General features: G+C 31.6%; 5 protein-coding genes, 1 non-coding gene and 1 pseudogene across 6 annotated transcripts; 4 read left to right on the forward strand and 3 right to left on the reverse strand.

Annotated features, from left to right (window-relative positions):
• The first annotated feature begins 11,731 nt into the window (after positions 1-11,731).
• Positions 11,732-13,594, forward strand: LOC125859373 (uncharacterized). Its single transcript, XM_049539114.1, has 2 exons — positions 11,732-12,173; positions 13,359-13,594. The coding sequence occupies exons 1-2, from the start codon at positions 11,732-11,734 to the stop codon at positions 13,592-13,594; spliced, it is 678 nt and encodes a 225-aa protein (XP_049395071.1).
• Positions 13,595-15,403: 1,809 nt separating this feature from the next.
• LOC125870366 (protein CHLORORESPIRATORY REDUCTION 42, chloroplastic) lies at positions 15,404-16,481 on the forward strand. The gene is made up of 2 exons (XM_049550784.1): positions 15,404-15,681; positions 16,281-16,481. The coding sequence occupies exons 1-2, from the start codon at positions 15,437-15,439 to the stop codon at positions 16,381-16,383; spliced, it is 348 nt and encodes a 115-aa protein (XP_049406741.1). The 5' UTR covers positions 15,404-15,436; the 3' UTR covers positions 16,384-16,481.
• Positions 16,482-16,993: 512 nt separating this feature from the next.
• On the reverse strand, positions 16,994-17,066 carry TRNAK-UUU (transfer RNA lysine (anticodon UUU)). The gene has a single exon. It is a non-coding gene; the product is annotated as a tRNA-Lys (tRNA).
• Positions 17,067-19,756: 2,690 nt separating this feature from the next.
• LOC125870375 (uncharacterized) lies at positions 19,757-24,408 on the reverse strand (annotated as a pseudogene).
• Positions 24,409-53,414: 29,006 nt separating this feature from the next.
• Positions 53,415-61,461, reverse strand: LOC125870232 (abscisic-aldehyde oxidase-like). The gene is made up of 10 exons (XM_049550611.1): positions 61,204-61,461; positions 58,555-60,228; positions 57,975-58,234; positions 57,641-57,850; positions 57,265-57,483; positions 55,511-56,476; positions 55,093-55,188; positions 54,783-54,881; positions 54,411-54,600; positions 53,415-53,913 (listed from the first exon to the last, which is right to left on the reverse strand). The coding sequence occupies exons 1-10, from the start codon at positions 61,349-61,351 to the stop codon at positions 53,690-53,692; spliced, it is 4,086 nt and encodes a 1,361-aa protein (XP_049406568.1). The 5' UTR covers positions 61,352-61,461; the 3' UTR covers positions 53,415-53,689.
• A 5,188-nt stretch (positions 61,462-66,649) lies between these two features.
• LOC125870357 (inactive protein RESTRICTED TEV MOVEMENT 2-like) lies at positions 66,650-68,206 on the forward strand. The gene is made up of 2 exons (XM_049550775.1): positions 66,650-66,801; positions 67,572-68,206. The coding sequence occupies exons 1-2, from the start codon at positions 66,678-66,680 to the stop codon at positions 68,084-68,086; spliced, it is 639 nt and encodes a 212-aa protein (XP_049406732.1). The 5' UTR covers positions 66,650-66,677; the 3' UTR covers positions 68,087-68,206.
• Positions 68,207-69,806: 1,600 nt separating this feature from the next.
• LOC125870350 (inactive protein RESTRICTED TEV MOVEMENT 2-like) lies at positions 69,807-70,868 on the forward strand. Its single transcript, XM_049550764.1, has 2 exons — positions 69,807-69,960; positions 70,276-70,868. Exons 1-2 carry the CDS (start codon positions 69,864-69,866, stop codon positions 70,845-70,847), a joined length of 669 nt encoding a protein of 222 aa, XP_049406721.1. The 5' UTR covers positions 69,807-69,863; the 3' UTR covers positions 70,848-70,868.
• The last annotated feature ends 1,221 nt before the right edge of the window (positions 70,869-72,089 follow it).

Consider the following 72,089-nt stretch of genomic DNA (forward strand, 5'->3'; position numbering starts at 1 on the left):
CCACCTGTCCTTGGCTCCCAAAATATCTCAACACATCTAATAATGCATCTTTTAATTCAATCCATCGCGAACGAGAGTGTGGTGGGATGATCAGAATCTTTTGCTCGTAATTAGAAGCTTATGATTTAAACTTTAAGGGCAAAGAATTTGTATTTAATGCAATTTGATCATAAATGGAATAAGATTCGGGAAAAAAATGAATTGAAATAAACATCACGATTTAATTCTAATTAAATTATTATTTTTCTTAATACATTTATCATGCAAATAAATTAGCTCCTTCCCCTCTCTTTATTAAATGAATGAGGTGGTTTAGAAGGCGCTTTCTAATCTACACTTTTTGACTTTCAGCTATATATTGTGCGGTTTTTATAAAGCAAATGAAAGAAAGCTTAATGGATTAAATTTAAATTAATATAAAAAGAATAAATGAATATATAAATTGCAATTCAATCCCCTTTTAGAATAGTCCAACTATCTACAAATGGTGAAATACCTTTTTTGAGTGTTCATGTCCTTAGTTTTGAGGCCATGCATGTTACAAGTGTCCCTTTAAATAATGTATATTGATTTTTAATTAAGTATCTTTTTGTTATTTGGATGAAAAAGTCATATTCATTGATTTTCATGAATGTATATATATGGTGAGTTGTTGAATCAAATGATGTATAAAAGTGAAGATATTCCTCTCCAACAATACTTGCTTTTATTAAGCTTTTAAAAAGAGCTTGATGGATGGATCTTATATATAATTAACTACAAACAAAATAAATGATGTATTCATGTTTGAAATTAATTATATTGGAATTATTTCTTATCTATTGGATTTGATTTGTTAATTAAGGACAAATATTATTTTTAACCATGCTTACTTAATCGCGGTATTGCAAAAATCATGATTTATTATTTATTATTTATACACCCGATAATACTTAAAAGTGTATAGTATAACTAATACATATCTGATAAATTATATATAAGCTGAAAGTTTTATCAAACAAATTAAAGGATTAAAAATAGTGAACATTTTAGAAATGACATATATCAGACTAATATTTTCAAGTGATGACAGTATAATAAAACTTTCAAGTTGTAACAATAAAAAATTTTAGGTTATAACATTTTATTTAAAAAAAAAAGATTTTTAAAATAATAGTAAAAAATGTTTTTTTGAAAATCATAAAAAGAAAAAAACGGATGTCATTAATTTGAATACATTAAGGATAATTAATAATGCCATAAATTTAGGGAATTCAAAACAAAATAGGAATATTTTTTTTCCTTTTTTTTACTCAATCAGTTAAAATTAATTAAAAAAAAAAGAATATTTGTTTTCCTTGTTTAGCTGAAAGCGGTTAAAATTCGTTCAAACATATTTCTTTTCTTTTGTTGGAAGGTTTCTCTCTCTTCTCAATATTTTCTCTGTAAATTGTCTCTCTCAACTAATTCATATTCGTTTTTATTCAATAATCTTNGTGAACATTTTAAAAATGACATATATCAGACTAATATTTTCAAGTGATGACAGTATAATAAAACTTTCAAGTTGTAACAATAAAAAATTTTAGGCTATAACATTTTATTAAAAAAAAAAAAGATTTTTAAAATAATAGTAAACAATGTTTTTTTGAAAATCATAAAAAGAAAAAAACGGATGTCATTAATTTGAATACATTAAGGATAATTAATAATGCCATAAATTTAGGGAATTCAAAACAAAATAGGAATATTTTTTTTCCTTTTTTTTACTCAATCAGTTAAAATTAATTAAAAAAAAAAGAATATTTGTTTTCCTTGTTTAGCTGAAAGCGGTTAAAATTCGTTCAAACATATTTCTTTTCTTTTGTTGGAAGGTTTCTCTCTCTTCTCAATATTTTCTCTGTAAATTGTCTCTCTCAACTAATTCATATTCGTTTTTATTCCATAATCTTTGTTTTCTTATAATGGACGGCTTCTTATTAATATTAATAAAGCATGGTGGTAGAAGAGATCCTTCATGTTAGTGTTCTTTGCGATTTTTTATTTGTATTGTAATACAAACCAAACGTTAAAAAAATTATGAACAGTAATTCTGGAAAAAAATATATTCAAATTTTGTTTGTGTATAATAGTTTTAATTATGGCGTTTTTGGTATGAATATTCACTTTTGAAATTACATAAAATTTGTTTGAAATTGGTAAAGATTTTGGTTTGAACATTCATATTTTTTTGTATATTTCTGGTTAAAAAATTATATAAAATTTATTTGAATTTGGTATATTGGTTATACCATGATGGTACGATTTTAGAATTATATTTGAATGAATTTTGTATACTATTTGGCTAATAAATAACAATTAATAGTTAGAAGTGGTATTATTTTGGTTTCATAGTGGTATGATTCTGCTGTGAAAAAGTGACGACTTATGGCATGAAATATGTATAATTTTGGCATGAAATAGGTATGAAAAGTGTGAATAATAATTGTATGAAATTTGTATACTGATTTCAATTTTTTTGTTGTGTATAATAATTTGAATTATGGCAATTTTTTTAAATGTATAATGTTATATTTTGGTATGATCATTGAATTTGTTCATTATTTGACCCATTTTTTTATTTTTTGATATATTTCTGGTTAAAAAATAGATAATTTTTTATTTGAAATTTGTATACTAATTAATACTACCAGACATGTATGACAATGGATAACGTTTTTTGGTACGATTTCTGATTTGATTTGATTATTTTTTTTGGCATTATATTGTAATGAATTTTGAGAATAATAATGTAATGAATTTGGTATAATGTTTATTAAATAAATGACAATTAATATTTCTAAGTTGGAATTATTTTGGTACTCTAGTGGCATGATCCTGGTATGAATAATTGATAACTTTTGACATGAAATAGGTAAGAAATGTGTGAATAAGAATTGTATGAAATTTGTATATTGATATAACATATGTGTTTTTACTTTTTGTTTTCTGTAATTACATATGAATTGTTTAAAAATAACATATGTATTTTTACTTTTGTATGAATTTTGTATGCATAAAAATGGTATGAAATTTGTATTATGTATAAAAGTTATTTGTACTTTTGTATGATGTAATACTGACACAATAATTTATGATGAAACATGAAAATATCGAAAAGTGTCGGAGCATAAATTATTGTCGTCTGGTTCAAAAAGAACTGTAGGGAGACCACAACTTGAACGTTGTAAATGGTTTGCTGATGTGAAATTCAAGAGGTCTAAGATTATGTGCAATACATGTCGTCGGAGGAACACAACAGGAAGACATGTTCAAATTACCCTTCTGAAAAAATACATAATTTATTTTTATTTTGATTTGGTTGTTTTATTGTGGCAAACTCATGTTTTGATTTCTTTTGTCTTTTAAGTTAATGAATTATAATTTCAGAATGCTTATTATGTGTGCTAGTTAATCATTTGTGTAGTCAGTGTTTTTCAAATGTATACTCAAAAAATAGGTAATGTTGGTATGCGATTGATATCGACTGGAAATATTAAGTCAAATCGTAGTATGAAATTGGTATACATTTGGTATCCAACTGACGTCCCAATGGTAGAATTGAAAAAAACAACATATAATTGAGATTTATCTGAAATAGCCAACGTAAAATTGGTTAATATTGTATTCAATTTGTATAAATTTAGTGTCGAATTGATATCCCATTGGAAAATTGAAAATCAACATGTAGTTGAGATTTCAACCAAATTAGACAACCTAAACAAGTTAATGTTGTATTCAATTGGTATCCATTTGGTATCCAACAGATATCTCACTTGAAAATGAAAAATAAAACAAAATGTAACTGATATTTCAACGAAATTAGACAATCTAAAACAAGTTAATGCATATTATATATTGTTGTCAGAAATTGTAGCAAAAGAAATATACATCACCTAAAAATCAAAGTATGTAATTAAAAGTCTAAACTGCAATAATTAATACAAGTTCTATATTTTCCTCTCTCTTCAATTTATATTCCGTATTTAAGTGTGATTTTTTTTTTATCATATTTAGGCTAAAACTTAGGAACTCCTTATTAAAGATTTTATGATCTCATATTATCTATATCTATCAACAAATTTCAGAATTAAATATACTTATTTCACCCACAAAATAGTATTTTAGATGTAGAAAAACACACCAAAAACGAGTTCAAAATTTCAATAAAATGATTTTTTTTTCCTCAAAAAATCAAGTTTTAGCTTAATTAAAATAAAAACCGAAATCAAATTTTCAAAATATAGAATTCTTAATTCTAAAAAAATCAGATTAAAAAAAATAAAAAATAATATTCAAAATTTAAAATAAAAAATCAAGAAAAGCAAAAAAGATAGATTAAAGAGAGAGAAAATTATATGTTACAATATGCGGTGATAGATTTATTTTTTTAAAAAAAATTAAAGGCCCCAATATTTATCTTGGGAATAATAAAATAATCAAAATAAGAATCAACTAATTAGGAGAATATCAAGGGACATATTTATCTCGTCAATTATAAATTACTATATTTGTGGAAAAGATATTTTGAGAGTAATATGAGGGTGGGATGTGGGTAAACATGTGATAAATTTAAAAATCTATTAAAAGGTGTAATAGATAATTACAAATTGATTCTCTCTCATTAATATTATTTCTCTCACCTATTAATTATATAATATATATTAGTTAATAATTTATAATTAAATTAATTTATAAATTAAAACTAATATGTTAATAATTGTAATTAAAATGTTATAAGTAGTAATATAAAAAAAGTAGATCTAAAAGTTGTAATATTAACCCTTAAATAGATGTCTGGTGTGATTTTTCCTTAAAAATATCATAATCACTACTATATACATGTATTATTTTTTTAATACATCCTACCATACAATTCCGTAAAGTTTTCAAATTGGTACGGATTATTATCATTACCATTATCATTTTACACATGTGAAATAATTTGTACAATATATAAAACACAATGAACCAACGAATCTACACTTTCTTTGTATTGTCACATTTTAGTTTATTTTAAAAAAATTGTTTATTTTTATACGTAATTTAATTAGATTAAATTAATTAATTGAACATTTTCAAATTTATATTTAAATATTTGGAAACTATAAGAAAAAAGTACTATAATTATAATTCTTTGATATCTGTTAAGTGAAAAAAATACATATATCAAAATTTATGAATTGAAATATAGTTTAACTCTCAAGAAACGAAACACGACAGTCGAAAGGAGTAATTATTTGGAATTCACTTTGTATTTATCAAAATATCCACCTTTATTATCCCTTTATGCATAGATAAGGAGAACAACTTCTTTTAGGCAATTATATTACAAAGAAAGTGAAGAGAAAATGGGAGAATATATTTGTAAGAAATATATAATATATTCCTCTTTCATGCGTTTTGTGACTACAAATAGTTTATTACGAATTAGGTTCTAAGGCTACGTTGCAAACTTCTAATAGGACACGTTATTTATGAAAAATATGGGCAACCTTAGCTTAAAATATTTATAGGGCCTTTGTCTTTTAATTTGTTTATTGTGGTCAAATAAGACATCGTTAGAATTTTATCGGGTGGTCTGATTTTATATCGTCATTTAATATAGATAAATTTTTTGAAATTACTGTAATTTAGATCTTATTAAAAATCTATAGATATAATTTGAGTATTTATCATTCAAGCAATAATTTGAGAGGTTAGAGAAAATGATTTTTTTGAGATGTCAGATGATTGTATTTTTCATATTTATACATACACTTAGGGGTGTACATGACCGGGTTGGTTCAGGTTTTTCAACTATCAAACCAAACCATTTGTGTAAAATTTTTAAATTTATAAACCAAACCAAACTAATAAAATTCGGATTTTTTTGGGTTTTTCAACCTCGGGTTGGTTCGGGTTTTTCAAATACCAAACCGAACCATTGTGTCGAATTTTTAAATCAAACCAAACTAATAAACCTCGAACTTTTTCAAATTTTTAGATTTTTTGGGTAAAGTTTGCATACAAACATTTAATTAACTTGTGTTTCAAATATTTCTTTAGTCCAACAAAATACAATTATCTAAGGTGTTTCTTGAGAAACTGACACAAAATATGAGATGAGTACTAATGACACTAAAATATTCAATAAATAATAATAATGAAATCATCGTATAAAATAAATATTGCAAAGTCATAATGAAAATGATCATAATTTAAAAGTACTAAATCATGCTAAAATAAATTTAATAAGGATTAGTTACATTACTAAATATTTAAGGAAAATTAAAATTAGATTATGTATTTTAATTGTCTAAACCAATGTAAAACTAAAGAACAAATATTCAATATTATTGTCATTCTTAGTGTTGAATTGATTTTCTTTTTGCATTAGTATTAATTTGATTTTGATTTAAGTTTTATTATAATTATCAATATCTATGAACTATAATCTTTATTGAACCATTTCGAATTCTATGTTTTAAATTTGAAATAATATATTAAAAGATAAAAACTATGAAATAGTATAAGAAATATTTTAAAATTATATCAAAGTAAATTTTTTTATGTATAAAATAAAATTTTAAAATTACATATATCATGTCGGGTTGGTTTGGTCTCGAGTAGGTTTTTTTTAGTTAAAACAAAACCAATCCAAATATAGTCGGGTTTTTTTTTTTCCAATTCCAAAACCAAACCACTAATCGGGCTTTTTTTCGGTTTGATTCAGTTTGCGGTTTGGTTCGATTTTCGGTTCGATTTTGTACACTCCTACATACACCTTTAACCTTTGGGTGAACACTCTATGTGCACTGAGTAAACTCCCCATTGTGTAATAACCTATAAATCACACATGAGATGTAAACTGCACTAGACAAACCATATGCGACAGGCTCGACTCAGAAGATATTGAGAGGAAATCGATCACAAATCATACGTGTGGATGTCCACACTCAAAACTAACTAAGCCATGTTGAAGAACTCCCTCTCAAGTCTTATCTCGTCACAAATGTGTGACAGTGCCCAAAAACAATTTTCTATTTCTTTTTTCTTGCATGCTACAATTCTTAGAGAAAAATATCATATTAAACTATAATTGAATTTTTTAAAAGGGCTTTTTAGAATGTGAAATAAAGATAGTAATTTTGAGATAAAATTTCAGAATAATTTGAGGTATTATCTATTTCTTGAATTATTTTATCCAATCAACATAAATGGTGGGATTACTATATCAATTATCACATAAGGAAAGTCAACTATATTTTTAAATATATAATGAAATAGTTAAAATCTAACAACTTGACAGTTTGGCCGAGTGGTCTAAGGCGCCAGATTTAGGCTCTGGTCCGAAAGGGTTCAAATCCCACAGCTGACATATTTTATTTTGTTTTTTTTTGGACATTTTTGGCCCAATTAAGTACCTAAACATATGATAAACTATTTATACTATACACATTAAAATTTTAATATATTTCGCTTACTTTAAGGTTACATTAGGTAGATAAGTTAATCATTTAAAATATATCGATTCTTATATACACATTAGTCTTAACAAGCCATAAAGCTCCAAACATGTTTCAATTAAGACTGATATATATGATTGAAGAAGGTGTCATATTTATATGTGATTAACTTTTCTATATAACAGATATTTGAGAGTACTTGCAAAAAAGTTTATATTTTGAAATATTCCTTCCTTTTTAATTTCTTTTCACATGTTCGAATTATTTCAATCTCATTTTCTTTTTCATTTTTATCCACCGTGGAGGCTACTTCAACCTTACCCTACATCTTCTTTCTTAATTTTGTCATGTAAGCAAAATACTTCATTTATTTTATGTTTTTGTCTTAAGATTGTCTTCGCCCAAAATTTGAGAAAATAAAGAAGATTTTTGAATTTTATGTTGTTAAACTAAAAATGTGTGTAATGTACTAAAGCACCTTTAAAATCTTGTAATTTTAAACATATCATATGAAATTTTGAAATTAGGAAAAAAAATATTCACTTTTATACAGATTAAAAATAAAAATTAGACAAATAAATTGAAATACGAGGATGTAACTTACTGACGACCATCATGTATATCGACCTATTGGCATTTACAACAACAATAAATTCAGTGAAATTTCACAAAGTAGGGTGTGGGGATGATAGAGTGTACGTAAGCCTTATTACTACCTTTTTGAAGTAGAGAGGTTGATTATGAAAAATTTTCGGCTCAAGCAAATCAAAGTAATAATTAAAAGAAAACATAAGAGCTAATAGCAAAGCAGTGCAAAACACAAGGACTGTAACAACAACAAAAGAAGGTGTGATCACCTAAACATAGTAAAGCACAAATGATATTGGATACCAAAATACAAATAGTACATGGATATGCTAATACTACAACCAACACAGAGCTCTACACTTTCACCTAGCCAAAAATATGAATAAACTTGTAGTAAGACGAATTCTCAACTACCTACTAACATTCTACCCTTCTCTACAACTTTTCTACCATCTTATCTAATGTCATGTCCACGGTAATTAAGTTGAAGATGCACCAAATCTTGTCGAATCACTTCTTCCCAATACTTTTCCTGCTTACGTATGCCTCTCCTCGACTTTAATATATCCAACCTCTCACACCTTCTTACAGGGCAACCACACATCTCATCTTCACATGCTCAAACCATCTTAGGCCTCATTTGTTTTCTAATGGAGGTCTGAATCTGAATTATTCAGACATTAGGCTATTAAGTGCATTTGTTTTTTTACTGAAAAATATCTTAATGGATCTGAAATGATATGAATGAATAGATTTGTGACAGAGTTATTCTCGTTCAGACTCTTTTAGAGACACTTTTATTTTCGAAAAAAATTGTGCTCCATATTTTTTCTTTTTTTAAAAAAATCCAAGCATATTTCATCCTCAAACTTTAGTTATCCAAATTATTTCCTTAATTTTTAATTTTTGTTCATGATGCTTGTTTATCAAGAATTGATAAAAATTATTGTAAAATTTTAATTTGATTAAAGTGCAAAGTAACTTCATAAATATGTGTTGTTCAAATCAAACGATGATGCCTTTATAATTTTTTATGTTATTAAAAAAAGGGAAAAAAGGATAAATATACCCTCGAACTATCATAAATGATATGTCAATACCCTCCGTTATACTTTAAGGTTGTATATACCCTTACCGTCAATATTTTACATTACATCATCTAAATAATTTACCTAATTTTATTTATTTATCCAAAAATTAAAAACCTATCTATTTTTCATAATTTACCCACCCATGACCCAAATTAAAATACCATGGCATTTAAAATTGAAAATAAAAAATATAGCTTTTCATCTCCATTAAAAATCACACAAAACGAAAAATGTTCAATTCATTTTCATTGGCACCATTCTCCAAATCTCACAAACAAAAACCCAGATGCACATTATTTCAATGAAAATCAAGAAATCAATTTCATTTTTTTTGTTCAAATTAATTTATTATGTTGAAAGGGGTTGGAAACAATATCACCATTGATGGACAAAGCTTTAAGCTTAAAAATGAGTCTACAATTGAATCAAAAATTTCAAACTCAAATTGATTTATTGTTATTAAAAGGGGTTGATAAAATACTACCACCATTGATGGACAAAGATTCAAGCTATAAAGTGGGTCTACAATCAAATAAAAAATTTCAAGTTCAAATCGATTTGTTATTATTGAAAGGGGTTGAAAATATTCTTGAAATAAATGATGTACAAAACACTCAATAACCTAGATTCCTACTATGCTAAATGAAGTTGAAGTTTTTTTTTTGTCAGCAAGCATGAAGTCTACAAATTTAAAGAATTCGAAAGACACGAGATTGACACAACTTGCAGGGATGTTACATGTTGAAGTTGGATGAAATGAGGAAGATACAAAGTTTGAAGTGAAAGTGAACAAGAGAGTAGTTTTAGCGAACATGTCAACTTCTTTCTTGAAAGACGAGTTCTTGATTCCTTGGTCATGGTGAGTTAAGAAGAATAGAGGGATGATTTTTTATGACAATGAAGAGTGGATTTTGGCACCACCCATTTTGGTTGTGGGTTGGATGAATTTTTAATTTTTGGGTAAATAAATAAATAAAATCGGGTAAATCATTTAGATGAAGCCATGTGTCCATCTGTTAGCTTCAAGGATATACACAACCCAAAATATTGACGGTAAGATATATATAACCTTAAAGTATAACGGTAAAGTATGATAGTTTGGCGGTATATTTGTCCTTTTTTCACTTCCGTCAGAGGAAAAGGGTATATATGAGTCATTTGTGTAATAATATGGGTATATATGAGCCATTTTTGTAACGATAGTTATATCATCTCTAAATAACAAAGTTGAGGGATATAATAGATCTTTTTCCTTATTTAAATAAGAGCAAATTTTAGAAATAACAAACATAAAAATCATATTAGCGCTCTATAGCTACAATTTTGCTATTTGCGCTCATCTGATTTGTATAAATCAGATACATCTTATTCGCAGGCATCTCGTTTATATAAAATCGCAGCGATTGTATACGTATATCAGTTAGATAATTGTATACTATGTATATGCATCAATGATTATGTTTGTATATCTGCATAAAATTTGAATTGTATACAATTGAATCGAATTAAAACATTGCTATATCAATCTCTCTTTCTCTCGCGCGGGCGCTTTATACAAACACAAATTATTCATTATAATTTTTATAATATGTGTTTGTATAAACCGAGAAAGAGAGAAAGACAAAATAGAACTGGGCAGGGAAAGATCTGTATTTGTATAATTATGTGTATAAGATGAAAAAAAATATGTATTTGTATTTGTATATACAATTCTTTCTCGTTTTATACAAACACAAACACAATTTATACATTCGTGTTTATATAAAGTGAGAGAGGCGAACGAGATTTCAAAGAGTGGCGAGTGAGATTCAGGGGAGAGAGGCGAATGACAATGTGTTTGCTACGAATTAGATTTAAATGGAACTGTAGCTATAACATTTATTTAAATAAACATTGAGGCAAGACAACTTCTTGAAAAGACTTTTTATATATTTAAACATTAAGGATTACATATACTCAAAATTAAAACTTTCTATAAGTTAAGAATATATTTATAAAAATTATTTTGGAACTTTTTTGACTTTCTAAATAATACCAGTATGTAGTATAAAACATATAATTCATGTAGTATAATAATAATGAAAAAAAAAGTATAGAATAAATTTCTTATCTAATTTTACAAAAATTGCCCCCCCACAAATAAATATATACTAACAAATAGACATCTAAAATCACTTACAAAAATTCAAAAACAACTCAAATTTAAATTCATTATCAAATATAACTCTAATTTTTAAATATTATTTTTCACTTTAAAAATAAAAATAATATTTTTCAAATTCACAATTTTCAAGGCCAAACAAACTTTAATTTTTTATTTTTTTTTCAAAAATTTTTTACTCCATTTTTCCAATTTCCTCTTCAATTACCACCTCTCTCTCTCTTAGAGAGATTTTCATGTTTCCTCTTTAATTTTGTTTATTTCTCTAGAAATTCATAATTCATAATCCCTTTTTTTTCTTAATTTATTTGTTCCTTTCTTGAATTCTTCTTCTTTAAATTCCCCCTTTTCACAATTTCTTGTTCTTTTTCAAAAATGAATTAGCCTGTACAAATTAATTTTGACCCTGTTTTTTTCCGGTCAAAATGAAATCGCCGGCGATGACAGGGCAAACAGGGTCATCGACGGTGCACCGTCGACAACCGTTGTTACGAACAGAAACTACGACGCCGACAACGACGATGAATCACTGCGAAACTTTTCGTAAACGGAAAGGCGAAGTGGCCGGAAGAACGGCGGCGGAATGCGCGACGGTGTGCTGTTGTCTTCCGTGTGCGATGATGCATTTTCTCATACTGGCGGTGTATAAAGTTCCGACGGGATTGTGCCGGAAAATGTTGAGGAAAAATAAACAGAAAAGGCTTTTGAATAATAGCAATAATAAGAAGAATGAATCCAAATGCTGCCAAGTTACCGCTGCCGGCGACGGGAAAGAGTCGGAAAATGTCAATACCGTCGGCGGCAACGGCGGCGGAAAGCCAGCGTCGGCGGAATCGGAAACGGAGATGTGGGGTCGGTTTTATGAAGGTGGATTTTGGAGAAACTCATCACAGAAAAAAGAAGAATAAAAGGGTAAGAAAAAAATATTATTTTTCAAAAAAGATAAAAAATTTTTAATGGAATTTACAAATTAATTATATGAATTTTTTGGACTAAATAAATGAAAAAGAAAGAGGGCATTGATTATTTTTTTGAAATCATTATTTGCCTTTTTTGGGTTAGAGAAAGGGGTATTTCAATGATTTGATTTGTAAATATAATTGCAAAAAGAAGTAGCAAAAAGTTTTATTTTTCTATTTTTTGCTATATATTGTTGTAATATCTTTGTGAAAATGATAAATGCAAAAATGTGGATTGGAAATTTTTAATGGAGTAGTCAATAGTTCTTTGATTAATAATGTTGTTAGGATTAGCTGAGTGTAAATTTCGACTTAACGTATTAACTTGAATCGAAAAAGTATTATTAATTTATCGAGATTGAGTTATCAATCAATTGGTTGGAATTTGGAAATCTGTTTTGTGTTTATGTTATTTTGTCTTATTAGTTTGGTTAATGATTTTTTTCAATCTTTTTTTTTATCAGCTTTCAAGTTTTATTGGTTAAATTGATAATTGAATCATTAACAATTGCTAATCGATTAAAGCCAACTAGAATGAATGCAGCAAGTTTCGAATTTGAAATTCTCATGTGGGAGATCACCTGCTTCAGTTATAACCCTCGTTATGATATTCTTTATTCTTGTCAAACATTTATACATCTTTAGAAAATATAGAAAATTTTTAGTAATCTTATTTATGAACAATGTAAAATTATGTATTTCATCTCAACGTACTTAAAATTGAAGCGTAATGCAACAGAAAAAAAAAAAAAAAAAGCAACGTATTAACTCATGGAAGTTTTTAGTTAGTAAACACTTGTTGAACATAAAAATTGATACACAAAATTTTAGTAGGAACGTTTTCTTTCTTAAAGTAAAATTTTATATGACACGAACTTCAATTATTTGAACTAGTGAATTCAAAGGTCACTTTTATCCAATCATGGAGAATTTTCGGTGGAAATAATCTCTTATAATCACTTACTAATCAAACACAAGAAATTAACATTTTCAGATTACTTGTGTAAAAATGAAAATCTCTTGTAAAAAGAACATAAAACTAAAAATCAAATTTGTAAAGGATTACAAAATCAAATCTCCCGAATTTTCCTAGGNATGTTGAGGAAAAATAAACAGAAAAGGCTTTTGAATAATAGCAATAATAAGAAGAATGAATCCAAATGCTGCCAAGTTACCGCTGCCGGCGACGGGAAAGAGTCGGAAAATGTCAATGCCGTCGGCGGCAACGGCGGCGGAAAGCCAGCGTCGGCGGAATCGGAAACGGAGATGTGGGGTCGGTTTTATGAAGGTGGATTTTGGAGAAACTCATCACAGAAAAAAGAAGAATAAAAGGGTAAGAAAAAAATATTATTTTTAAAAAAAGATAAATTTTTTTTAATGGAGTTTACAAATTAATTATATGAATTTTTTGGACTAAATAAATGAAAAAGAAAGAGGGTATTGATTATTTTTTTGAAATCATTTTTTGCCTTTTTTGGGTTAGAGAAAGGGGTATTTCAATGATATGATTTGTAAATATAATTGCAAAAAGAAATAGCAAAAAGTTTTATTTTTCTATTTTTTGCTATATATTGTTGTAATATCTTTGTGAAAATGATAAATGCAAAAATGTGGATTGGAAATTTTTAATGGAGTAGTTTAGGGGTGTTCATGGTTTGGATAAAAATCGATCCAAACCGAAAAATTAAACCAAATTGATTTAATTTGGGTTTTGGTTTGGTTTGGTTTTAGATTGTTAAGCACCGATAGTCATTGGTTTGGTTATGGTTTTGTTAAAAAAAAAATCAAAGAAATAACCGAACCGAACCAACAAGTTATATACATAAATTTTATTATTATACATACATAATATATTATATTCATAAACAATTTTAAAGATTTTATATATGTTTTATCAAAATTGATTTATAATTTACTTGTGAAAGAAAAAATGTCCAAGGTGAGAACATTTTTCTTATTGGTTTCATGTATATGAGTGTTTATGGAAATTCATTGTGGGACTGAAAATGTCATTGTCTCTTCCTTCTATGCCAAAATAGTGAATTTTGAAGTTTTATTCAGTAAATTCAATGATCCAAAGTTCTGTAATGCCAGTCATTTTAACTATTTTTTCGTTTGAATGGATTGTTGTCACTTTTTTCACGTTTTGAATGAATTGTTTCTTTTATTTTTATGTATGGTTAATAACCGAACCAAACCAAACCAAAACCGAAAACAACCAAACCGAAAATATATATTATATTTGGTTTGGTTTGGTTTTGATAATTTTAAAACCGATTAAGTTGGTTTGGTTTTGATTTTGATCAATAACCGATCCAAACCAATCTGTGAACACCCCTAGAATAGTTCTTTGAATAATAATGTTGTTAGGATTAGCTGAGTGTAAATTTCGACTTAACTTATTAACTTGAATCGAAAAAGTATTATTAATTTATCGAGATTGAGTTATCAATCAATTGGTCGAATTTGAAATTCTCATGTGGGAGATCACCTGCTTTAGTTATAACCCTCGTTATGACATTCTTTATTCTTGTCAAACATTTATATATCTTTAGAAAATATAGAAATTTTTTTAGTAATCTTATTTATGAACAATGTAAAATTATGTATTTCATCTCAACGTACTTAAAATTGAAGCGTAACGCAACAGATGACAAAGGCTGAAAAAAAAAGCAACGTATTAACACATGAAGTTTTTAGTTAGTAAACACTTGTTGAACATAAAAATTGATACACAAAATTTTAGTAGGAACGTTTTCTTTCTTAAAGTAAAATTTTATATGACACGAACTTCAATTATTTGAACTAGTGAATTCAAAGGTCACTTTTATCCAATCATGGAGAATTTTCGGTGGAAATAATCTCTTATAATCACTTACTAATCAAACACAAGAAATTAACATTTTCAGATCACTTGTGTAAAAATGAAAATCTCTTGTAAAAAGAACATAACACTAAAAATCAAATTTGTAAAGGATTATAAAATCAAATCTCCCGAATTTTCCTAGGTCTTTTTTCTAACCATTTTTTCTTTTCACACGCACGGGCCCCACATACTCTAAGTAGTACCCCATGCATAAAACACTTGTACTCTACCTAGAACCACAAAAACATAATCTTGAAGTTTAGAACTTAGAACCATACACCCTTTTTGTTCATTTTACTTCCACAATGGCACTAGTTTCTTTCACCTCAATTCCCAAATGCCAAAGTTCATCAAGATTTAGCTATGGTTCAACACAATTACCCCTCAATTTAATCACCAAATGTGAGTTAAACACAAATGGAGGCTCACAAAAACTTGAAATTGGGTCACCAATTATAGTAATTGAGTCTCCTAAGTTGCTCAAAACTGCAGCCTCTGTGCCTTGTCTTAGACCCAATGTCGGCTTGGTCAAACCTGGCGACGTTGGCAGGTGCACGCTCAATTTTATTCTCTTTCTATTTTTTGCGGATTTATCTTATATACAGTGATAATTTATGAGTTTTTACATGTATATAGAATATTATTATCATGCTTTATGTGTTATACTATTAGATCATCTTTAATTGCCTTTACGATGATTGTGCGAAATATGTTAAGTTTTTGGTGTATAAAAAAGTCGTTTCTTACTATATACTATGATAAAGTAATGAACCTTGTTCAATATCATAAAAGGAAATTAAGGACCTTTGGACCCATTGACATGGGACAACAACACTCCTTGGTTCTTTGCACGTCTAAGATTGGACATTTGAAGCATGAATAATATTATACAGTAGATCAATTATCGAAAATATTAAATTAGGTGAACCTGACTCTGATACCATGATAAAGAAATGAACCTAGAGGGCTAACTCAATCCAAAAACCAACTCTTGATGCTAATTGAAAATTATTTTTTCATTTAGACTAAACACATTTTGTTCGATATAAACTATTGTATTTAGCTCAAATTATATGAGTGGAAAAAAAATTAAACTAAACTTTATACATGTAAGTTTATACTAAATAAAATTGAATTAATGTAATGCAGGATAGTGTCAAGGAAGCCTATGGACGTGTGGGCAGTTCGTCTCAGCATTGGCACTTATCTTATTGACAGAAAATACTTTAAGCCCTTAGAGCTAGAGGAGTGATCGAGTCGAGAGACTGAGTCAAAATTTAAAATAATTTGTGGGTTTGGAATTTGTTATTTAACTCATAATTCATCTTAGTTATTCGGTTCATAATTAAATGTTCTTAAACGTTTAATGAATTTTCTGATATAAATACAAAGTCTAGCAAAAGTTACGATATTCGTCTGAACCCTTATTTAGTACACTAGTTATATGTGTTAAAATTTACGAAATAAATATAAATACATAGATTTCAATTAAATTAAATCAAATAAATTGTGATATAATTTCGAAACTTAAAACTTATAATAGTTAAATCCTAGATTTGTCTATACTATTTGAGTGATTTATTGAAAGTTGTATAATTTGACATTAGCATAAGTGCATAGTTAGCTAAACACATTATTCTTGAAATTGTACCTCAAATTCATAGCGACTTATATGTAAATTCAATACTTAATGCTAAAGGGGATTAATTCATCGAAAATAACAATGTTTGCTTAAGTTAATATTTTAATTTTATAAATAAATACTATATGTTGACCTCACTTTGTTTGTTTTTGTGTAAAATGTTGAGTTGGTTTTGCAAAAAAAAAAAAATTACTTACAGAAAAAAAAAATTTAATTAAATCGCCGTTTGTGGGATCGAGAACCCATGACCACGTGGTTAAAAGCCACGCGCTCTACCACTGAGCTAAGACGGCAATTGTGACAATTGTTTGCTGTAATGTAATATAAGCAATCAAAAATTTGAAGAACAACACTGGTAAATTGGAACTCTAAGGTTTCGTTTAGTACGTGGGATAAAGAAAATAATTTTGAGATAAAATTGAGATTACTTTATTTCATATTTAACTAATTCCGAGATTGTTTTATCCTTTCATTTGTATTAAAATGATGAGATTACTATATCTAATATATAATAAGCCACAATGCAAAGATTTTTATAGTATTTAGTTACATTGTAACTATCTTGTTAGCTTTCAACCAAAAGGAGTACTTTTAAATAATAAATATGTCATTGTATGAACTATTTATTACTCATTCCTTTTGAATTTGTTAATCTTATTTTGATCTGACACATTGTTTACGAAAGTAAATTAGATTTTGAGAAAAAACATTAAGTGATATTTGAAGTTGTCCCAAATATTCAAAAAGACACCTTAACTTTGTGTGCGTCCTATTACCCCACAAAACATTCAAAATCACAATAAATACACATTTTTTACACAATATTTCCACTTTGGACAAAAATATCCTTCGAGTGTGCAATTTCTTAAAAACAAAAAGTTAGACCCATTATTGATGTATTGAAGGATGCTTTGGTAATTTCCTATGATGAATTCGTTTTATTTGTTTCTTTTAAATTTATTTTACTATACTAAATAATTGTATAAAATATTATGAATCACGATAATTAATTACTTAAATGTTTAAAAGATATAAAAATATATAAAATATCTGATTGACTCTTCAAATTTTACCGGTGATACATAAATTGGGACAAATGAAATAATATATATTTTTTGAAAATTTCTTAGAAAGTACTATAAATTACAGTAATTAACAGCTAGAAATATTTCAAAGACAAAAAAAATTGATTGAATCTCAAATTTTTTTTAGTACTACATAAATTGAGAAAGAAGAAATTACATCTATTATTTGAAAATGGCATAAAAGTATTACAAATCATACAATAAGAATTAACAATTTAAAATTTTAAAAGACTTTAATCCTTTATACTTATTCTATTTCCACTTTGGACAAAAATATCCTCCCAATATGCATAATTTTTTAAACAAAAAGTGGGACCCATTATTGATGTATTCAAGGATGCTTTGGTAATTTTCCTATGATGAATTCGTTTTGTTTGTTGTTTAATTTTTTTTAAATAATTGTATAAAATATTATAAATCACAATAATTATTTACTTAAATATTCAAAAGATATAAAAATATATAAAAGATTTGATTAACTCTTCAAATTTTATCGGTGACACATAAATTAGACAAATGAAATAATATATATTATTTGAAAAATTACTTAGAAAGTACAATAATTTACAGTAATTAACAATAGAATATTTTAAAGACAAAAAAAATTGATTGAATCTCGAAATTTTATTAGTACCACATAAATTGAGAAAGAAGGAATAACCTTTATTATTTCAAAATTGCGTAAAAGATATTACAAATCATACAACAATAATTAGCAATTTAGAATGTTAAAAGACATAATTTTTTTTTTACCATAGTTAACAATAATTAAAAATTTAAACTATTTTAAATTAATATTAAAGTTTGATTAACTCTTTAATTTTGTCTTTGTCACATAAATTGAAACAAAAAATGATACATATTAGGCCCGTGCTAGCACGGGCTCCGATGTCTAGTATAATATAGAAGGTGGGATAAAATAATCTCATGAAATATCCTTACTTATCCTATCTCGCGTATCAGACGACCCCAAAAGTTAATAGTACTTTAAATTGGTTTTGGTTGATAAAAGTTCAACTAAACTCTTTGTCTTTGCAGGGGTAATAGGAGGGATTGGTACAAATTAGATAATGCATTGTAACAAATAATACATATTTTAAAAATTGAGTCGAGTCGAATCGGTTCTCTTTTAATTGAGTCTGTATTTATATGATTAAAGAAAACTAACTAAGGTTAAAATATAGAGTGAAATATAAACAATGATATTTTCGGCCAATTATGACTTTGGTGCGAAGCATGGTAAGCCTGCCCCGGGGGAGCATACATAGAGTGGAAGAGCCAGGAGAGGCCGAGTCAAGGCAGGTTAGTGTTAAGAAGTGAAACCTAAGAGATATATTTGAAATTATCCATTAATAGTTTGATGATTTCAAAAATCTCGAATGTTATATAAAAGGTATATATAGACATAGTTTTATTCGTATCAAACATTTTGAAACACCCCGAAATAAGAATGTCAAACAAATTGGAATGAAGCTTTGTCTAATGCAATTACTATAAAAGTTGTACGTTGATAGAAATGTATTCGTATCAAACATTTTGAAACACTCCAAAATAAGAATGTCATATAAAGGGCATACGTGCTCGAGATTGATTAGATGGAAAGTGTGTATATAGATTCTAACTCGCAAAGTTGACATATACATTACTTTAACAACAACATTACCTAAAGCACACAAATTGGATCAACATGTATACAAAAACAAACATATTGGGTAGCCATATTATTTATATATGAACCTCAAGCAATATATTTACAACAAAATGGATAAGAAATTAACAAGATACTTGCTTTTATGATACATAAATTTACTTTATTTTTTCATCTTTTGCTTGATAGTCTACCAGGAGCAATCAAAACTATATATTATGAAGCTTTTCTTACACAAAAATTACTTCACTTGAATCATGTTTTTCTAGTTTCCTTTCACTGCTTGAGTTGTGATTCCGAATCCGAAGGGGAACAAAGGATCATAGTGTGGATCGCCAACGTTCATTGGGAGTTGATCAACTCTCTTGAACCAAGTACGCGCGAGTTTACCAGTGAACCCATAGTCACCAAACAGAACATCAGCAACACCTTGTCCTTCAGTTCCTGGAAGCCAAGCAGCCACAATTGCATCCATTTTCTCAACGTATGGCTCGATCACAACAGGACGTCCAGAGATGATGACTACAACACATTTCACTGCCCCGCAAACGTTTTGTATAATGCTAGGACCTGGATCAGGTATTGTGAGGTTTGAGCTATCACCATACACTTCAGCATATGTATTTTCACCAACAACTACGACAGCATAGTCGAATTTGCTCGATTGCACAAAGTTAGTGTCTGGCTCCTCGTTGAATACTACTTGTGTTGCAGGATCAACTGTTTTCTTGATAGCATCTAAGACAGTTGTTCCTGTAAGATTTCGAGATGCATCAGTTTGAGTTCACTATTGATGCAGATGTATTGCTAAAACTGGTCTCACTCGTAGGGGTCGGGACCCTCACAAAGGAGGAGGGAGTCGACTGAACATCTCAGCCATTCCCCGTTTCATATCCCCAATTCTTGTTCACCCTACGATTGTGTCAGGTGAGCAACAACCAACCGCTTCATCACAGTACTTACTTATGGACTAGTAGGAGCAGAGAGCAGACAGTAGACATGGTGCATCTTATCCAATGTAAAATGGATAGGCTTATGTATCTAGTATGAGACACGTTATACTACGATTTTGAATCAGAAGAGAAATTTCAAGAAATGATAGATCTACTCGTTCAATCAATAACCGAGCATAATCTAGTGTATCATAAGGGATTTTCCTTTTCTAGAATACTGGACACCCGTATGAAGCTAGTACGTCAAGACAAATGAAGGATTCGTGTAGTACTCTAGTCGAAACGACAGAATAAGAACAGAACATACCGACTGTAAGGTTACTGTGAGGAACACCCTGCCATGTTATTGTCCAGCCTCCACACTGGTAACCCAAATTATCTGCATGAGTTCCAGCTACAAGTATCTTTGCCGCCTTTTTCGGAAGGGGAACTAATGGTTGCTCAGCTGTCTTGCCATTCTTCAAAAGCACAAGTGATTTCCTTACTGCTTCCCTTGCAATTTCTCTATGTTCCTGTACAAATATGTTCAACCATAATAATTCTAACACGAAAACAGAGATATCCTAACGAATCGAAACATAAGCATATATTGTACCGGGCTGCCCAAATGTTTTGCTAAGCTAAGATCACCCAATGGATCCTCAAAGAGTCCCATGACAAACTTAACCCTTAGTATACGCTTCACAGCATCATCGATTCTGCTCATGGGAACGACGTTTTTTTTCACTAGCATTGTCAGATTGCCAATAAAATCTGTGTAGTTATTCGGTACCATAACCTGTGTGTAGACAAAACAGACATACATGAACGACGAAAATTCATTTTCATATATTCACTACTGAGAAATTCAGCATATACTAACCATGTCAATTCCTGCATTAATACTTGCTTCAACTGAATACGTGTAATTTGCGTTGGCTGGGTTAGTAATCCGGTTAATACCTTCCCAATCTGAAATGACAAAGCCCTGAAATGTACATGCCAAAAGACGTGGTTATATGGTTCGATACATCCATCATGGACGTTAACCAAAAGATAACTTTAGACTGTCCGTGCATATAACTTTAGCTAATCGTTCTTACCCTGAAGTTCAACCTCTTCTTTAGGAAACCAGTGAGTAGATGTGTGTTAGCATGCATCCTTTCACCGTTCAAGCTCGAGTAAGATGCCATAACTGTTGCAACACCCTTTATGACTGAATCGTAATATGCAGGCATGTGGATGCTAAATAATCCTTTTGAATCGACTATTGTGTTGTTTTCATCGAGTCCATTCACTGTACCACCATCTGCCACAAAGTGCTTAGCACAGCCTGCTACCTTTGTCCTTTACAAATAGAATAGTTCAGAATACAAACGTTGTCAGCGTTGGTTGCTTTGACAGAATTTCTTAGCAATAATACAGATATATCAAAAGAACAGGACATATAATAGATCATTCGATGAAAATGAAAGAACAACGATACATACTTTCCGTTAACATAAGGTGTTCCCTTGCTCATGTTAGCTGGCAAATCGCCTTGTAAACCAGGAATGATCTCTGTCATGCTTCGTACAATGTTAATATCTTCGCTGAAACTTTCATAACAACGACCCCACCTCGGGTTTCTACATACCTACCATAAGACAAATTATTAGTATATCAAACATCTTTATGTGCTAGAATTAGTGTCAATCATATCAACTTACTGCAATGCATGGAGAGAAAGCATATGGTATTCCAGTAGCTCTGACTTCAAGTGCTGTTGCAGCCCCGATTCGCTTCATAAGTTCAGGATCCCTATCAACGAAAACACAAGGATTTCAGGATTGAACCAAAACATCATAGTTCTTAGAAGCCAATTATCATAAAGAAACAATCAAATGTAATCCCTCTTCGCGATTACAAGAGATACACCAGAGCATTCAGGCATCGATAGCATAGACTACGAGAAAAACAGTATGGCATGTACTTCATTATAGTCTAATTCGAACAAAGATATCTGGGGGAACACACATTAATACTACGCATCAAAGGAAGGCGTTCTGCATTTCAAAGAGCGATTTATCGAAACTTGCCTGGTGACACCAAGTCCAACATTGTGAGGAAAGATTGTTGCTTTATAGACATTATTATGGCCATGAACTGCATCAATGCCATAAATCATGGGAATACCGAGGCGAGTCGAGAGAGATCCCTTTTGAAAATCATTTACCATATTCACCCAATCCTCAGCTGTGGCATTAGGTTTTGGTACACTCCCTCCACCACTCAATAGACTCCCTGCAGGAAAAAATAAATATAGTTGAAGATAAAAGGGGTCTTTACTACACAAGTAGCGGATCGGATTCACTGTTTACTTATTCGAGCTGATATACATAAATTATACAATGTTGTCAAATATGAACTTCCAAATACAAGAAAATGCTGAGAGTTGAAGCTTTTTATAGAACAAATGTGCCTTTTCAAACCATGTTGCTTGGACTCTCCAAATATGTTGTCACACACCCATATCATATCCGCCAAAACGTACTATTTCTGGAGGATCTGAGATGCACCCGTCAACATTTTTGAAGAGCGACATAGTTTTCAAACACCAAATGAGCAAAAACTTCAAGAATGGCCAATTCAAAATTCTTTAAAAATACACTGTTTTAGAGGACCTAACACGCAGCCGTCTACAATTTTTTTGAAAAACATAGTTTTCAAACACCAAATGGAATTTTTTTTTCAAGAATAACCAATTTATCAATCCTCTGAAAATGCACTATTTTAGAGGATCCGAATCCACATTTTTGAAGAGTTGACATAGTTTTCAAACACCAAATGAACAAAAATTTCAAGAATGACCAATTCATCAATCCTTTAAAAATGCACTATTTTAAAGGATCCGAATCCACATTTTTGAAGAGTCTGAACAACATAATTTTCAAACACCAAATGGAGATATTTTTCAAGAATAGCCAATTCATCAATCCCCTATAAATGCAATATTTTAGAGGATTCGAATCCACATTTTTGAAGAGTCTGAACAACATAGTTTTCAAAAACCAAATATTCCAAAATTTCAAGAATGGCCAATCCATCAATCCTCTAAAAATCCACTATACACCTATCGACATTTTCGAAGAGTCCAACCAACATAGATATTCAAACACCAAAATAGACAAAAATTTCAAGAGTAACCAATTCATCAATCCACTTAAACTCCACTATACACCTATCAACATTTTCAAAGACTCCGACCAACATAGATTTTCAAACACCAAATAGACAAAAAATTCAAGAATGGTCAATTTATCAATCCTCTATCGACATTTTTGAAGAGTCCGACCAACATAGATTTTCAAATACCAAATGTGCAAAAATTTCAAGAATAACCAATTCATCAATCCACTAAAATTCCACTATACACCTGTCAACATTTCCAAAGAGTCCAACCAACATAAATATTCAAACACCAAAATATACAAAAATTTCAAAAATAACCAATTCATAACTCAAAAAAGTAAAAACAAAAAAAAATTTAAAAAAATTTAAAAACATACCAATAAAATATTTACTCATAACCTCAGCAGATGCAACTTTCCTCTCAATTTGAGTCATTTGACCAATTTTCTCTTCAAGTGTCATTCTTTTCAACAAATCTTTAATTCTAACACCCAATTTTTGTTTTGGATCTTTATATTTCATATTTTCTGCCTCTATAACCATAGCCAAGACACAAAATAACATAAATCCCATAATTGGTATTTTTGCAAATTTCCCCATTTTGTTACAACCTCAATAATAATCTTCTAGGACAATATGTTATGAACAAACAAATAACAAAAGTTAGATAACAAGTAGGAAAGAAAACATAAAACAGATGAATTTTTTCCTTTTAATTTTTTAATTTTTAATTTTTGAATAAAATTTGATAGGAAAAAAAAATTAAAAAAAATATATAGAGCTCTTGGTGATGGTTCATATATATGGTATGAGTTATATGTACTTATACATTATATATACACACAAAAGAGAATTTTAAGGTATGGTTAAGAGGATTTTTTGCTAGGGAGTGATTATGTATGAATAATTTGTAACAAACTTTGTTTTGGATCATGAATGTGTGACACATTTTTATGTGTTAGTTAATATTTTTCTAAAAAATTGGAAATATTAAAAAAAAAAAAAAAGAGTTTGTGTTAGTTGACTTTTTCTTATAAAATTGAAACTATAAAGATGAAATTCCGGTATGGATATTACTTGGGGTAAATTAGTAATCTAATTCGTCCATTTTGATTTTCTTTTAAAAAATAAGATACAATAAATTTTGCCAAAAATGCCAAAGGGTAAACAAATTGTGGGAGAAATTAAAGTCAAACCGAAAAAAACCCGACAAATCAAGTGAAACAGAAAAAAAATGATTTGTGGTTTGGTTTGATTGATTTGGCGTTGAAAAAACAACCTACCATTCTTGATTTGATATGGTATTAAAAGAAAAAAAGTCAAATCGAACTCAAAGAAAATCGACATAATATATATAATTTTTTTTTATAGATAAAAAGTATTAATTATAATCTACTTTGTTAATATATTTTTAATTAGATAATAGTTTTCAATGTTTAGATATATTATTTCAAATTGGGGATTGTAAACTTTAGTAAATATTTTATTTTGTGTTCAGAACGAAATACAATTATACTATTATAGTTTTTCAGATTCGAAGTTAACAATCTACTTTGAATCATGAATGTGTGACACATTTTTATGTGTTAGTTAATATTTTCCTATAAATTTGGAAATATTCAAAAAAAACAAAAGAGTTTGTGTTAATTAACTTTTTCTTATAAAATTGAAACCATAAAGATAAATTTGCGGTATGGATATTACTTTGGGGTAAAATAGTAATCTAATTCATTCATTTTGATTTATTTTTCTTAAAATACGATACAATAAATTTTGCCAAAAAGCCAAAAGGGTAAACAAATTGTGGGAGAAATTAAAGTCAAACCGAAACCGGAAAAAAATAATAATTTGTGATTTGATTTGGTTGATTTGGCGTTGAAAATAAAAACTACCATTCTTGATTTGAATTGATATTAAAAGAAAAAAAGTCAAATAGAACTCAAACCAAACCGACAAAATGTTTTAACTCTAATTAGTTTGTAAGTTAATTTTTTATTATTTATAGTTATAAAGATGTTATTTTTGAAAATAAATATTCAGATTAATTACATAAATCTAAGCATGTTTTAAATAAGTGTTTATAAGGACTTGGAGTAATTTCATATGTCTTTAACATTTATCCCACATACTAAAAAAATAAGTAATTTAGTGACATATTTTATCATCTTTTTAAAATATAAAAATAAATGCAATGCTGTTAATAAAGATACTTTCTCTGTCCCATATTATTATTATTTATTCATTTTCCCATGTACCTTAAGTAATAATAAATAGGAAGAGTATTATTTTTATTAATTTACCTTTTAATTCTTTAAATACATTTTATTTATGTGTCTTATCCATCAATAGCACGATTAAAAATGGAGGAACTTTTTTGGAAGTTTACAGTATTTATACTTTCAAAAAAAAAAGGAAAACAGACAAATATATTCCCGAACTATTGTAAATGGTACACAAATACCCTCCGTCATACTTTTGGGACATTGGTGTCCCTGCTGTCCAAAAACTAGAGCATAGATGTTCTTCACTCTAATGAAAGACTAAATAGGGACACGTGACACAATCTTATCCGTCGATCTGATATTTAATAAATGTCGGGCCCGTGGATAAGATTATGACACGTGTATGTCCGTTAGTATATAGGGTATATATGTTCTAGTTTTTGGACGGCAGGGACACCAATATTTCAAAAATATGACGGAGGGTATTTGCATAACATGTACGATAGTTCAAAGGTATATTTATCCCTTTTTCCAAAAAAAAAGAAGGAAAAATGGAATTATTTTTATTAATTCTATCTATTGACATCTAATTTTGACCCTCTTGTAAGTTGTTATTTTACTTCAAATATTTTTTTTTTATCATTTTACATGATTACAAACTCTTTAATATTATAATTAACTACACATCTGATTATTATTCTCATAATTTTATAAGTGAATTTAACTTGATTTTATAATAGCTCAAAATAGTTTAGGTCATATCATAAATATTATTATTATTATATTAATATCCTTATAATTATTTTAAGCCCAATTTTAACCAAACTCCTAAGCCCATCAGAGAAACCGTTTCAGAAAAAATCGCACCCATTCATTTTGGATGAATTAATTATTCATCTTCTAATACATAAATAACACATACATTCCCTTGTAAGTAAGCGTTAGTTATGCAAGATTATAATCTGATAGCAAAACATCAAAGTTGGTGTGTAAAATTTTATATAGGGCAACTAAAATGCTACCAAACATAGTACGAGTTATACTGATTTTATTACATGAATAATTTATAAGTTTATAAGATTGATTCTTGTTTGTTTTCTTCATAGCAAGGATAATGTCATTAAACAGTCACAAATGTTGAGGTCGATCAAGGAGGAGTTTGAAGACATAATATGTTTTGGTTATTATATTAGAAAATTATTGTGTAATAGGAGTAAATATTTAATTGACTTGTTAGTGATTGAACTATTTATCATATTTGAGTGAGAAGTATTATTTGTCCTTTCAAAAGCAGTAATGAGTGTTTAAATATTAATTAGAAGCACTCTTTTTGTTCGAAAAATAGGTTTCAGTGGCGACTTTTATTTGCCAGTAAAACTCAGTAGATATTTGCAGCGAAACGTGTTGCGACTGAAGGAATAATAATTAGTCGCTAAGGCTGGGCACCGGACCAAAATAAATCGGTATCGGAACGGAACGGGACGGTTTGACTGGGTTGTTGACTGTTACTGAGATGAACCAGACTAGAATTACCGGGAAAGAGGCTTGGTTCCGTTCCGTCCCACTATATACCGGAATAGAACCGGGACGGACCGAAATGGACCGGAACGGAACGGGACGGGATGGAATAAATGGGACGGCACATACAGCTATTTCAAAAAATATTTTTTATTTTTGAGTTATTTTGAATTACGAAAATATGAATATTTTTTTATTTTTCTAAGTTTAATAGTTTATAGTATTTACTTTTAAAATTTATAGGCCTAACCCATCAGTGGCCCCTTAAATTTGGCATGATCTTTCACTTAGACACCTTAACTAGGCTTTGTTCATTTTAGACACCTCATGTCACGCCCAACTGTGTCAATTTGACACTTTCTGCTGAGATGGCATAGCAAGTGTGATACACTCACTAGAAGCGCGTGAGAGCCTCATTTTACCAAATTTTACTTTTTTTTTCTTCTTCTTCTTCCCCATTTTTTGGCTACCATTTTCCAAGCTTAAACTCTTTCCATGGTGAAATAAATTTGACGATGTCACAAACAAAAAGTGAATTCTAGCGCCCATAAATTTTAAGCTTAAATACTTTCACTTATTTTGTTGTCCTTCCTCCTCCTCAAAATAATTTGAGAAAATCAACATAAATTTCAAGAAGAAAAAAACACTCAAAAATGGCAAGAAATCATATTTTCAATTATCAAATCCTACATTTGGTGGGGGAGGGTCGGGGGTGGTGGTGGGTGGAGAAGAAAATCTGAGTGAGAGANAAGACAATTTGGGGGTGGTGTGGGTATAATTTTCTTTTTATTAAAAGTGTTTTTTAAAAAATATTATTTAGTTAAAGAAATGCCACATGTCAATGAGTCATTGGTAGTTTTTTTCCTACTCAAGATTCATCATTTAATAATTTTTTTTTTATATATATATATATATATATGCCACATGTCTTTATTTAATTTGTCACTTTGACACATCATCAGTGAGTGTTTTACACACACCTTACAAATTTGGCAGATTGTCGAAAAAGTGTCAAATTGACACAGTTGGGCGTGACATTAGGTGTCTAAAATGAACAAAGCCTAGTTAAGGTGTCTAAGTGAAAGATCGTGCCAAGTTTAGGGGGCCACCGATGGGTTAGCCCAAATTTATAATGCAATTTTACTTAAGTTTATTTTAAAGATAATTTTTTTAAAATTTTACTTATATAAGTTTGTAAGTTAAGTGTAATAATTTTTTTAAAAAAAGTTTTTGAGCTTATATTATAAGTTTTCAAGATTTGAATCTTTTGAAGTTTATAAGTTATTAAGTTATTAAATTATACTTATAACTTGTAATTTAAATAACTTAAGTTTGTAATTTTAAAAAATTAAATAAACAACAAAGAAATGCTAATAAAAGTATAAAACAATGACACAAATACTATTTTTAATTTAATTATAAATGATTTATCGGAATCGGACTGGATCGGAACGGAACGGAACGGAACGAAACCAGGATGAACCGGTACTGATATACCGGTACCAAATCATGATACCATTTTGTTCCGTGTATCGGTTCAATGTATCACATTCCGTCTCGAATACTACCGGACCGGAATGGTACCTAAACGGTAACGATACAACCCTGTCCGGTGCCAGTCTTACTGGTCGCCACTAAAACCCAGTTGATATTGCAGCGACAACTGTTGCTAATAAAATTTAAATTTATTTAGTGACGATTATGGTCGCCACTAAAAATCATTCTAAAGTGGCGACCTGAAACATTTTTATGACCATAACCATTTATTTCTATCATTTTAAAAAATACAACAATTCTTACTCTCTCTTATTTTGGATACATTACTTTACATGATATATCGGTCGGATACATCACTTTACATGATGTATCGTAACGTTGAGTGATGTATTCAAAATAATGATGTGATGTATCAGGATGTACATGATGTATCCAAAATCAAGATGTGATGTATTGGGATGTACGCGATGTATCGCAACTTTAAGTGATGTATCCAAAATCACTTAAAGTGTGTTGTTTTAGTAGCGACTCTTTCTAGTCGTCACAAATAACATTTAGTTATAGACGTAATTGCTACGCCGCTAAGGTCGCCACAAAAAACCTATTGACTTTTTAAGTTTCTGTAGCGACTTTCATCACCACTAAAAGTCTAGTTTCTTGTAGTGTGTAGACTAGATTACGTAATCCTTAATTCCATTTCCCTCTAGAGGGCAATGTTATCTAAGCGCAAAAAAACTCTAAAGTTCGTTGAGTCTTTAAGCGCAAACCGCAAATAAAGCTCTAAGGTTCGTTGAGTCTGTAAGCGCAAACAACAAATAAAGCTCAAAGGTTCGTTGAGTCTGTAAGCGCAAACCGCAAATAAAGCTCAAAGGTGGCTAAAACCTTTTTGCCCAACACCCTTTTTTTTAGTTCTTTATAGCTGAAGTATTCCTATTCCCTATCCATAGTATCATTTCAAATTAAGATAAATAGGTTTGGCAATTCTAGTATCTTTTTTGTCTTGCATAATTCAATTGAAGTTATCAACAATCCTTAATAAGAATGTTAGGTACAAATCATTTAATATCTAAATCTAATTGCTAATTTCAATTAACAAAGACATCACTGCCTTCTGCCCCTTATATATACTCAGTCAACACTGTCTTCTTCATCCATTTCTAATCTTATATAAAACTCACCCTCTTCTCAAGTACTTTCACCTCTTAATATCATGTACTTGTGCATTTTTTTGTGAAGCTACATGCTACTTGTGCCAGTGGCAGTAGCACAGTTAGGTGACTCGCATTAGGAGAGTTCCAAGCTTGATGAATTGAAGCTCCATCTATATATAGGAGGGGGGGGTTATTATTTAGCATTTTAATGGGGTGGGTTATCCGACGATACTATACACATCGGGGTCGGGATTACCCCGACAATGAAGTTACTCATACACCCCAGCATCCTAAGAATGACATCGAACTAGCTCCGCTGGAACATGAGAATGACTCAGAGATTTGTATCTCCGCCCGTGTCTCAAGTGACGGGGTTGGGGATGATAAGGGGGAGGTTGATATAATTTTTAAGCCTAAAGTAAAGTCCTTTTAAGCTTTTTGTATCTTTGTCAAACATCTTTAGAAATTACAAAGTGTTTAAAAGTCAAAAACACCTAAAAATAAGTGAATCCAAACACTCTTAAGTATGTTTTTGACACTAACTCTATATTAGTAAAGTTAGTATATGTGTGCATTACACGTGCATCGCATATGTCACATGTGCATCTCGTGCATTAGCATAAATGTATAAGATTGATTCTTGTTTGTTTTCTTCATAGCAGGGATAATGTCATTAAACAGTCACAAATGATGAGGTCGATCAAGGAGGAGTTTGAAGACATAATATATTTTGGTTATTATATTAACAAATTATTGGAGTAAATATTTAATTGACTTATTAGTGGTTGAACTATTTATCATAATTGAGTTGAGAAGTATTATTTGTCCTTTCAAAAGTAGTATTGAGTGTTTTTAAATCAATTAAAAGCATTTATTTTTTGTTCAAAAAATATGTTTCAGTGGCGACTTTTATTTGCCAGTAAAACTCAGTAGATATTGCAGCGAAATGTGTTGTGACTGAAGGAATAATAATTTGTGGCAACACCGGTCGCCAATAAACCCAGTTGATATTTCATCGACAACTGTTGCTACTAAAATTTTAATTTATTGAGTGACGATTACGGTCGCCACAAAATCATTCTAAAGTGGTGACCTGAAACCTTTTCATGACCATAATCATTTATGCAACTTTAATCACCACAAATGTGTAGTTTTAGTAATGGTCCTTCACCTTCATTTGATTTCGAAGACCGACATAGATCTCATGAAACTGAGCGACTCTTTCTAGTCGTCACAAATAACATTTAGTTATGGACGTAATTGCTACACGCTAAGGTCGCCACATAAAACATTTTGCAGCGACTTTTCAGTTTTTGTAGCGACTTTCATCGCCACTAAAAGTTTAGTTTCTTGTAGTGTATGTAGACCGGATTACGTAATCCTTAATTTCATTTCCCTCTAGAGGGCAATGTAATGTAAGCGCAAAAAAATCTCTAAGGTTCGTTGAGTCTTTAAGCGCAAAGTGCAAATACAACTCTAACGTTCGTTGAGTTTTAAGCGCAAACCGCAAATAAAACGAGGCTATTATGAAAAAAGTGGGGGATAAAACCTTTTTGCCCAACACCCTTTTTTTAGTTCTTTCTAGATGAAGTGTTCCTATTCCCTATCCATAGTATCATTTCAAATTAAGATAAATATGTTTGGCAATTCTAGTATCTTTTTTGTCTTGCATAATTCAATTGAAGTTATCAACAATCCTTAATAAGAATGTTAGGTACAAATCATTTAATATCTAAATCTAATTGCTAATTTCAATTAACAAAGACATCACTACCTTCTACCCCTTATATATACTCAACCATCACTGTCTTCTTCATCCATTTCCAATCTTATATAAAAACTCACCTTCTGCTCAAGTAGTTTCACCTTTTAATATCATGTATTTGTGCATTATTTTGTGTAGCTACATGCTATTTGTGCCAATGGCAGTAGCACAATCAAATGAGGAGAGTTCCAAGCTTGATGGATTGAAGCTCCATCTATATATAGGGGGGGTTAATATTTAGTATTTTAATGGGGTGGGTTATTAACCGATATTATACACATCAGGGTCGGGATGACCCCGACAATGAAGTTACTCATACACCCCAGCATCCTGAGAATGACATTGAACTAGCTCCCCTAGAACATGAGAATGACTCGGAGATTCCTATCTCAGCCCGTGTCTTAAGTGACGGGGTTAGGGATGATGAGGGGGAGGTTGATATAATTTTAAGTCTAAAGTAAAGTCCTTTTAAGCTTTTTGTGTCCTTGTCAAACATCTTCAGAAGTTAAAAAGTGCTTAAAAGTCAAAAACACCTAAAAAATAAGTCAATTCAAACACTCTCTAAGTGTGTTTTCGACACTCAACTCTATATTAATAAAGTTAGTATATGTGTGCATTACGCGTGCATCACATAAGTCACATGTGCATCTCGTGCATTATATGTGTATTTTGTGCATTACATGTGCATCTCGTCCATTATATGTGTATTTTGTGCATTACACGTGCATCTCGTGCATGACACATGTATTTTATATAATAAATAATAATTTTGCATTTAATTTGATACTTACTTTGTTTTTTTTTTAATAATGTTTCAAATTACATAGTTTGTTATGATGTGACAATTATAATTTTGGTGAGGTCCCAATTGGACCGATCTAAATTGGGACCTATGTCAACCATAACAAAGTATGTCGTTGATAGAAAACTTAAAAGAAGAAGAATATGAGAAATTTTATGTGTATTGATGCCTTTCTCCCTTGTACATGCTATGTATTTATACGACTAATTCTAGATAAAAGAAATAAACAAATGAAAAATTAATTTATGTACAATCTTTACTATTCTAACAATAATATTCCTTTCTATGTGTGTATGTGGCATCAGAAAGTATATTCTTACGTTTGGGTCAAATCTGTATTTTGTATTTTATGCCTAGCTTTGGGCCTTTTATCATGTGGTCCTTTAGTAAGATCAATAATTCCTTCACCCCCCCTTCAAGGTGGAGGGTATAGAAGATACACCCAACTTGACAAGTGCAGATTGAAGTGAAGGTCCAGTCAACGGCTCAGTGAAAAGGTCTGCCAGCTGAGATTTCGATGGAACGAAGTAGAGTGATATGAGCCTAGATAAGAATCGTTGACGGATGAAGTGACAATCCAGTTCAACATGCTTCGTCCGTTCATGAAATACCAGATTTAGGGCAATGTGGATTTCCGCTTGACTATCAGAGACGACCGAAATAGATGTTGAAGAAGAAACATATAGATCAGTGAGAAGACGCGTGAGCCAAGTTAATTCTGCGACAAGTCATCTCATGGAGTGATACTCAGCCTCGATGGATGATAAAGAGACAGATGTCTATTTCTTCGATTTCCAATTAATCAGAGAACCCCCCAAGCTAATGAAGAATTTGCTCACAGATCGTCTAGAATCCCGACAAGAGGCCCAATCGGCATCACAAAAAGCCAATAGGGAAAACCACGATCTTGAGTTGAGGAATAATCCTTGATTTGGGTTTGATCGAAGGTATTGCAAAACCCGAAGAGCAGTTGTGAGGTGACCTATGCAAGGTTTTTGCATATACTGACTAAAAGTGATCACAGTGAAAGAGAGATTTGGTCTGGTATGAGTCAAATAGTTGAGCTTCCCAACTAACTTGAGATAAATTGTTGGATCTTTGAGAGGTAGCCAGAATCTGCAGTCAATCTCATAGGTGGTTCCAACGGAAAGGAGACAACAAGAAGATTAGAGCAATCAAACTCATTCAGTAAGTCCATAGTGAACTTTCTCTGTGTAATAATGTACCCTTTTTGTTCTTTGATAATACCTAAAAAATAGTGAATAGGACCAAGATCTTTTTTAGTTTGAACTCTAAATGAAGAAAAACCTTCAGGTCATCAATGGAAGATTGATCATTTCCAGAGATCAAAATGTCGTCAACGTATACCGTTACAATCGCAATATCAGTACTTGTATTTGAAGAACAAAGAATAATCATTTAATGAAGAAGAATAGCCCTTAAAACTCAACGCCCCAGCAAGCCTAGCATACCATTTCCTAGAGGCTTGCTTAAGTCCATAAATAGACTTTTTCAGCCTACAAACATGTTGAGGACTAGGAGGGGACAACCCTGCAGGAAACCGCATGTATACTTCTTCCTGTAAATCTCTATGTAAAAATGCATTACTGACATCAAATTGAGATACATGCCAATTCTTTTTTGCTGCAATAGTCAATAGACATTTGATGGTTGTCATCTTGACAACAGGGGAAAAAGTCTCTGTATAGTCTATTCCCTCCCTTTGTATATCTCCTCTAACAACCAGCCTGGCCTTAAGCCTTTGATTGAACCATCAGCATTATGTTTAACCTTGTAAACCCATTTACAAGGTAAAACCTTTTTATTACGAGGTAACAGAACTAATTCCCAAGTACCATAGCCTGTCTCCAACCAATATGTGTAGAAGCTTGAGAATAGTGACTAGGTTCTGTAATAGTCGAGATAGAATTAAGAATTACCTAATTGGTGTGAGACAGCGTAGAAAAAGACATGATAGGAGGAAAAGATGGTGTTTTCAAGCAAGACTTAGTCAGATCAGTAAGAAAGACATTGTTGCATATGAAATCATGTAAATGACTAGGAAAAGTGCCTTTGGTGGATCTGGTAGATTGTCTAGTAGCAACAATAGGAGGAAACGAGGGTTCTGTAAAAGGAACAGGTGCGGAAGAGGAAGTAGGAACAGATGAAATAGGGGCATTTCACTACTAAAAAACTTCCAAAAAATGACGGCCAAAAGCGACGGGCTGCGACATTTTTTTGGTCAAAATCGACGGAAAAGCGACATAGTCACTTCCGTCGCTTTTTAGCTCAACGCTTTTCAAAAAGAGATGGGCTAAGTCATTTTTTGACTATTTTTTTAACAAAAGCGAAGGACTCCGTCACTCTATTTTAATTTTAATTTTTTTTAATTTCCAAAAGGCGACACAGTCTATCGTTTTTTTGGAAATTTTATTTTTGAAAATCCCAGAAAAGCGACGAACAAAAGGACCCTGTCCGTCGCTTTTCTAGAAATAATTTTTTGAAAAATCCAGAAAAGCAACGGACAAAACCACGTTGTCCGTCGCTTTTTCTGCAAAATTTTTTACAGTAGAAACTGGCAGTTTCTGCTGCCCACCTGCAAATTCAATTCAATTCAATTTTACACTATTCATCCCAATCAAACACACACAATTATAAACAATCTACACAAAACATAAAACAACAAACTTAAAATAACATTCAAAAGTATCTAAATCACAATTTAAAGACTTATAAAGTCTTTCAAAATTCGTTTCAAAATTTCAAAAAGTTCATAAATGTCTAGAGATCTAAACTAGGGAGTGGGAACTACATAATCATCCTCATCATCACTGTCGTCATCGGTGTCCTCGGGAGCCGAAGTAGAAGGTCGATGAACGAGGTTCATCACTTGTTCTTTGATTTGTTGAACAGTCTCGCTCATGCTTCGTTGTTCAGCTACCTTTCTCCACTCCGACTCTGCCAGTGCAGATGTAAGTTGTTCTATTTGAGTCGACATAGCAGCAATCTGAACACTGTCAAGTGCATCAGCTTGACGTGATGATTCAATACCTTCTAAGCCTGACTAGAGTCATCTTACATCGTTTCGAGAGCCTAGACCATAGCATCTACCCTTGTGTGTCCCCCCTACCACTTTTTCTTTCCAAATCTGGGTGGACAGTTCAGGTGTCATTTCGACCAAACTATCTAGATTCTTAGCGACATACTGATGAAACTCATTCTGCATATTAAATATAAAAATTGACATCAATATATATACATATCATAAATATATACACTATTAGTATATATTATTCGTATTAAATAACTTACAAAAGTTCGTTCGGTCCTTTCCTCCACCCACACATCCGGATTCGACTCATTTTCTTTCTTCCTAACATGAGTCTTCTTGAAAACCTCTGGTTCAATGGGAGTGCGTCCCAATTCTTTTTCCTATAAATTTATAACGATGTATATGAATCAACTAATTATTTAGTTAAAAGTTTGAATTAGAACTTACTATCTCTCTTGTAATTGTTTCAACGGTCTTTGCACCTCCGGTGTGCAACGATCCACCCTTAAGACTGCATCTAGCCTTTTTGGCTTGTTCTGATATTGCCTTAAACTTGTTTGTGTTCCAATACAAACCCAATTCATCAAAAACATGAGGCAACATTCAATTCGGACGTTCAACACTATCCCGAACTTTCTTTAGCCAGCTAGACAGTCTGGCAGATCCCCTCCTCTCAAATGTGGTCGTAATGACCAAATTGTACCTCGGCTCCCAAGTACACATAGTTTGAAAAAATTGAATAACGTTAGTTACATCAATAGTAAAAAAAGTAAAGTATACTAAATTTAACTAAATAATATATACCTTAAATTCATTAAACATCGTCTGACGTATGCTGTTTGGAATCTCGCTCCAAGAGTGATAAGCCCGTGTATAAAGTCTTCTAACATAGTTTTTTAAAGCCCGGGTAGCATCCTTTGCATGATGCCACCTGCAAAACACATAATAAATATGTTAGTTCATGAATAATATACTAAAGTATAAGAAATAAATAAAGTAAACTAACAAATAGATAACAAAACAAACTTACGATGATCCATCCGGCTCAATCATGACTCTACCAAGTCTGTCCTTCTAGCCAGGAGTTAGAGCAGGCATCTCATCATCTAGTTTAGCATTAGGTCTAGCTGTAGATGAGGGTGATACATCAGGATGCACAAAACGCTGAGTCAATGGAGGCGTGCCGACCATAACATCTGACTGCTTGCTACTAGATCTCCAATCCTCATGGCAAATAACTGAGGAGATGTACCTGTGGGAGATGGAGTACCTACCGATAAGGGTCGTGCTCGATGAATAGTCTGTAAAGGTAGGTCCTCGCAGCGTCGTGAAAGCAATGCCTGTAAAGTAGAAGAATTACCGACTGGTCGACGGTAATTAGGATAATATTGCTGAGGATCCGCCGTACCAAACGGAACAGCAAATAAATGAGTATCATGGTTGATGCGCTCTGACGCAAAAGAAATAGATCCTGCAATATCCTCAAGATCTATGGGTCTCCTAAACTTCTTATTTTTAGCCTGTTTAGATTGGCAAACTCCAAAATGCTCACGATGTCTATCACTGTCACCGCCTGATGACATTTGTATGCAAACTTACATATATAATTGTTGACACCCAATTTTGACCCTCCACAATATAAATTAATCATTTTGAGTTTCTTCAATTTTAAACGATTTAAAATAATTAGTTTTATAAAAATTTTAAAAAAAATAATAATAAAATAAAATAATAATAATATAGTTTGCAAGTTATTTTAAATAGTCTTGTCACTTTTATAATTTTTAGATAATATATATCTTTCACATAATTATGTATATAATTAGTATATTTTATGAATATTCAAAAATCGTCTCAAAAAGATTTTATATTTTAAATATTTTGTTAATTATTTAGTTATATAATAGTTCATATATATATATATATATATGTGTGTGTGTGTGTGTGTGTTTGTGTGTGAAATAATTAGTTTTTTTTAATTAAGTTGATTATTTTATTTTGTTAAGATTAAGAATCTCGTTAATTAATTATATTAATTTGTCATCTTTAATTATAAGTCGAATCTACTAATTTAATCAATTTGACTAAGTTCTTAATTTCAATTGGCTACAATTTCAATCAATTTGACCAAATTCTTTATTCAAAACTAGCCCCTTTTTACCTCACCCATACCCAATTCAATAGGCCAATTTTGGGCCCATTTTCATTTTAAATTCCCAGCCCATTTCTCCCTTTCTCACATTAAAATCAGCAGGCCACTTTTTCAATTTCCAGACCCAAATCTAAGCCCAATCCCTCCTTTTTAATACAATTTCCAGCCCAACATACAATACACAACAATTCCAAAACAGCCAAAACCGACCCCACTCCTATACGTTTCTTCTTCCTTCTCCACAAACCCAGAAACCAGAACCATCAGTGAACAGCGTACGCGACCCCACTGCCCATACTGGTTTTCTTCTTCTTCACGCCTTAAATCCAAATCGCGAAAATCCAGCAACCTTATCCAAAAGAGAACTTGAATTTCGAATTCAAATTCTTCCATTTCACCCGTTTCCCCCTAAAATCAACACCAAATTTCTCTATATAAACCTCCATTTTCTTTAGTGTTTGAAGGGGCGACCATAGACGATTTTTGAGTTTGGTTCTGAAGCAATAGTCACTTCTACATTTAAATTTCTTTTTAGTCTTCTGATTCTAAGTTCTGAGAAGATCACCGTTCGGATTTTCTTAGCTTGTCGTTAGTATTCGAAGAGAGTAGTGAAATTGCTCTTCTCGTCGTCCTAGTCTCGGTGCTTCGAAGAAGGTAATATCCTTATTTCTACCTCTCATTTTTCCTTTCGGATAATGGTTGTTCTATTTTGTTTTCTGCCAAAAAGATCATTAGTTTAGGATTATTTTCACTGTTGATTTGTTACACCTTTGTGATATAGTATTGTGAGTCGAATGTTAGCAAGATATTACTAAATACGTTTTTTTTAGTTACTACCATCATTCGTATGTTGCGATTCGAATGTATTTCACCAAGTCGTTTTTCACTCATTTTTTCATCATTTAGTTTGTTGAACTTGGCGATCATGTGACTGTTTCTTCATTTGATTTTTTTTGCTAGAATAATTGTTTACTTAGTGAAAGTTTGTATTGACTGCGATGTCTAGTTTTAACATTGATACCAAAGCTTACATTCTAGCATTCATGTAGTTAAATACTATGAATTCTATTGAGGTGTTTATTTGGTTGGTTTCATTCTTTCTTGCTTAAGTTATTTCGGTTGCCAATATATCTTTGCCGCTACTCGTGTCTCTGTTTTGGAATCTCCTTTCTGCCCATTCATTATGCGGAATTTGATCCCTCCATCAGTAGTTGATATTGTTTGTTATGCTGAAAGTTCGAGGTGATAACTACTTAAGAATGTAAGAAGTGATTGCCTATGTTGTGTTGTTAGTTTCTTCATTTAAATGGATTGATTTTTAGTTATAAGTGGGGGCTGTTGAGTCAAACATTTAGCAAAGGTTCGAGTTTGTTCGTTTCATGTTTAAAATTATTATCGTTTAAAGATATACTTTTTGGCTGATTTTTGTGTTGCCCAACGTGTGCTAAGCAATTAATTAATTTGATCTTAAATGTGATCTAATGTTACAGTTGCCAAGAATGGCTTCACTGACTTGTTGATTATCTTATATTGTTTTGGCATATGAATTCATTGTTTGATTATGGTTTTATGTGCCTTTAATTTGCTTATTCATTTGCTAAAAATGAGGTTTAGTAGTATAAGCATTTTGATCACTATGGCTTGCTTTTAATTCTTCTTTTTTTCATTTGCATTTGTTAAACTCATGGTCACTGCCAGCCCTTTGCTAAGTTGATGAGTTATGTTCCTTTTATATTTATTATTTGTTGTTCCGTTAATCCTCCTTTTATCGTCGGTTGGTAGATATTATTATTGATGCTAACTCTTAACATCATTTTTTGTTGCATGTGAATCCTTTCCGAGTCCATGGTGGACTTTTCTTCCTAGCATTCTCGAGTTGAGCCATAAAGGCTCGATTTATTTATTTTTTCTTCATAGTCCGAGTCAGCCGGGCAAAGAAAATTGAAGGACAAGGCTGGAAAGTCAACATTACTGGTTCAGAAAAGTAAAAATGGGATGTATACATGTTGTATACAGCGGTATACGCTGATATGAGGGCCCAAAACGCAAAAACTGAGGGCGGAGGCGAAACACATGTGTCCGGAAGCAAGAGATACATGAAAAGAGCTGATATATATGCTCATATACACTGATATACGTCCAGTGTATACGCAAAAAGGGGAATTGGATTAGCTCAAAATTTGCAGCGAAATTGGCCCAAGAAGGGGCCCAATTTCCTTATTTCTTTACTATTTTAATTGTTTACTTATGCTTGACTAATTTTATTTAACTCTAACCATAGAATATTTTAATTAACCTATTTATAACCCCCAAAAGATGAGCTATATTCTTTATGTCGGTAAAACTTTTTATCAATTCGTGTAATTTATTTGAAAAATCTTTAGTCAAATTTTTTTTTTTTATCCTTCAATTAATTAACATAGTTTTCATATTTTAATTAACCAATTTGGTTCAAATCATTTTTTTAAAAGTGAGTAAAATAAAATCAACCTAATTCTGTCAAATTCTAATCACATTTAATTTAATGTTTCAATTAATGTCCTCTTTTCTTATAAAATATCATTTATTTAATTATTTTCTCAAAGTTAATCAAATATTGTAAGTTATTATTTTTTTTATTAAATCATTATTTTCCTAAAATAGTCAAATTATTTTTAGTCAAGTCGCAGGTCAACCGCATGTTAGCGGGCACTTCGAATGCTTAACCCCTTCTCGAAGTGTAAATTGAACCACGAACCCTCTTTGGCATTTTCAAATGATTTTTTCTATTTAAGTCTTTGAAAATTATATGTTTTCTTAATTTCTTTAAAAAATTAAGTGGCGACTCTTTTCTAAGTATTTTTCTGTATTGTTTTATACTTGGAACATTTCAAAAAGTGAGTTTTCTAAAGGTTAGGAAAATTACGGCATAACAATAATATATATAAAAATCATAAATTAAATAAAATTAGCAAAATACACTAACTTACATATATATACTAGCTAGCTTTCATTCTACACTATTCCTCCTCGCTTGTTTCAATTATATCATTCTCCCATTCTTCCTCCTCATTTGTTTCATTTTCATTATCGTCCCATCCTCATTCTCGAATATTTCTTCCTCAACATTCAATAGCTCATCTTCATATACTTCTTCTAATATGTGTTGAGGATGTTGTAGTGTGGTTTCCAATTCAACATCAACTTGTTGTAGGACAATTGCAACATCATTTTGATACACCACATCTAAGACAATGTCAATTTCAATTCTTCCCACAAGCTTACTTTTTATAACAACCCACCAATCAACTTTGTCTCTACGCAATGGATATGAAGCGTAATACACTTGTTTAGCATTTTGTGCAATGATAAAAGGATCATAACTTCTGTATTTCCTGGTGTGCTTTTTTTTTTTAACCAAAAAACCATTCGCACAGAAGTGTTCACCTCTTGTGTGATGGGGGGCTTTGGCAAGACCTCTACCATAGCCATTTCACTACATATATATAAAAAAAAAAGTGTTGATGGTCCACCTTTGTGCCTCTATGTGATGGATCAAACCACTCACACCGAAACAATACAATCTTCTTCTTAGGCCAACCTAAATACCTCACTTCAATAATTTCATGAATGACACCATATTATTCAATAGTTTGGCCAGTACCATCAACATCACCTTGTATGTAGACACCGCTATTATTTGTTTTCTTGTTCCTAGAAACTTCCTCAGTTTGAAACATAAAACCATTGACACAATACTTATTCATTGTCAATACTTGAGATTCAGGTCCAAGTGCTACGTCTTTCACTAATTGCAAATGTTGCACACTTGAGTATTCATCGTAAACCTACGTGATTGTTATTTCAAGTAATATAATTTAGTATAACATGAATATATTATATATTAAATACTTAGTGATTGCACACTTACATACTTCCTCAGCCATTTGGAAAATTATGTATAGATGGCTTCATTACCCCATGTGTTTACAAACAAGCTGATCATTTTACATTCAAGTATTTCGTTAGTTAATGAACACTTATTAGTATGTAATTTGATAACATATTCTTAACACTTACTTAACATAAGGTTGAATCTCTGGACAATTAAGCAAAATATGTGTCACAGCTGATTGCATTTCAATATCAGTGAAGCCTTGTTTTCCACGCTTTTTAGATCCTCGACCATTTTGATTAAAAATTGATATTGGTGAAAATAAAGGATCAATATCGCCTTCATCATTGCGATTGGGCCTGTTTCTCCTACATGACACATCATCACCAAAGTAATAAGAATAAAAATCACCAGTTTCTCTCCCAATATGACTTTGAACAATTGATCCTTCGATCCTTCCCCTTTGCTTAATCATTTGCTTGGAACTGCCAATTTTTCTGCATGTATATAAGTATATATATGTTAATAAAAGACTTGGTGAATATGTATAACTTAGTGAATATTTCAAATGGATACATCCATCTTGTTTGAATCGGACCTCCAAGGCAAGCCTCTAATACAAGGTGAATTGGAAGATGTTCCATCACATCAAAGAAACCACATGGAAATATCTTCTCCAACTTAGTAGTAGTAACAAGAATATTTTCCTCCATCATGTCTAAACTACTCTCCAACAACTTTCCAGAACACAATTTTTTTAAAAAAAGACCTATCTCTGTGACTGGTTTCCATATCCTTTCGGGTAGATGGCTAAAAGCGATATGAATTAAAGTTTCCATGAACACATGACAATAATGACTTTTCATACCTATCAATTTTCCTTTATTCATATCTGCCCGCTTTCATAAATTTAAAGCATAGCCCTCCGGCATCCTCAAATTTTTAACCCACTCAATAATTTCACGTTTCTCATCCAATGTGAATGAAAAGCTGGCTTTGGGCTTAACAATTTTACCATTATGTAATTCCTGCACCCATAACTCTTTTCTCCTACAATATTCCTTTATGTCCATTTTAGCTTTTGGATTGTCTTTTGTCTTACCCTTAACATCCATCACTGTGTTAAACAAATTGTCAAAATAATTTTTTTCAATGTGTATCACATCAAGATTATGTCGTAGCAGATTGTCCTTCCAATACGACAACTCCCAAAATATGCTTTGTTTTGGTCCAATTATGTTCAACACCATATCCAGGAAGCCTAGAAGGTGAAGCTTTTGTAACTTTAGGTAATTGAGAAACTCTCTCCCAAATTTGATGCCTTGTGAGTAATGGAGGTGGGGGGTCACTTTCAACCTTATTTTTCCTAAATGCATTTTTCATCTTTCTAAACTCATGGTCCATTGGCAAGAACTGGCTATGACAATCAAACCATGCATTTTTTCTGCCATGCTTTAAAGTAAATGCCTTACTATTTTCCATGCAATACAGACATGTTAGCTTTCTAGCTGTCATCCAACCAGACAACATCCCGTATGTAGAAAAATGATTAATAGTCCACATTAAAGAAGCATGCAAACGAAATTCTTCTTAGTTGATATATCATAAGTCAAAATACCTTCAAACCGCAATTGTTTGAGCTCATCTATCAATGGTTGTAGATAGACATCAATCAAACTTTTTGGATTACGGGGACTTGGAATAACACAACTTAGAAAGATGTAGGGACTGGTCATGCACATTTTAGGAGGAAGATTATACAGAGTAAGAAATATCGGCCAACATGAATAAGGCGAAGCAACATTAGAAAATGGTGTGAAGTCATCTGCACATAACCCCAATCTAATATTTCTTGGTTCACTAGCAAAATCAGGATAAACATTATCAAAATGCTTCCATGCTTCACCATCTGATAGATGAGACAAGACACCCGGAGTCCTTCTATATTAATGATGTCGGGGCAGACCTCATCAATGCATACAACCTCTTTAACCTAGGAATGAGAGGTAGATAATGCATCGCCTTAACTGAGACCATATTTTTCATTGGAGTCCTCTTATAACGAGCATGTCCATAAAACTTACAATTTTCTAATTCACTATCAGTCTTGTAAAACAACATACAGCCATTAACACAACAATGAATTCTATCATACGTCAATCCTAACTTGGAAACCAAACGCTTTGCCTGATAGAAGTTTTTACGTATGTTAAACTCCGGATAAAATAGTTTACCCAAAAGATCAATCATTGAGTCCATAGCCGCATTAGGAGCATTGAGGTCGGAAATTTTTAGGTCGGTATTCACTGTTTTTTTAGTAGTGGAATGCAGACTCCCTTCACATAGTGGACGACTAGACTGTTCTAATTGATCATAGAAGCGTCTTGCTTCTTCATTAGGAGCTTCATAAAATTATTGTTCGGGTTCCATCCCACCTTGAACCCCGAAAGCATCATTGATCATTTCATGAACCCTATCATATTGTTCAACCCTATTCTGTTCAACCCTAATTTGACCATGTGGTGCAAGCATAATATATTCATCCACAGCCATCGAATTATAAAACAAACCATCCAGTCCATCTCTTTCTCCATGATCAATCCATACAAAATGTCTAGGCTTAAATCCATTATGGTACAAATGAACCATAAATGTATCTGGTTTAAAAAATTTTAAGCACATACATGCACAACAAGGACACCTAACCAATCCATTATTTTTAAAAATGTCAACTGTCATTGTATGTTCAATAAAATCTCTAACACCGTCAATAAACTCAAGTTTCAAACAAGCACCAGTTTCATAATGCATATTATACATCGACAAACGATGATCCATCTATAAAAATATAGATATTCAATTATATTATAAATTAAATTTAATAATAGTTTTACTACATTAATTCATTGTTAATATATATTTATAATAATTACTTAATAATACTAATTAAGTTCAATTTCTAAAGTATATTCAGGTTCAATTTCTAAATTCAAGTTCATATTATAAAAGTTATTAGTTATATATAAAGTGCAAATCCATTAATTAGTTATATATTCAAATTCTAATTAAGTTCAATTAGTTCAAGATCTACAAAGTTAAAGCTTAATAATTAATCAATACAAATTAATTAAGTTCAAATTAAGTTCAAGTTCTAGTTAAGTTGATCAAAATTAAGTTTATATCAATTCCTAATTATGTTTTCAAGTTATTATAAATTAATTAAATTTAATAAAGTTCTAATTAATTTATATTAACTTCAAATTAATTAAGGTCAATAAGATTTTCAAGTACTACAAAATTCTAATTAAGTTCAAATAAAATCCAAGTTCTAATAAGAATAAAAATTAAGTTCTAATAAATTAAAGTCAACAACATTTCAAGTTCATATTCCTAATTAAGTTCAATTTATAGTAAATTCAAGTTATAATTAATTATAAGTTCTAATTAAGTTGTAATTCAAATCCCTAAAATTTCAAATTCAAACTAGCTAGCTAGTGTCCCAAATTCAAACTATTAGTCCTAAAATATCAAATATAATTCAAACTAGTCCTAAATTCCAAATTCAAACTAGTCTTAAAATCACAAATTCAAAGTTCTCCTAGAATTCAAAAATCAAACTAGTGCTAAAATCCCAAATTCAAACTATTAGTAGTCCTAAAATCTCAAATATAATTCAAACTAGTCCTAAATTTCAAATTCAAACTAGTCTTAAAATCACAAATTCAACTAGTCCTAAACTCCCAAAATCTAACTAGTGCTAAAATCCTAAATTCAAACTAGCTAGCTATTCCTAATCCCAAATTCAAACTATTAGTCCTAAAATCTCAATAATAATTCAAACTCTAGCTAGTCCTAAAATTCAAAAATCAAACTAACTCAAATAATACACAAATTCAAACAACTCCTTAAATACCCTAATTCAAACTAATCTTACAATCCCAAAATCAAACTAATTAACTCAAGAAATACCGAAATTCAAACAAATCCTAAGATGCCCTAATTCAAACTAACTCTAACATTAAAATTTTCAATTCACAATCAAGAAACACAAACTAACAATCAAATAATCCCTAATTCAAACTAACAATCAATAAACTAATTACAATTAAATAACTAACAAAATCAAATAAATCAAAAATAATTGAATTTTTTTTTATAATAAATAAAACTCTAACCTTAAAGGAGAAGGAGAAAATGAAGAGAGGGGAAGGAGGCGGCATCAACAACTCCGGCAGGTGAGACGGTGGCGGCAGCTCCTCACGACTCCGATCGGCAACATCAACCGATTGAGGGACGGCGGCGGCGGAGTGGAGAGAAGGAGAGGAGAGGATTTGAGTAATGAGAAATGGGGGAGAATGGGGGAAAATTGCGTCTGTATGTATCAGATATTTATTGAAAAGCGACGGACAACGTCTCAAGTCCGTCGCTTTTCATTAAGTAGTTGACCAAACAATTTGACCAAAAAGTGACGGACATAGAGACATTGTCCGTCGCTTATTTAAAATATTTGACCAAATAATTTGACCAAGAAGCGACGGACATAAAGATGTTGTCCGTCGCTTTCATAAAAAAATAATTAGAAAATAAAAAATTCAAAAGCGGCGGACGGCATCACTATTGTTAAATTTATATATAATTATTTTTAATTAAAAGCGACGGACAGCGTCTATATTTATATTAAATAAATAATTATTAATTTTATATATATTTGGCGAAAAAAGCGACGAACTAAGAGATGTTGTCCGTCGCTTTTTGTAAAATAATTATTTTTATTAAAAAGCGACGGACAGTGTGGCAAATGGTGTCTCTTTTTGGAGCGACGCCGTCCGTCGTTTTTTAGCAGTTTTTTAGTAGTGTTTGTAGGTTGTTGTGTAGAGGCATCCACATGAGAAGGTGTGGGTGGTGACTGAGAAGGTAAAGAAGGGAAATGGAAAAGATCATCATAAGTGTAATCTGCAGGGACAACAGAAGGAAACAAGTGAGGTTGTGTAGTAGGATTAAGAGACAAAGGGGAAAACTAGTTCATCGAAAATGGCATCCCTAGAAACAAAAACTTGGGAAGAAGTTAAATCAAGCAACTTGTATCTTTTTTGCCCCGTAGGATAACCTAAGAATACACAAGGTTTAGCTCTAGGTTGAAATTTGTCCCTACGTTGTGAAGAGGTAGATGCATAACAAAGACTGTCAAAGCTTCTTAAGATAAAGGAACTTTAGACTGAAACATATAAAGTAGCAATGAGAATACACTCACCCCAATAATATAAAGGAATTTTAGACTGAAACATAAGAGCTCTAGCAATTTTCAATAAATGCTTGTGTTTTCTCTCAACTATGCCATTCGGTTGAGGAGTACCAATGCAAGAAGTTTGATGCAGAATCCCTTGAGATTGGAAAAATAGAGATCCTTCTAAACTCTTCCCCAATTCCAAAGCATTATCTGACCCAACACATTTGACCTTTGTAGTGAATTGTCTTTCAACCATGACGAGAAAATACTTTAAAACCGTGAAAGCATTGCTCTTGGTGGATAACAAATATGTCCTAAGTGGCTCTAGTAAAATCATCAACAATTGTAAGAAAGTACTTGTAACCATTATATGTAGGTACCTTAAAAGGACCCCAAGTATCAGCATGTATTAAATAAAAACTGCTTTTAGTTTTAATATGGCTTAGAGGAAAAGGTAATCTAGACTGCCTTGCTACAGGACAAACAATCATGACTGGATAAAAAAGAAATGGAATTTATATGTTTCATTGCATTAAAGGGCATATGCCCCAACCTTACATGCCAAAGCATTACATCAGAAGGTGTTTTTGCCAAAATAGGTAAAGAAACCGAATTTGAAATTGAATTAGAAAGACATTTCTTGGATAATGAAATTGTATTGTTGGTAGAGATAATCCTAGGCTCTGTGTGAGAAGACTCCAAAGTGTAAAGACCATCAGTTACTTCACCAAAAACTTGTGGGCATTTCATATGAGGGTCATACAAAATGCATCCAGTAGAGGTAAACACGATCGATGGTACATTTTAAGAGGGAATATGAAGAACATTATGTAAGATAAGTACGGGAAGAAGAACAACATGAGTTGCCTTGACCCTAGAAGAATCAGGCAGTCTAACAATAAGAGGTTTAGGTAAAAGAAACATGGATTGGAAGGATTCAGAATTATAGCACATATGCTCAGTAGCACCTGAATCTATAATCCAAGATTTAGAATTAGAATTGTCTACTGAGTAACAAGCATGTGAGTGATTCCTTTGAAGTTGGTGTGACCAGATCTCTGTTGAGGTGTGGATTGGACTCTTGAGTAGGAATTCCCTGAGTCAACTTGGCTGCCTACTATGAAAGAAGAACCATCCCATGGAAACTAAGGGTGATGAATATCTCGTTGATTTTCATCTTGCAATAACAAAGAATAAGCATGATTAACAAATGGAAGAGGTTTAATTTGAGCATGGGTATGTTACTCCTAGCTTGAGAATATGTCTCATTCAATCCCATAAGAAATTGAATGAGCTTTTCATCCTCCTTAAATTGAATCATCTTCATCTTAGTTTTTCCTCCACAGTTACACACACAACCACATAGAATATGTGTATCCAGCTCATCCCATAACTAAGCTGATCAAGATCATTCCATAGGTCTTTGGTTGTTCTGGAATATAGCACATTGTCTGCAATATCTTTGGAAAGAGAGTTCAGTAACCAAGAAATATGCATCTATTCCAGAGTTTGAAGGAAGTGTCTGCTACATCTGGAGTTGGACAAGAACCATCAATGAATCCCAGCTTGTTTTTAGCCGAGAGAGATAAGGATATATATCTCTTCCATCCAGGATATTTTCTACCATCAAAAGGAGTATTCACCAACACCATCCCTGGAGCATCAGAAGCATGGAGATAGTAAGGATTGTTCAAATTGCATGACTCCCATTGCTGCCCTGATTTCCAGACTCTGTTGAGGTGGTAGTGTTTGTCATAGCAGAAAAAAATAGAGAAATTTCTAAGAAGCGAGCTAAGGAAAAAACCTTACCCTGATACCATGATAGAAAACTTAAAGAAGAAGAATCATGAGAAAAAATTTTGTGTATTGATGCCTTTCTCCTCTGTAGATGATATGTATTTATACAACTAATTCTAGATAAAAGAAATAAACAAATGAAATTCATTTAAATTTTTATACTATTCTAACAATAATATTCCTTTCTATGTGTGTATGTGCATCAGAAAGTATATTCTTACATTTGGGCCAAATCTGTATTTTGTATTTTATGCCTAGCATTGGACCTTTTATCATGTGGTCCTTAAGTGAGATCAATAATTCCTTCGGTCATTTGCAGCAAAAATAAAAAGTATCAAATTAAACGCAAAAATATCTTTAATTATATAAACAGTACTAATTATAATTGACACAAATTAAATAAAAAAAAACTACGTCCTTTTCTACGTTCTACTGCTACTATAGTACTAATTAATTTGTACAAGATCGGATATAATAAACTAAATGGGAGATTCTCCGTAATATCAATGATAACAAGGACACTGATTGCTTCCCGTTGTCTTCATGAAACAAATATCCGCAATAGGTGGTTCCACGTAGATACATCGACAAAGAAATACCTACTTCTCTTATTTATCGTTGATAACGACATAAGGTAAAATTTGAGCATTGTCCTAACTTTCCCCGTTGTCTCCATAAACAGCCAAATGACCATAGTGCTAATGATTAGGTACATGAATAACATTGTATAGGTCAGGATTGCTATTGTACATAGTCACAGCACCTGGATCTGTTACTTGACCAGTATCAGTTATTATCTTGATTCGTGAGCAATGTGCGTCATACTTAAGGTCCCTTACTATAAAATAGCTCGAACCCATTGGAGGTTCAAGTACACCTGGAGGACTATATACCACTCCTCCCCATTCAACCGTTGATGCAAAATCATTCAATTCACTAAAAATACGATTAGGCCAATAACCAACTATTGTTTGATTTGCTGAGACCACAAGCCACCAGTCTTTACTTTCAAGGTCTTGTTTGCCAAAAACATTAAACATTAGAAGGGAGCTCGACTCAGAAAACAAATCTCTTGCTTTCTATTGGCAAGAGTTGACCTTCAACATGGAAAAGCCTAAACCATTGAGCCACCCTGAAGGGTTCTTGATATTTTATTAAATCGAGATGGGTCTAAAATATCCTTCAAGTATGGGAAACAGAACAAAAATACGCTCCTTCCACCTTTGGGCTTCAAAATATTTTTTCTTAATTTAAATTTCAGCCAATTAAAGACTGTCACATTATTAATGAAAGGATTAATTATTACCGTTAAAGAATTTGTTAAGTGAAAGAGTAATATAGATCCATATAGGTGGACGGAAAGGTAGAAAAAGATATTTTGTCTTATTCCCTATACTTGAGGGATATTTTAGCCCTTCTCCGTTTATTAAATAACCATGAAAATAAAAAAAGGTATAATAAATTAAACTTACCCGTGCTATGTACATATAATCTTGCCACCCAGTTTCACTTCCACGTTCTGACACATGCTTATATATATAATCTAAAGGAATTTCGTTGTTTATAATCACAAAGCCGGGACATTGTGTATTGAAACAATGAATTTTGCTTGCCTATATATATATATATATATATATATAACATATATTTTGGATTAATACTAATTTATATTACATTAGTAAAAAAAAATATAATCGACTTACTTGATAATATGTGTAGAGCCTAGTTTTATTATCTCCATAAAGTGTGGGATCCACCTGTAATAAAAATGTTAAACACTATATAACAAAAGAGATTTGTGTAAAAAAAAAAAAGTCATGATTGATACTTACTCTCCATCCAACTTGCATATTTTCTGATTTTTTTAAATTTTTAATCGACATGCACTATGTTATTAACCTTCTACACAAGGATTATAAATAGCGGTTTGCATTCCTGCTCCCCAAAATTTGGTGCTTGGATTATTTTCAGTTCCAACAATTGCAAGCTAAAAATATAAAAAGAATTAAATCAAATAAAGTTAATATCTATTTCAATATTTACTTATTTATTTATTTATTAAGAAAGGGAATTGATTTTAGAAAGTTACCTTGTACCCTTTGGAAGGAAAACTTACTTTATTGCTAAAGTTATTTCCCTGGTGAAAATTATAACACAAGATTAGTGATACAATAGAGAATGTAATTTTGTTATTATAGTTAGGAATATTCTTATACCACTTACATATGATAATGAAGTGCTGAAAGACGCATCATCAGGAGGTGGCATACGTTTTTGTTTAATAAGATCATCTTTAGTAGTTCTTCGAATAGGAACTGTTTCATCAGGACAACTTATTTTGTTGAAAATTCTTTCAGAAGGTCGATAATTTATCGTGTTATCATGATTTTCTCTACTCAAAGATAACATCGGTTTCATATGTTAATAAAAATATAAAAATAATTAATATAAGTATAATATATAAATAATTGCAATTTGGCTTCAAGTGAATGATGTAAAGAGTAGAGAGTGGAGACAAGCCTTGGGGTGAATTGTGTGATTTTGCAATAATGGATGATCAAATGCAGGTTGCTTGTAAAAATCTACACAATCATATAAATCATCATAATTTGTCTATTTACAAAATATATAGACTTTGTTAAAAAAACTATCATTCTAATATAGTAGAGTTTTTTTTCTTTACATACAAGAAACCAACAAAAAAGCTATACCTTTATTGTTTTGACTGTGGGTTTATTTAAAAACTTTAATTGCTTCTCAAGTTCTATGTCCTCAAGGTTTGATGATTTGGTTCTTCCTTGAACCTCATTGTGGCTCAAAAGAACAAGCATTGCAAGAAAAATATAACATATTGATCGTTGTTGCATCATCGTCACCTAAACTTTTATTATTTAAATAAGATAAAATTAAAATAAAATAGGATAAAGCGGTCGAAAATCATGAGATATGTATGTATTTCAAATTGACTCTTCTCAAAATATTTTTAAAAATTAAATGATATCTTTTTTCATTTAATATGATATATGATATAAATAATGAGAGTGAGTCATAATAAAGAAAAAAAAATATTTTATTATATACTAACAAACTATAGAAAAATAGATAAAACAATTAAAACTTATCCCTAATTATATCATCCTCTCCCTTTTGTCTCCAAAATGCAATAAAAATCATTCAAGTTATATAATGAAAGTAAAAAACAAATTGTAACACAAATCAACTCAAAATGAATATTAAAAGAATACCTGATTTTGCCAAGGAATAATATGATTTTTAACTAAGACTAATTGCTATGCTCTTATTTATAGAGTGCAATAGCTTGGCTTCTATAAAAGAAAAATAATAATTTGCATAATATGTTACCAAACATAGTATATATAGTAAGTATAAATAGAGGTATATCAATTTATAATTCAATTAAATGATTTTTTTTCCTTTTCAAACAGAGAAGATAATGCTCTTATTTGATATTATCTTAATCATAGCAAGATTAAGATAATTGGACTATCTCCTCTAAACTTGATCAAAACATTAATATTTGAGCATGTTAATACTAAGTGTTATCTAAATAAACTCACCTGAGATATAAGAGAATTTTTATACTATGCATTCAAATTAATTGGATTACACATATTTATAGTATTCACAATTCTTTGTTATAATAGTTTTCTATTTTAATTTATGTGATATATTTTCTTTTATCGAAATTCAATTTGATTGTTCTTCAAAATTAACTTGAATTAGATTAACATAATATTTTAAAACGAAATTTAGATGTTAAAGAATTATACTAAAAATATTATAAATGTAGTTCTTCTCATTGTCAATAATACATGATTGAAAAAAATCATTTAAAATGTTAGTCAAAATTTACATAATTTAGACATTGAGAGGAAAAAAAAAATTTGGAAAGAAAGAGTACCACATAATACTTACCAATTTTACGATGGCATAATTTTAGAAATTTAATCCACACTTATACTTTTTGTACATTCAATTATATTTTCATTTATATGAACTTATATACATATTTTTAATTTTTTTAAGAAAAAAATTAAATGAAAAATCAATCAAAATGATCTGGATATAGAAAAATAGAAAAAGGAAATTACAACTAAATTATCAAATTCAAATCTCGCATGATATTTTGTATAAATTTGATAAAAACTAAATACGGAATAAACTAAATAAATCATTATTTACAAATTAAACTTCAATTTCGGCCACATATATTATATGCAGTATATATTAAGGTATTTTGTCAAATGAAATGTAAAATAACTTTGAAAATAATTTAAATAATTTTTTGACTATGTAAAACAAATATATCATTCTTATTGAAATTTTGGAAACTTAACTAATTAATTAGTTGTGCAAATAATGATTCATTATCTTTTGTATAAATTTGGTAAAACAAAATACGGAACAAATTAATATAATAGATGGAACTAATTAAATGAATCATTATTTACAAATCAAACTTCAATTTTGGCCATATCATATGGAATCTTTTCTTTCTCTTCTTTTTCTCGACTCTTTTTTCCTTCTTTACTCCTCTCTATGGAACTGAAAGCATGATTAGTATTCAAAATGTTATAGATAATAAATATGCAATAAATATTAAGGTATTTTGTCAAATGAAATGTAACATAATTTTGAAAATAATTCAAACAGTATTTTGACTTTGTAAAACAAATATTTCATTTTGTGTGAAATTTTAGAAGCTTAACTAATTAATTTAAAATTGTAATGAGCAAACTTGTTGATTTAATATAAGGCTTGTATACATGAAAATAGAAAATTTGTTTATGCTATTTGATGGAACATAACAAAGCAAGTCCTTTTATCAAGCTAAATGAGTAACCTATAAGTCTATGTTACTCGTACTCTTCAAAAATGTTGATTGGTCCATATCAGATCCTCCAAAAGTGAATCTGACATGAGTACGACAATATTTTTGCAGAGTCTGAATAAACATAGATCCAGACAACAACGTGTCTCGCAATCGCTAGAAATCAAGCATTTAGCTAGATTTCAGATCAAGCAAAGTTTCCAAGTATTTTTCCACATAATTCAGGCCACACTGTGTCTTCACTACAGGCAATGTTGCAGGGACATCCAGATAGAAATCTGTATCTGACTCGTCGAGCTTACCCCAAAGTTTAAGCTGTTTTCGTGCTGCTTTAATGGCTGCTCTTGTTGCACAATGAACTGAGGACGCCAAAAGCAGTGGCGGTTCACCAGATGCTGCAAAAAGTCGTTATAATCGAATCAACAAATCATGGAAAATGGCTTCACAAACTCATCTTATACTAATGGTTTCACTTTTTCCTCTTAGCTAAGATATCTAGACATGAAAGTTAATAAGTCTAATCCACGACAGTTCCCTCGAGGCACGTATTGGTAGAGTTGCAGCTACCATTTGTGATGTCTTTGATTCTTAGACCAAGGAAGGAAAGACCACTAAGTCAAAATCATTTTCTTATAGAACTTCCTCTGTCGAGTCACCGGTATTGCTCCATCATAAACCTTGTTGTGGTGCTTCATCTACTACTCCGATGCACTACCATCACACGCTCTCCACCACACTTTCACGATCAACGGTTAACTTATACTCATTTTAATAATAGTTTCCACTCAACCTTATGGAAAATGTCTATGAGAATTCACTCACAAGTCATCCTAGCAGTATGAAAATATTTGAGATCTTGTCTGAGTGATGGAATGAAGAAAGAACAGTGTACCTTTAGACGAGAGAACACGTTTCTCGTGATGTCCACTGTTTAGCACTTGAACATTGAAACTTTTGGGTATTGTGTCGATTGTGGGGATCTTATATGTCCAAGTGCTATCTGTAACAACCAATCCGTCTGTGTTTGTAAGATATTCTTCGAGCATAAAAAATCCAATCCCTTGTACAAAAGCCCCTTCGATCTGAAAGAAAATAAATTGTTCTTAAGGAGGTGATCGATAGGAACTTTTGATGGAAACAATCACTATTCGAACATCATTGACGATTGAATTACAGCTACCATCATATACTTCGTAATTGTTTAAGGAAATCAGAATTATAAAAGCTAAAACTTGAAGTAAATTGAGACAAATTTTCGATAGACCTGTCCCATATCAACAGCTGGGTTCAAACTCTGTCCACAGTCATATATAATATCTGTTTGCAAAATTTTTGTTTCTCCTGTCAGGATGTCTATCTCCACCTGCAAAACCGACATCGCAATTGTTAGTTTCCAATAAAAAGGTGCTTCAGCTGGATCATATGGTTGCTAAATGCTCCAAAATTGGAATATCCGGCGAAGTGTTTTGTTATCATTAGGATGTCGAGAATTAATGTAATCCTTGAGGGTGAGGTGAAGCAATAAGTCTTTCCACATTGAGCTACAAGATTGAGTGGGGAAAAAACAAGTTTACCTCGCTGACAGCAGCACCGTAGTTCAGATATTTCATGGAGCTGAATTCCGGTACATAATAAGAGTTTGCTGATAAGTTTATCGCTTGAAATTTTGCCTGAGAGGGGTAGGGAAGGATCAGAATTTGAACACCTCAATATTATCCGACTTCAGTTCACACAAGTGGATGCGGAGCTATAAACAAAGTAGTCCTCTTGACTACTTCAATTTGAAATCATCTTTAGAAACTGGAATTCTATTTCGAATAGCGATCTAGTGAACAAGGTGTTTATTAGTGACATGGTATAGGCCTGAGAAGAAATACGTCTAAAGGCATAAACATGGAATCAGCTTTGATTGCATGAAATTTTCCTCGTGAAGAGATGATGAATGATTATAACATTCAAAATTGTAATATAAGAAAGTCAAAAGAGTAAAACCTGGTGAATCAGTGTAGTCCAATCAACCGCACCATTTTGTTCTTGCAAATTCTTCTTCAGAGGGGTTAGTCTTTCAACTAATATTTTGCAGCACAGTCTGACTGCTTCACAGCTCGATTCAGATGTAGTGCTTCCAGCAGTAAACCCGCCTTGCACTAAACTTAAAGTGTCTGCTTGTATGACACGTACTTTCTCCACAAGTTCTTCACTCCAACTACTTTCAATTAAGCTAAGACCATAGGCAGTCATTTGTTTGACCTTTGTCCATAGCCCCTGGCCGATTTCAATACCTCCAACCTCTACAACTACTGATCCGTCCGAAAGAATGCTTACTTTTCCAGGCGTTGGTCGTTGTACAGATTCATAAACAAGTGGCACTCGAGAAATTCCCCTTTTCTTCCATATATTCTTCTGGTTATATTGTTCTATCATCTCAGTTCTCCGGACAAAATTTGAGGACGTCGCCAACTTATCAATGATACCTGGCAAAGTATAATCACCTATATCTCCTGCACAATCCTCATAGAATAATTTTAGACTTTCAAAGGTATGAACATTTTGGTTTCTAACGGAGTCCACCTCCAGAGACAGTACACTTGCTACATGTTCCATTATAGCTTCGGCAATATAAGATCCTTGCACCTCCCCCGGGCCACGCATAGCTGATTTGCTGGTAAGGTTCGTCTTACATACTTTTACATCAAAAGACAAGGCACCCCAATCATATTTTTTGAGAGCCCCGATAAAGTTTGAAGGTATCACAGGGCTTATATCTTCAGTGATCCCAGCATTTACCAATAAATCAAGATGTAAGGCGGTGATTTTGCCATTCGACTTAAATCCAACACTGTATGTTATTTTCATAGGGTGTCTCCCTCCTGCCATTATCATGTCAGTCTTTCGGTTGAGGTACATCCTGACAGGGAGTTGTAACTTGAGCGCTGCAAGTGCACAAGCTGTGGAGACCTGACATATCAATGTACAGATTTTCACAACAGAACTAGAAATGCTGTCGCAACAGAAAGAGAGAAATATAAAGGGAGGAGGGGAAATGAATGTGATGTCTTGAAAGGTAACGTAGGCACTCATTTCAAGATTATTCACGTCTTCCATTGTCATTTCATAGTTTATCTGGATCAATGCAGTTATATCTATCATTTGAATATTAAAATGCAGTCATGAATTTTTTCATACATAATCGGTAAACATAAAAGACATTATTAAAGAAGACATCAGAAAAAAAATGTGGGGACATTTTGTGCTTGCTTAGTGTTGGAATCTGCAAAGCCTCTAAAGAGAGTTCACTACAATAGAATCAGAAAATGGAAAAAGGGAACTTAACATCTTTATCAAAAGATATATGAATTGGAATGTGCACAAGATACTTGTATCACCTTCTACTAGTTCTATCTAAACATATCAATAGCTGCGTATGAACATTGGCCGTGTTTTCCACATATCACTGCACTACTATGATCACATCAACCAATTAAACTAAAAATAGCTGGCGGATGTATAATATATACGTATAATCCATTTATAACATGTATATTATCGTGTATAATCAATATGTAATCTATGTATAACAGCTATAAAAAGTAAACAGTAATTCTGCCGGGCTATTTTGTGTGAAGACTGCCAAATTAACCCTATGATACTAGGGACAAAGAACCAAATAATGATCCAAAACTTCATCCAAGCAGAAAATTAAGATTTTCTTCATTTTCTCTCTATTGGAAGTAGCAGATACTCACAATCATTGCTTTCACTGCCTTGCCTCCAAAGCCACCTCCAACCCTTCTTGTGACGACACGGATGTTATGCTCAGGGACACCAAGACAACTAGCAATTGCACTACCTGTGTATTCAGGGCACTGACTTGATGCATAGACAACCATACAGTTATCTTCATCTGGAACTGCTAGAGCAGTTTGTGTCTCCATATAAAAATAGTACTGAGACCCAAGTCTCGTCTGCAAAAGATTATAAGCAGGACCAATCACTGATAAATTTGAAACTATTGAAGACATAATTAAATAAATAAAATCCGCTCTTCCTAACCCTTTAAGCTTTTAGATGACGTAGTCACACCTCACAAGAAGTGAGATTTCAAGAACAAATCAAAAGTACCTCAGCAGAGAGAATCTTGTGGTCAGCTTCAGTCATTCCTTTTGAGAAATCACCAACTTGTTTTGGATAAAAAAATGGTGGGACTTGGAAAAAACTGGATCTCTGAACGGCTTCCTCAACAGTTAAAATCGGAGAATCTATATTTTCAGTGTCATATTCAACAATGGCCATGCTTGCAACCACATCTGCAGACCTCTGACTGTCAGCAACCTGAGTTATTTGACAACATTGAACATAAAAGAAAAAGTTTAAAATGTTCTCTCTGGAGAAGTATATAAGCAATCATCTTGCCTAACCTATTCTAGCAGAAAGATTCTAGAAACTAAGGGCTTACCACAAAAGCAATTCGGTCACCAGCATATCGGGCGAGATCATCTGCAAATAAAGGCTCGGGAGCAAAAATGGTCTTAGATCCTACATTTGCCCCTCCGCTCGGGATATCTTTAAAAGTAATAATGGCAGCAACTCCATCAGGTAATGAATTGGACCCAAAGTGGATGCCCTTTACCCCTGCTAATGGTCTTGTACTATAGATAAATGCTCCATATAGGCAGTTTGGTGGTGATGGAATGTCATCTACATAAACAGCTTCACCTGCAATTGTAATTGCTTTTTACACTAAGACAATACGACATCTGGTTGTTCTTTTCAAATATGAAAACGTCTGAATCTGAACACATTTGAATATTAAGATATTGCATGTAAATCTGAATATTCAATCAGGTGCATAAGAACTTCCAATTCAATTTTATCTTGAAAACTTTGCATGGGTAATACATGTAGGCTTTTAATCAGTTTGCCTCATCTCTGACCAATTTAGCCGGCAACGTCAAAGCCACAAAGAGGATTCAAAATGACATAAAACTCGGGTTACATACATGAGGTGAAATAAAATACATAAGGAGAAAACATACCAGAAGCTTGCATGGAGGCTCCAATTTTTTTCATTGGTTCACCCACTGGATGGTACTCTTTGCTTGATTCCACGACCTGCTTAGCAGAAGATAATAGTGTGTGTGGTTTCCCTTCACTAATATAACCATCTTTGTTACTTTCCGAGACCTCCTCTACCAAAGTAATCCCATTTAACAAACCACCAGATATCATGGGACCAACATTGGTGAAGCAAAAAAGAAACTTGAAAAGAAAACTGACTACCATGCTTGATCTGTAATCTGGGTGTGTAGTGCCATCTTCAGGTACCACAGCTTGTTTGACTAATTTAAGTGCTTCCGATAATACATTAATGCTTAATATCTTCCCGGTTAGATATTCTTCTACTTGTTTGGCTCTTGTCGGATGTTTTGTGCCATAAGCACCAAAAGCCAACTGGATAACATTTATCAGGATCCCATTCCCGTGGGAAGAAACATCAGCAAGGAAAGCAGCATGTACATATGCCAATGCATTTCCAAGAGGTCGTGGTGAAGCTCGATAGGTTTCAAACAAAAACTTAGAACAGGTTGAACTTCCTTCCTTTTTAAATGGAATCAAAAGAGTAAGCAGCACACTCCTCGAGTCTAGCAGTGGTCTCGCTAAGAACTCCTCAAATGTGAGTTTTTCATGTCCTTGACTAGTCATTACACAGATAGTAGCACCCAGACCAAGAAATAATGTAGCAATATCGGAAGGGAAACCGTTTTTCTGTGCCATAACCAAATTTCCCCCAACACTAGCTGAGTTTCTAACGAACGGTGAAGCAATCTTCTCCATGTGCTGAGCCAATTTTTGACTAACCAGCTTTCCGTATGAACTCAAATTGATTTTGTTTTCCTCCTTCAAAAATGAAATAAGTTTAGAGATAGTCACAGCAGCCCCTACTTCAATTCCTATGTGATCAAATCTGATGATTGAAAGCTCAGGGATATATCTCAGATCAATGTATCGGTCATATCTCTGGGTTTCCTTGTAATATCCAGTGCCTGTGTTACCAACAACCAGCTTAATTCTTGCCCCATTTTCAGCCAAATTGGATTGCAACAAACTTCGAAGCTCATCAACAGAAGCAGGAGTATCCCATGGATACTTTCTGGAGTCCAAATATGCTGCAGGTTCACTTGTCAAGAATCGAGGAAATGTACTAAAATTCAAGTTCTTACTTGGATCATAGGGAGGTAACTTACTCACCTTCATATCCCTGGAATCTTCCTTTTTCCAAAAAGAATTGAGCCCCAAATCCTCTATATCAACATCTGCAGCAAAAGTCTTGCAGGCATCAGCAATGGGACGGTATCCAGTACAACGACAAAGGTTCCCTGCTATAGACTTTTCAGCTTCAGCTGCAGTCAACTTAGAGAATCCTGGTGAAGGATCTGTATGGTTTGCTTTATCAGCGTTGATAAGAGCCGAGACAAAGGACATACACATTCCTGGAGTGCAAAATCCACATTGAGAAGCATGAAAACCTGCAAACCTTTCATGAATTGAGTGGAAACCATCCTTGTTGTTTCCAAGGCCATCACTTGTAGTAATTCCGCAACCATTTAAACTGCAAAGAAGCGTAAGGCATGAACTCACACTAAAATCTTCAACCCGTTTAAGCTGGGGATCATACTTTGAGAGAAGAACAACACAAGCACCACAACCACCTGCAACCATTCAAATTAGAAAATGAGTAACTCTTTCTCAAACTAAATTCTCTTGCACTATTAACATCAGATTCGCTAAAGATTCAAATTGACGAGCTGAAACTTCTTCAAAGTAAAATGATTTCAACCTTGTCTAAACTTGCCAATAGAATAAAAGAATGGCATACCTCACATTAACTAGAATTCTTTAAGTTATAGATCGATACAAAAGATAAGCATAAGATTATACCATTGGCTCTCCTAGCTTTTTAACAATCAGAAACGAAAAGGAATAGGAGACACAAAGTAGTAGTATACTATAAAATGAAAACATCCAATTACTACAAAAGGAAAAAAGAATAAAAACCAATTCATGTGCTACAGAAGGACTCCATAACCAGCAGGAACTTAAAATTACATAACTAAACCATATAAAGAAGTCAAAAGGCCAAGCAGCACAAAGAAAAGAACCTAGCAGGATAAATACTACTCTCTCATTTCTTTTCCTTTCCCCTCAACTCAAGTCTTATAGTTTCAATCCTATAAGTATACCACTGCTTGATTTCTATACATAATACTCCCACCATTTTAATTTGTTTGTCCTTATTTTAATCCGTTTAAAAAAGAACGTCACTTTCCTTTTTTGGTAACTCTTTACATTGAAGGGGTAAAGTTTAAATAATGAAGAGCTATGCACATTTAGAGATACCCAATTTTCCAGAAAAAAGCCGAATAAGAAAATGATGCAGAAGAAGCCAACACATTAGAACAAAAATACCAATATCCAAAAAGTCCAAAGCTTTTAGCATTTATTGTGCACTTTGCACCAAAACAAACACATAGTGAACAACTGCACATATCCCAACTAAATATTAAATCTTGAACTCATTTCATAACAGTTCAAATGCTAAGAATCTTAAAATTGAAGTTATAAGTTTAAATTCTAAATTTGTGTCTACGCATATATACACAAGGAGAGAGAGGAAGGAGTATTACCTTCACCACAGCCTAACTTGGGACTTTTGAAGCAAGTTTCAGTGCGCAAAAACTGAAGCAAAGTAGTTGAAGGGTCAACACTAGGAAGCTCATATCTTTTTCCATTGACAGCAAAAACCAAGATCCCATTTTTCAGTGTTTCCTCCATTTCTACTCTCCAAACAAAACTCTGAGCTCAATCAACAAACTTCAACTAAATGTACTCCAAAAACCTTGTCTTGTTGTGCTCTTTTGGCTGAAAAATGCACACTAACCAATCTTGACTTCAATTGAGTGTTCAAGATTTTTCATTTTTCAGTGCCTTCTCCATTTGTACCCTCCAAACAAGATTCTGGGCTCAAGCAATAAACTTCAAACAAGGTCTCAAGACTCCAAAAATCTTGTCTTTTTGTGTTCTTTTGGCTGAAACTTGTACACTAACCAATCTTGACTTGAATTGGGTATTCAAGATTTTTCATTTTTCAGTGTTTCCTCCATTTGTTGTCTCCAAACAAGATTCTGGGCTCAAGCAATAAACTTCAAACAAGGTCTCAAGACTCCAAAAATCTTGTCTTTTTTGTGTTCTAATCAATCTTGGTTTCAATTGGGTATTCAAGATTTATCAAAAAGAAGCTTTTGCAATGCAAAACACACAACATGTAGATTAACCCCTTTTGAATTCTTGTAATTATAAGCCAATTATTGATGGGAAAGCAGAGGAATATTGATTTTGTTCAAGTGCAAAAACCTTTTTGTTGAAGATTAGTATGAAAAGGCCATTTATATAGTAAGGTAAGAAGAAGAATATGGCAAAATAGTAGTAAAAGCATTTACTATGAGACATGAAAAAATGACACAATCAGTCTTCCATTATACTTAAAAAAATTTTGTCTGGTCTGATCTTCATTAATAAGTGTATTTAATAAAAAAATACATCTAAATTAAAGTTAAATTTGACTAAATTAATATAAGTAAAATTATGAAATATTACTCCCTCCATTCTATTAAATGACTTAAGAGGCTTGCTAAAGCTAAAAATGGAACTTAGCTTCTCACGGACTACATCAGAAGCGAAATTCTCAACTTCAAATACAATGCGAGCTGGAACGGGAACAGGTAGTGGGTACCGGCTCGTCGAAGACTCATTCTTTCCTCGGGGATGACTTCTTGCTGAGCATGTTTTCACTCTGCTAAAAATTGATTATTTTCATTATCACTTTTTTAAAATAGTTTTATTTTGAAAAAGAAAAAGGGAGAAGGCACAAGTACCTCTCTAGACTATGACCGAAATTCTAGAGACAAACATTAACTAAATTAAGGTCTTATTACCCCCATGAAATCATTTTATATATAATATTGTACATCTTTTGGCTTATGTGGCACACACCGTGACTCCATGCAGTTGAGGCGCGTGGAAGATATTTGGATGTCACGTAAGCCAAAAAGGTGTACAAAATTACAAAAAAAAAATGAGTTCAAGGGGCTAATAGGACCTTAGTTTAGTTAAGGTGCGTCTCTGGAATTTGGGTCATACTCTAGGGAGGTACTTCTACCTTTTACCAAAGAAAAACAATTTATATTTAGCTAATTCATTTGAAAAGTGTTTTTTATAAGCAAATTGTGTTTGGCTAATCTTTTTTAAGAAGTGTTTTTGAGAGTCAAATTGCGATAAAGGGTAAATATTAATGTACTTTTAATATTAAGATTATTTTATAGAGAGAAACTAGTTTAAACATCTATTAAAAAAATAAATTAAATTTTTATTTTTATTAAATTAAAATTGAATATTCAAATTTTTAATCAATATTATATATTTTTTTGGAGGGTTGAAATCTTAATTTTTATTTTTTTCTTTTTCTAATCTTGCTAAAATATTGTTGTTACCTTTTTTTCTAATTCTGCAAGATAATAAACACAATAATAATAATACATAAACATAAAATAAAATATAAAAATTATTATATAAAAAAAAATTATTAAATGAAATTAATCAAACATATGAGCTATGTTAATTAATTAATTCAATCTATTACATATTTCCAATTGACCTCTAAAAAATAAAATTATAAGTTACTATCCTATTAAATTAATACAACTTAATAAAAAATGAATTTATTTTTATGAATTTTATTTTTAGTATCAAACTTATCTAGAAAAAGAAAACATTAAAAATATTATGCGAGTCGGGTTGAAAATGGAAAAAGTTGTTATGCAGAGCGGGAAAGATTAAAATTATGCGGGTTAAGCTCAACCCGCCCCACCCCCGCCCAGCACTGCCCCATTATTGTAAAATAAATTCAATAACTCAATGTAACATTGTAAAAATAAATTTATTATACATAATGCTCGTTATTTCTTAATAATTAAATATTATTCATTGTATCTTTACTAAAAACAGTCAATGTATGATGATAAAAGAATTAAATATATAAACAACATAAGAAATTTCTTGAAACTATATCCAAAAATGGCTTCTCATTTAAAAGGTGTCACAAAATCAACGACAACAGATAAAATATACGTAAAGCATTATGTGAATACAAAAGAGATTATTCCACGTGCACCTCAAAAAGATTTGCAATCATGGCTTAATAAAACATTTCAGTTGAAAGTTAGTCAAAGTACTACATCAAACGCACTCAAACAATCAACTGAATTTTATGGTGCAGTTTGAAAAGATAATATCAGAACTTTTGGGTGCAATAAAAAAAGTTAGAGATGTGTTTTAACTAGATTTAAATTTTAACAAAAAATAAAATAAAATAGAATTATATTTCACCAAATTATCTAAGATATATTTATACTTCTAAAGAATTATCAATTTATACGATTAATGGGACCATATTATTTATATATACTTCTTCTGAAAATATAGTATCTTATTATCTTTATCAAAATGGGTGATTTTTTCATCGATCCAAGTTGAAACCAAAGAAAAATATTATCTTAGAGAAATTACTAATTTATCGAATATTAATTTAATGAAATTTTATTGTATCACACTTTTGTGAGTTTCCTATTTTAAGTAGGGTGTTCTCATTACCTCCAAGTATTAACAAAAAGTATGTGGGGCTGACAAAATCCATAAAAATGACCCACAAAATTAAATTAAATCACAATAACAAGAAAAATTAAATCAATCACTGCAGTGAATCCCTATAACTGTCCTTATATTCTTGTCCACCAAAACCCAACAAAACATATATTAAAAGAAAAAGATAATTATTTTTTTTTCATATTTTCTTAATATTAATTACTTATTTTCTTAAAATTATTTTTCATAATTTCTTAAGAAAATACAAAATTTAAATTTAATAAGTAAAAATAGATGGAATTGATGAAGTACTATTGGCCTCCCTTATTTGGCCTAATCATGCCCTAACAATTACTTACTTAATTGAGCCAATTATAAGTACTCCTCATTTGATTAATGAACCATTTTTAGGTGCCACACTTAAACTTATGTTAATCAGTAAAAGTATTGATGTGTTTGAAATATACAACACTAACATACTTAGTGAAATTTCATAAATATCATAATTTGAAGATAATAGAGTGTATGTAGATTTTATTATTGTCTCATAGAAGCAAAAAGGTTGTTTCCGACTAGGTTTAAGTGCAACAAATTCAAATACGAAGAAAAAAAATAACAATCAAGAAAACATTTCAATTAGTAAGGGAGGTGATGCAAAGCCTATAAGAAAGAAACAATAACAAAAAAGTGTGATAACCGAAACACAATAAACAACCTATAGTGATACATATCAAAAGCAAGGACTATAAAAGAATACGGTCAGTACAACGACAAACATCAACAAGCCTTATAAGCCCTCGAAAAGAAAGACGACGTTCCACTATCTTAACCTTCTACCCTAATATGCATCCTCCATACCCTCCTCTAAGGCACACTTCGTATCGAAATATATACACTTGATTCGATTAAATCTGTAGCTAAGACGTTGCATTTGTAATTGATCACAGACCCTAAGACTCATGGATAGAACTAGAGTATTGGAAGTAGATTTTCGAAAAAAATTAGTAACTTTTATGCTAAATCTTTTATTTATATTGAAAATATTACTAAATATGCCAGAAATATTTGTTGGGCTCATATGAAGCCTTTTTGTAAAAACAAATAGAGATTACTAAAAAACACATCAATTTAAAATCCTAGATTCGCTTTTCCAAGCCATCCACTTTCCACTACTCCAATCCCTTGTTAATTTTACCACTTCATTATGGTATATTAAGAAATATGAATAAAGCATCAATATATACTTTATGAAATAAATAAATAAAATAGAAAATGATGTAGAAAGGAGATCACATGCACTTCACATGGAAGATTATTATTCCAACTTCTCTCTCATGCTAAATATAGAATCTATTCCTAAAAATAACTCTCAATTTCCCATGCAGAAAAAAAAAGTTTAAATATAACTTTTCAAAAATTCATAAAGAAGGATCAAGAAATATAGAAATTCACTAATGGTCACTATCATAAAAACACTCCATATAATTTGTGCATATTCCCTTTTGATGCATTATAGAAACTTCTCAAACCAGTATTTCTATCTCTAAGATAGTGACAAAGTCTACATACACTCTTTTTCGAATCTTACTTTATGGAATTACACTGGATATATATTGTTGTTACTATATATATATATATATATGTCAAACCATAATTAAATTCCTCAAAATGGGAATTCCTAAAACTTGAGCCCCAAACCTTATTGAGAAGATTTCAGAAATAGCATAGATAATAGACATAATAAGACTCTATAAATATAGTTTCGTTAATTGCGCTCTATAGTTATAGTTTTGTTTGCTTTGGAGGTTGTGGTTTGTATATTTCGCTTGCAGATACACAGATATGGTAAGTATATACAAATTGAGGTTGTGGTTTGTATATTTTGTTTGCAAATGTACAAATAGGGTAAATATATATAAATTTTGTATTTATACATTTAGTAATTTTTAAGAACTCTGTTTGTATATTTTGTTTGTCAATATACAAACAGGGTAATTTATTATGAATTCTTCATAAGTCGTATATAAATAGTTAGGGTAAGCATATACAAATTCTGGATTTATACGACCAAGGACCGAATTATACTGAATTTATACAACTAGGAAACCAAATAGCAAAATTTCACGAAACTATAGCCACAAATTAAAAATAATCAAAACTATAGCTATATTACATAATATACTCTAAATGGTTGTCATTGCGCATAATTTTCCCAACTTTGTTTCCTATTTAGGAATTCTTCTTAGTTTTTTTTTTCTTGTAGAAGCAAACAATACTTGGCAAAGGTTTATAAATAAAGAATGGCATGCAACTATGTGTAAGGAATATCTAATTTGAAAGTAAACAAAGAAAGTAGAATCCCAAGAAAGATATGTCCATATATAACCTACAAAATCCTATCTTTAGAAGGAAAAAATTATTACAAAATTTGTAAAAGAGATAAATTAAGAAGAAAACAAACATGGAAAATGGAAACAAAGATAGTTGTAGTTGTTGTAGCAACTCAAGAATATATGAAGATTTTATGCCAACATCAGAATTGGTTCATGGAAAAGACTATGATACCCTTCTTCTTAATCTTCCAGGTGCATCTCTTATCCACATGTACAGTTAGATCAAACTTATTTATTAACATGGACAAAATATGTACAATATATACCCTGTTATGTATATTATATGTACCATATATGTATATTTAGTATAATATAATATACAAAACTTATAGGAGTATATTTTTTTATAAATTAAACTAGTTGATCGAAGTGTTTAGGATCGTAATTATTGCTCTTTGGGTGGTGGCCCATCTAATTAGACTCTAATGTGTCTGATCAAGCTTTTTTAAAAGTTAAAAATATTATTTGTTTTTCTAAAAAAAAAAATAAGTGCACACTGATAGAAGTTTTTTTTCAAAAAGTTTTAAAAAGTAATTTTATTTTTTGGGTTAAACAGGGAAAAAAGTATTATTTTTTTCCCCAATAAGGACTTTTATGATTATAAGTTGTGTTTTTTTCAATCTATTGTCCAAATAATTATAGTTTGTGTTAACATATACATATATTTTCTTGATTTACATTTCTATTTTTTCCTTCATTGGAGTCAAATTTTGATTTCACCTTTGGAGCTAAATTGTTCGCAGCTAACAAAATTTTGTGATAATTTATCGTTAATCTATCACTAAATAGTATTAGTGGTAGATTTTACTGTTTAGCTAGGAAATTTATCCGTCTCTAATTCTTATTCTTTTTAATCATGTTAGTTGTGTGCACCTTCCCCAACAATTGTTGATGTCTTTTTGCGTTTTTCGCTTATGAAAACACCTAACAAATCCAATATATGAACTTTGAAAATTCAACAGGTTTCAAGAAAGAAGAGGTGAAGATTCAATTATGCAAAAAAACAGGAATTCTAAAGATTAATGGACAAAGGCCAGTAAATAAATTTTTAAGCTTTCAAAAGGACATTCCTGTTTCAAAAAATTGTGACAAAAGTAACATAAATGCAAGGCTAGTAAATGGAATACTTTATGTTAAACATCCAAAACTCATAATTTCATCACAAATAAATGGAAATGACTTGCCAACCTTAACTAATATTGAACCAAAACAGGATAACAAGAAAACAGAATTAGATGAATTAAGTAAACAAGACAATGCTGAGAAACCAAACAACACTAGTCCAAAATCCAATGAACAAACACAAGTTGTTAAACGAAACGAATCGATGAAAGATGATGCCATGACGCGTCCTGCTAGCGATTTATTTGCAAAGTTGAAGGTGTCAAGGCAAGTGATGAACATGGCTATGGCTGCATTGGTGGTTCTTGGTGTTGGTGGCTATGTAATGAGGTCTCCAAAGAAAGCTAAAGAATGAGACTATAGTTAGCTTGTGTCTTACTTCAATTCAAATTTCAAAGTTAGGAACAATTGTGTATTTGTGATTGCAAAATAGAAGTTAACAAAGTTTCATATTGTAATGTAATGAATCATTTATAATTGAACAAAGATCAGCATTTGAATCCCCTTGCCCCTACCTTTGTTTGTTTCAATTTATTGAGATAAGGCACAAGTACCCTAGACTATGACCAAAATTCCAGAGAAACTTTAACTAAACTAAGATTCTATCCCCCCCCCCCTCCCGAATCCATTTTTTTCTTGTAATTTTGTACACCTTTTTGACTCATGTGGCATCCAAACATCTCCCACACGCCTCAACTACGTGGAGTCACGGTCCTCACAGAGTGTGCCACGTAAGCCAAAAGGTGTACAAAATTACAAAAAAAATGAGTTCGGGAGAGAAGGGGTGGGGGAGGTAATAGGACCTTAGTTTAGTTAAGGTATGTCTCTGGAATTTCGGTCATAGTCTAGGGTGTACTTGTGCCTTATCCCCAATTAATTTGTATGATTTTTCTTTGAAATGAAGTTCAAAAAAAGTAAAAAGAAGAATTTTAAAAAAATATATAGAAGTATAGAATGTACCAAAATGTCTTTTAATCTTCGTTTTAAATATGTCACGAGGAAAGTTGGTATTTAAGAGTTGCCAAAAAGGAAAGAGACGTACTTTTTTGAAACGGACTAAAAAGAAAGGTAAGACAAATAAATTTGGAACGGATGAATACGAAGAATTTTCAGAAAATGTTTTTAAATTTTTATCACGTTTAATTGGCTTAAATGTTTTAAAAACTATTTTTCAAATGGACTTATTTTTCTCAAATTTTAGGAAAATGACTTTCTACATATAGAAAGGAAAACATTTACAGAACTCTCTTTTAACCTCACCACCCAATCTGAGATCTGACCTCGACTCTGGACCCCAACCTCAACCTGGATCGAGGTCAGATCATGGGTTTAGGTTGGAAGTTGAATCTTGAAATGGATTAGGATCGCGAGTCATGCTCAAGGGTCGATGTTAGGGTCAGGTTCAAGATTTGAGTCTTGAGTCAAATCTCAGGTCGAGAGTAGGGTCTTGGACCGGGCTCAAGATCTGGGTCCCAAATTGGTAGTCAAGTCAGGATCGAAGTCAGATCCTGGTCCATGCTCGAGGCGGGAGTCAGGTCTTGAGACTCTCGTCCTAGACCCGAGATCTGACTCCCAACCAAAAATCCAACTCGACTTGCAAAACTGACTACCGACCCCAACCTTGACCCAAGACCCAACTATCATTCATAACTTCGGATCCAACTCCCGATTATAGTATTTTTTCCATATTATAGTATTTTTGGGTTCGATGTCATCGTATTTTCTTAGATTATACCTAAATATTCTTGGGACACTATTTTCTTTTTACTTACCACACACTAAAAAATAAGTTATAAAAACCACTTATTTTCCATTTTCTAGAAACATTTTCCTTCGTAGCAAACACACCCTTGAGCCTCAAACTTTGCTCCTACACTTGAGGTTTCCTATTTAGGTGTTCTTCGTTTTTTTTTTTTTAATTATTATTGTACAAGAAGAGGTTTATAAACAAAGTAATGGACCATTAATTAGCTAAGGAATATGTATCTTGAAAGAAAACATAGAAAGTTCTCTTGTGAATTTTTCTAAGTGTATATATATACACTACAAACTTAAATCCTTTCCATCAACAAGAACAAAGCCTTGAAGCAAAGATCACAAATTTTAGCAAAAATAAAGCAAAGAGATAGAAAATGGATTCAACACCAACTCAAGTATATGAAGATTTTGTTCCATCAACAAAACTGGTTCAAGAAGAACATTTTGACACTCTTCACCTTACTCTTCCAGGTCTCTCCTTTTCTCTTAAGTCATTAAATAGTTTATATCGACACGGTGTGAGGACACATACTACAACTTGATTGTCATCTTAGAAGTCTGTCAGTCCTTCTATCGATGTCACATACACCCTCTATTAGTATGTGACATCCTAGGAAAATCTCATATCGACATAACATGGAAGAAATGTTTAATATATAAGGAAAAAGCATGCATTTAGACTCTAGTGACGTGTTTTAAAGCCGTGCAACTCTAGTCATGTACTATTCATTTCATTGTTTTGTTAGTTAACCTTAAACATTGTCTTGTATCATTGAAATTCCACAGGTTTCAAGAAGGAAGAGCTGAGGGTTGAACTGAACAAAACAGGAATTCTGAAGATCAGTGGACAAAGGCCAGTTGGGATGTCAAACAAGTGGCGGAGATTTCAGAAGGAATTTCCTGTTGCAGTAAACTGTGACAGAAGCAAAATCAGCGCGAAGTTAGAAAACGGAATTCTTCATGTTAAACAGCCAAAAATGATAACTTCAGCAGCGAAAAAGGATAACAAATTGATAGCTACATTAGCTGAAACTACCCCTGCAGCTAATAGACAGACTACAACTTTACGAGACGAATTTAGTAAACAGGACAATGCTGGTACTAATACCCCTGCTAAAGAAGAACCAAAGACCAATAGTCCTAAAAACAGTGAGCAAACAGAAGCTAAAAGCAGTTCAAGTAGTAGTTCTTACAGTGAATCGACAGATGATGAAGCAATCGGAAATGTGAGTTGTTTGGCTGCAAACATGAAGAAGACAAGGAAAGTTATGAAAATGAGTCTTGTTGCTCTTTCAGTTCTTGGCATTGGGCTCTATGTCGCCAACGTGATGAAGTCTGCAAACGAAGCTGAAGAATGAGAAGAGTCTTAATTTCAGTAGCCAAAACCGGTTGGGAAATTTCTATGATTGTGAATGGAAATGATAAACTGTAATCTATCAATTTGTTTGTGAATCTTAAAACCATTATAACTGCTAATTAAGGTGCAATGTTGATCTTTAGCGCATATACAACAACATACTCAATGTAATTCCACATTGTGGTCTGGAGAGGGTGATGTGTACACAACCTTACCCCTACCTTGTGAAGGTAGTAGAAAGGTTGTTTCCAAGTCTAGAATGTGATTTGTACGCAACGTGACATCTACCTTGTGAAGGTAGTACAGAGGTTGTTTCTGATAGACTTTTGGCTAAAGTAAAGCATATCAAAATCACTAAGAAAAGGAAATACAGTTGTGAAGAAGTCATGTAGAAAATAATGGAGAAAAGAACAGTAGAAACAACAAATAATATGATAACCGAAGCAAGGAAAACAAAATGTAATAATAAGATCGAGGAATAATATTGTAAGAGAGCAATAATAATTATATTGATAAAAGAAAATCGATAGCACTCGACTATCTACAAACCTTCTACCATGATCCTCGACCTCCATATCCTCCTATCTAGAGTCATGTCCTTGATATATTACAAGTGTGCATGTCCAGTCTAATTAGCTCTTCCTAATACGATCTTCAGCCTACCTCTACCCCTCTTCAAATCTACCATAGCCAACCTCTCACACCACACTAAATAGGATCTGCTGATGATCATTTTTCATTAGATTTCTAATTGAAAATTATGTGCAACAAGAGAAAAAAAATGAGTTATCCACCGGAAAGTTAGTATTTTCAGGTCGTGTGATTTTTGTGTTAATATCTTCAAAGTTAAGTGATTTTTGTGTTGTGAAAAGAAAAAGTGATAGTTACGTGACCATATATGAAATTTACCTAGCTTTCCGTAGTAATAACTAAGAGAGTTCAGGTTACATTCAACTCACAATAAGAAGCAATTGACTTTACATATGCAATGCTAATAATTCTTAGTGCTAAAAGTTCATTTCAAATACATTACATTATAAACTTTGGAAAAAAGGACAAACTGGTTCCTACTTTTCTATTGCTCCTTGAGTATTGTTTCGTCACACCCCAAATCCGGGGTGAGACGTGACACAACACCCCATCTTAACGTTGACTGAGCGAACCAATTAAATATAGTTACCCATACTCATGAAAAATGAATGTCAAACCTTATGAAAAAGGTATATTAATGTTTGCAATACTT

The sequence above is a fragment of the Solanum stenotomum genome, chromosome 1 (genome assembly GCF_019186545.1).
Source record: "Solanum stenotomum isolate F172 chromosome 1, ASM1918654v1, whole genome shotgun sequence".
In the NCBI taxonomy this organism is placed as follows: domain Eukaryota; kingdom Viridiplantae; phylum Streptophyta; class Magnoliopsida; order Solanales; family Solanaceae; genus Solanum; species Solanum stenotomum.

Bases quoted from the DNA above. Each gene is read 5' to 3' on its own strand.
- LOC125870350 (XM_049550764.1), top strand. From the start codon at position 69,864: ATGGATTCAACACCAACTCAAGTATATGAAGATTTTGTTCCATCAACA. The intron at 69,961-70,275 runs GTCTCTCCTTTT...GAAATTCCACAG, and splicing joins TCTTCACCTTACTCTTCCAG to GTTTCAAGAAGGAAGAGCTG.
- LOC125870366 (XM_049550784.1), top strand. From the start codon at position 15,437: ATGGCACTAGTTTCTTTCACCTCAATTCCCAAATGCCAAAGTTCATCA. The intron at 15,682-16,280 runs GTGCACGCTCAA...AATGTAATGCAG, and splicing joins AAACCTGGCGACGTTGGCAG to GATAGTGTCAAGGAAGCCTA.
- LOC125870232 (XM_049550611.1), bottom strand. From the start codon at position 61,351: ATGGAGGAAACACTGAAAAATGGGATCTTGGTTTTTGCTGTCAATGGA. The intron at 60,229-61,203 runs GTAATACTCCTT...GAATGGTTGCAG, and splicing joins CAAGTTAGGCTGTGGTGAAG to GTGGTTGTGGTGCTTGTGTT. The intron at 54,601-54,782 runs GTCTATCGAAAA...ATTTTCTTTCAG, and splicing joins CAGCTGTTGATATGGGACAG to ATCGAAGGGGCTTTTGTACA.
- LOC125870357 (XM_049550775.1), top strand. From the start codon at position 66,678: ATGGAAAATGGAAACAAAGATAGTTGTAGTTGTTGTAGCAACTCAAGA. The intron at 66,802-67,571 runs GTGCATCTCTTA...AAAATTCAACAG, and splicing joins CCTTCTTCTTAATCTTCCAG to GTTTCAAGAAAGAAGAGGTG.